At 38.2% G+C, this 65,790-nt stretch overlaps 2 protein-coding genes across 2 annotated transcripts; one reads left to right on the top strand and one right to left on the bottom strand.

The window, feature by feature from the left end:
- The first annotated feature begins 23,755 nt into the window (after window positions 1-23,755).
- On the top strand, window positions 23,756-24,340 carry LOC122665045 (nicotinamidase 2-like). Its single transcript, XM_043861101.1, has one exon. The coding sequence runs from the start codon at window positions 23,806-23,808 to the stop codon at window positions 24,181-24,183; it is 378 nt and encodes a 125-aa protein (XP_043717036.1). The 5' UTR covers window positions 23,756-23,805; the 3' UTR covers window positions 24,184-24,340.
- Window positions 24,341-25,555: 1,215 nt separating this feature from the next.
- LOC122664731 (protein CHROMATIN REMODELING 19) lies at window positions 25,556-64,898 on the bottom strand. Its single transcript, XM_043860692.1, has 12 exons — window positions 64,182-64,898; window positions 63,981-64,098; window positions 59,164-59,204; window positions 58,826-59,076; window positions 58,565-58,745; window positions 52,048-52,233; window positions 51,787-51,960; window positions 51,548-51,706; window positions 35,681-35,758; window positions 35,461-35,597; window positions 26,280-26,498; window positions 25,556-26,124 (listed from the first exon to the last, which is right to left on the bottom strand). Exons 1-12 carry the CDS (start codon window positions 64,668-64,670, stop codon window positions 25,962-25,964), a joined length of 2,196 nt encoding a protein of 731 aa, XP_043716627.1. The 5' UTR covers window positions 64,671-64,898; the 3' UTR covers window positions 25,556-25,961.
- Window positions 64,899-65,790: the final 892 nt, after the last annotated feature.

Raw genomic sequence — 65,790 nt, 5'->3', positions numbered from 1 at the left:
AAATATCGTTCTTGTTATAACTTTTTCTCAAGTCCACGGCATTGTTCGGAAAAGGGGCATGGAAACAACAACAAATGTAAAATGATAAGAAGCAGGAAAAAAAACCTTAAAAGCTCACCCTCCACTTTCCCCTATTTTTCCACTTTGTCCTTCAATTTCTAAAGAACTAAGACTAATACATCTTATCATCCACCATCGATAATTAATACCATTATTAATGGTCAACCATCAATAGTCAAGCTGTCAAAACATCTATTACTTAAATTAACAAACCCTATCTCATTATGAAAACCTTATTTCTATTTTAAATAGAGAAATTTTTTTTTCTTCTTTTTAATAAACTATTAAATAATATGTTAATTATGAGAAGAAGTCTAGACATAGTGAATCAAATAAAAAAACTCCTATTGTCTAATTTCGATGCGAAAGATATTGGAGAGACTGATATGATTCTTGGCATCAAGATCATCAATAAAGGAACTGAGATTATATTATCTCAAGTACATGCAGAATATTGAAAACATACTTAATATGTATGGTCATCTTGGCTACCCAATCATTAAAACACATTGGACATTGGAAGCCATTTATAAATAAACATATGGGTGAACCTGTTCCAAAAGATGTATTTTCAGATCATTGGTTCAATATCACACTTGATGAACTGCACTAGGCCGGATATAACAGTAATTGTTAAGAAGTTAAGTCAACATACACGTAATCCTAGCACAGAATATTGATAAGCCTTGATAAAGTTACTAAGATATTTGAAATGGCACTATAAATTATGATCGGTTAAGATTATTTGTTCCAGTCAAATTGGCATAGGAGTATCCTTGCATCATTTGTCCCAGTTTTCTATAGAGAGTCTAGCTTGGTGTCTTCCACGGGTATTGAAATGTTATGATTGACAAGGTCACAATAACTTTAATTTCTTTGAGGAATAATAGCATCCAAAAATTTTAAGAATTCTTTTAAAATATTTTTTGACTGAGACAATGGAATATTAATGAATAGACAAAGAAAAAGCTTTCCGACACGAACAATGTCCGACTGGTTTTAGAATGGCAGCTGTTAATACCACATAGAATGATTATTTAGTCAATCTATGGATGGATGAGACTTGTCCGGTTATATAAACAGTTGCTGAAGTAGTAGTCTATATCAACCATATGATCCATCATGTATGCAACTCTCCTCTTCTATATTCTTTAGTCCAAATTCTCCTAATGTATAATTGGAGATATTAGGAACATATGGAGGCTATGAAGTAAGCAAGAGTAATGAGAATGACTCCTCATTTTGCAAAGTTGAGAAACCTAGAATATACTTAAATATTTTAATGGATTTTAGGACTCATTATATAGTTTGATATTTTGAATCTTAATCCAAGTGGTCACGGATTCGAGTCTATGGAAACAGTCTCTCCATGAAATGGAGGTAAGGCTGTGTACATTATAACCCTTCTCAGATCCTGCAGTGGCGAGAGCCTTGTGCATTGGGTACCCCTTATTCTTTTTCTTCTGAATCTTAATAGAGGTAGTTTGCGCAATTTATATGATCAAATGTTAGCTAGAGAGAAATTGGGTTGATAAAACGAAAATATATTCAGTCTAAAGCCACATCTTCACCTACCACTTCTAATGGTTCCTTTCAAAATTGTCTGGTTAAAATTATGAGGAGGTAAGCTGAAGCATTGATTTCACACAAAAACAAAAAGAGTCACAACCACACCCCGAAGGACAACAAAAACGTACAAATTAAGTCTATGAGAAACCCCTATACACATTAATTAGAAGAAAATTAGTAGAATGGACATATAGAGAGCACTAGTGTAAGCTAGATCTATTGCTTCTCAAATTAATCCAGTATCCCAGGCCATTTCTTTGTCTTTTCTCAATTAATTGGAAAAGGAATGACACTAAATACTTCACCTGGCCTTGAAGAATCACATAAACACTTTTTTTTTTCTTCAATAAAATCCACATTAGGGTTTCTTTAGAGTTGAGGGTAAATATTAGATATTCTAAATGGCAGGAGATCATGGCCTCAGACATTCTAAATTACTAGAATGAACAGATTGTGTTATTGGTGAAGTTTGATCTCAGTCCAGAAAATATTGTGGTGATTTTTCAGCGAGTGCCAGAATGGCCAAAAAGTACATACTTCAGCGCCATAGGCGCTAACCCCTGTAGAGCTCATCGAGAGCTTCGACTTGATATGTATTTTGTCCTATGTTGGTTCAAATCCTAACCGGGTGGGTTTCTGGGGGACAGTTTTATACTTTATGGGTTAGGGTTTTCCTATATATTGATGTTATCTCTTTGAGAGATGGGGAGAGAGGGTTTGTATTTGCTTCACAAAAATAGTGGATTCATTCTATCGCTCGACCGTGGATGTAGCCTTCGTTCTTATGGGTGAATCACGTAAATCTTGTCCTGTGTCTGTGTGTGTGATTTCTCTTTCTTATTTCATTTTCTTCTAAAAAACGTAATTCTGCTGCGTTGTGTTTTTTTTCTTTCTAATAGATTGTTATTTAAAGAACAAAAAAGTTCTCATTCTATACTTCTATTTTGATATAATTTTTTTTATATATTTTTGATACAAGATTGGAACCAATTTATTATCATAATGAAATTTTGCTTTTTATCCATTTGTTTTCTACTCATGTGCTTGATCCATATTGCCTTTTGGTATCAAGTATACAATCCCACCATTCCACTTCTGAGGATTCTATTATGGAACTCTTGCAAGAAATGCAAAGCCATTACAAATTTATCATGGTACATGAAGTGACCCTGAAATTATAAGATCACACAAAGAGAATTTGTGTGAAACAGTCACTTATAAATACTTTAAGATCACACAAAGAGAATTTGTGTGAAAAATTTGCCCAAAAAGTTAAGAAAGAAAGTAAACATCCTAATTAGAAAGGTCCTAATTGAGTTTAATTATCTATAATTCATTATTACTTTCTTCCTAGCCTCTTAACAAACCTTGTCACATCCAAAAAACTAGGATTGATATTGTCCTCGTTCCTCCTCTTAATCATTACTCTATAATAACTCTGGCAGGTTCTTAAGGTAATTGACTTTCAGACAAAAAAAATAAATGATTGCTGTTCAAGTTAGGGTTTCTCTCTTTGTTTTTTGCTTATGGAAAGAGACTTAGCCTTAATTAAATCTCTTAAGTTAGAAACAAATTAAGGCAACTCTTTCACTGTCACTTCTGGACATCTTACCAATTATAAAAACTGGAAGAATCAAAGAAAATTCTTGACATTAATGAAGCCAACCACTTGTGAGAGACTTCTTGTGACACTGCATTGTATTATTATCTCAATAAAATCTAGGAACTTATTACTAGTATAAATTAACCTGTTTTGTCTTTTCCCCATCTTACCCTTTTGTGAGTTTGCTATCTGAAATGCAAGTATGGAGTGTAAGAAGGGTTTATCTTCATTTTGAAAAATGATAAAATACAGTTAATAAACAGAAACAAAAATAATTACTATGGTAAAGACACGAAGAAGTTGAATTGAATTCACTTGTTTAAATCACAAAATCACATTGATTTCAAATGAGTTAATATATCACCCATCTTTGCTACATGACTCTTCATGAAACTCATGAGGATCATATATAGTTTCATTTTGATTTTTATTGTAGAAAAAAAATCATTTAAATGATTTATATTTGTTTAGAGATTATGAAAGAACAAAATAGTAGAATGTTTCCCTCAAGGGAATCACATAAACAAACATAAACTGTTCAAGGAACAATATAGAAATGCATACCTTATAAATTATAAACAACCTCTACCCCAAAACAAAAAAATAAATAAATTTATAAACGAACAAAAGGAGAACTAGTTGTCTTCACTCAAGATCTGGTACAAGGAGAGAGAGAGAGAGACCAAGTGGCTGACGAGGGTTTTGTAGGAATTTTTGAGAGGACAAAATACCATCTGAAGTCTCAACGATACTTCAAAAGAAATGCTTTTTCTTTGAGTTCTGTTTTGCTAACTAATGTGAAAACTTGTTGGTTACCTTCATTATTTTAGTATCTTTGCTAAGGACAAAGTTTCTATTGACTATTGTCAACCGGTAATGAGTGACCCCGTACTGAATCAATTGTTGGTTTGTGAGTTGTGAGTTGTGACTGAACATCTGAAGACTTCTTCCTCTATCAACCTAATATATGATATAATCTTTTATTTCTTCCCTCATGTGTCACACTTAAGTGCCCGTCTGTTTATTGGAAAAGAGTGATATACGCAAAAAGGGGTGGGAAAAGTATATTATTTCTCCATAGAATACCAAGGATGTGTGCGTTTAAATACATGTGAAGGGATTATCGTTTAACGACCTTTGCTAGGCTGGAATGCTTGTCTCATTCGTCTCCAAAATCCTATCAATTTTGATAGAATTTGGTTGGGAAGAGAGGGAAAAACATTTCAAAATTGCCAGACGAAATCAATGGAACTATGGAGAGTATTAATCCAAGATCTCTTTTTTTTTTTCTTTCTTTTCTTTTTTCGTTACTCTTAAGATGGTTTTCTCTTCTACCAAAAAAAGAAAACGATGGATTTTCTCAAGCACTAATCTATGTAAGGGTGTCAATTGATCCGGACCAAATATTTGGTCCGGTTTAGGTTTGGAGTTCAGTTTCGGTTTTGATTCTTATTCAGTTTTAAATTTTGGCTTTTAAACGATTCGGTTTCAAATCCTGTACTCTGTTCATATACTCTAATAATATATATAGAAGAATTATAAAATATTCATATACTATATATATATAGTATAACTTAGTATATTAGAATATATTTGTATTATAAAATCTAATACTAATTAATATTATATTAGTATTATAATAAATTAATATACCATAATATATTGCTATTATAACATATTAATATATACAGGTCCTATTCGGTTTGGTTGCGGTTTGAACTGACGGTTTCTAGGCTGGATCCAAAATCAAACCGAACTGAATTATAATAGCATATTTAAGAATCGAAATTGGACCGAATATAATTTGGTTAGGCTTATTCAGTCTGGTTTCGGTTTCAGTTTTCCATTCCGGTTTTACAGCTTTACTGATATGTGGGATTGGCAATTGGCCATCAATTTTCCTTTTTCCTGATCATCCAATAGGATATAGTGGATCAAATATGGTTATCTCCTCCGTAAACACATCATTTTGAGGGTTCAGCAGGGAAGCCCATTTGATTTTTTAGCTTTCAAATAAAATTTTCACTTAAGTCCATTAAGTTAGAAGTGAAGTGAGTAAAAGTAAAGTAAAATCCATTACCCCCAAGAAAAAGTAAAGTAAAATCAATAAATAATTTTCATTTCACTTCCAACCAAACACCATATTGAAAATTTTCCTTTCTAACCCTTTCTTAATTTTCACTTCTGACGACGAAATGGGGTTGGAGGTTGGATTCGACCTTATCCCAACCTGATTTTGAATGGTTGGTGTGCTTCCAAACCCGAATTGTGGCCCCTACCAACCACTAGTACTAGGAATGAAAAGAGAAACCAAAGAGTTTGATACATTGATTGGCATGATCAATAATGTGGGCTCATATCCTACCACTAGTACAGACGTGGGCCACTGATGAACCGATCTTATTTTGTGCTCATTTCCATTTGAAAGTAAATGTATATAGAGAGAGAAATCTACCTTCATGTGAAGCCCATGGTGTTTGTCAAAGGTGACATGAATATATTCTGATTCTCACAGAAATACAGAATATATGCTTAAGCTTCCAAGACCAGTGTTGCATGATTAATTCCTTAAAAAGCACTTGTTTGGATGAAAGGAAACAAAAGGCAAGGGTGTCAATTTGAAACCGAAACTAATCGTTTAAAATCGGATCAAATCAAATCGGTTCAGTTTTGATTTCTAAAAAGAGATCTCGGTTCGATTCGGTTTTGATTTCAAGCCATTCGATTGAAACTGAACTGAACCGAATTTCCTATTTATGCATATATGCTAATGATGTATATATGTGGACATTATATATATATTAATGTGAAAACTAATTACCATTCTATTTAAGTGTGGTGGTGAATATGGTACATTGGCATAGTCGATCATGACATCAATCATTTATAAAAGTTTGTAGGCACACAAGAATTTAGTATAAAACAGTCGTTATCATGTTTATTTATGTAGTGATATAATGATAAATGTGCAATGTGCTATAAAAAACTAGAAAGACAGAGTTGGGGTTGGAGAGTCCAGGGTGTCAAGGTTGGAAATGTCTTGTAAATCGGATTAATTAAAACTGAAAAAGTAATTAGATTAAAACCAAATAAGGAACAATATAAAAAATAGAAACTGAACCGAACCAACCAGTTCGGTATTGTTTGTAAAATGCCTTCTCTATTCTTGGTTTGATTTTGATTGTACCAATATAGAATCGAAATCAAACCGAATAACCAAAACCAAACCGATTGACACCCTTGAGTCGAAAGGTACTAAGATGTTTTCCTCCCTTAGATAGCTTTGTCCTTCGATCTAAACACATGTCCACCAATTTTTACTCCAGGTAAACCGCAATTGACCAGATCAACTAATGTTTTTCCTAAAAGGTATTCATGGTATAGATATTTTATCAACCTACTACCAATGCATGCATATATTGCTTCAAAGAATCGTCGTGGGATCTGGGTTCTCCCCCCTCCCTTCCCCCAAATACTTCCAGGAATCAAAATGGGAAGAAGGCCTCTTGCCCTCCTCATACGTTAGGGTCAATAGGAGTAAGACCAAGTGACTGGTTGTTTTGGGTTATCTCTTTTTATGTTGAAGATGAAGCTATAGTAGTGGTTTGTGGTTAGTTGGAATGTGGTCTTTATGATCGATCCTGTACTTATCTCCCTCAGTTGGCTTAGTTCTCTCGGGTGGGCTTAGATGTTTGGTTGTTTCGAACTGACTCTGTCCTTTTGTATCTCTTCAGCTTTCTCTCCTTTTTAGGGACAATAATTAAGTTAGTTGAACAAGATCCAGGAGTGACTGGGATTTTAGGATATTTTTTTTTCCATGTTTGTTAGTTTTAGACTACATTCTTATGTTTGGGTTACTTATTTAAATTTTAATCAATTATTTAAGGGAAAATCCTGGTAACCCAGGACAAGCAGGTGCTGGTGGAGTGTTTCGTGATGAGGAAGGCAAAGTGGTTTCGCCTATAATGTTTTCCTAGGTGTTGGTACTAATTATGTTGCTGAAATGGAGAGTCTGGTCTAAGGTATTGGATTTACTAAACACTTAAGCATTCAATGTCTGTGGATTGAGAGTGATTCATCGTCCGTGATTACTGCTGCAAATCATGGGAATATTCCATGGTTTGCCAGTCAATCGTGGTTATATTCTAAGGAGTATTTAGGATGCATCCAATGAAAAATAACGCATTGCTTTAGGGAAGCTAACTCAGTGGCAGTCTTCCTAGGTCATGTAGCGAAAAAAGGGACATCTTCCATTTCTATATATTTGACAAGAAATTGAGCAGCATTACTTTAATTCCAAGATATAGGTTTTGTTAATTGCTGATAATCTTTTTTAGCCCTACTGATGGTATTACCGAAGGTGGGGCCGATAAGATTATTCATTTCTGTAATCGTACAAGGATGTCTAGACGTTAACATTGTAATTTTCTTTATATTTTAATTTAATACTTACTAACCTTTAGCAAAAAATTAAGGCAAAATCTTGTTGTAACTAGGTTGGTTACAACAAGATTGTAACCTTCTTTTTATTTTTATTTTTTATCCTCTTGTGTTATTCTTAAAAAATATTTTAATCGTAGGTAAAAAAATGTTTTCAAAATTAATTGAAAGTGACTTATCATTCTATATATCATTTTCAAATGTTATCATTATCCATGTGAAATGACAAGATTAACCCTATATTAAATAATTCTTAAAAATAAAACAAGAGGCAAAAAAAATAAGGTTACAACTTATTTCATTTATTTGGTGACAACAAGATGCATCCGTTATTTAAACCCACAAAAAAATTTCACTAGTTTTGTTCATGTGCCTTTTTTTTTTTTTTTTGGGTAAACGTTTTGTTCATGTACCTGATGCCTTCTTTTATAATATTTTTTGGCAAAAGGTTTTGTGCATGACCGTTTAGGGTGCACGACCATACCTACAATTATTGGATAGGGATGAGAGGTCGTGTATTGTACACAATCATGCCCATCAAACGATTAAAAGTACGACCATGCAAGCCATGTACAAAACCTCTTCCCATTTTTTTTAACTCAATACCATATTAATAAATTTTACATGGTTTAAAGAGGGGGAAAAATATCCTAAACATAGAATTTAGGACTATTGTTCGTTAAAAGAGTTAATGATAGATTGACTAAGACATCAGACTGAAGTGATCTTATATAATCTACAAGAGAGGGGGACGTGCTACTAACCAAGGTTACTTTAATTATGGACAAGACTGCAAGTTTACGTTTGCTAATTTTACTGAGAGTGAAACTCAATCTAAAAGAGGGTTATTTAAGCCTATCAGAGGATTATGCCACTAGGGCTCAAGGTGATTAGTATAGTTCATTTTTATTTCCTAATTGTTTGATCAGTTTTAAAATAATGATTTCTTGTTATGTTAAAAGGTTAAAGAGTCAATAGGCTTCAAACAATAAAAAGGGAAAATGAAACTTAACCCATACCTTAATTCTCCAAAATCATGATTAGTGAGTTAAGAGTCCTAATTTACAGGACCCACGATGAGACATCAGTTTCACTCACATAGTTATCAGAAAATGTCTCCCTAATATTCCAAGACACATTTAAGATAAAGGCCATTTTCAGTCAGGAATTCTCTAGGTTAAATAGACCATGATTGATAAAGACTTTGATCCAAGCTTTACTTAGTTTTTCCTCGCTAGTCAATTTATAAAACTAATAACATCCATTCCATGATTTGAGATTTTGAGCCTTTCACAAAAAAAAAAAAAAAAGATTTATTGTGACACATAAAGTAGTTGGCCCCACTGTGAAACGTGAATGTCTTTTTCTGTTTTTGCTTCTAATAAAACTCCACAAATTGTAATTTGGAAAAAGTGCATGTCTTTTGATATTTTTACCATTGGAGAGATAGGAAAACTTTCTAATAAAACTCCACAAATAACAATTAAAAAAAAAAAAGTGTCCTTCCAAACCTTTAAACTATAAATTTTGATATTTTTTTTTATCATTGGATAGATAGAAAAACCCGCGTGTTAAGTTGGATCTTTATCCTGTCAATTTACCTACCCATCAATTTCCTCAATTCCATCTAATAGAGGGGTAAAAATGACCACCCTACCCCTTGTCAGAACACATTGCCTGGGTGAGGTCCACCTCCCTCTATTAGAAGGAATTGAAGAAATTGATGGGCAGACAAATTGAGGTGATAATTTTCCATGTTAAGTGTACTTAGTCATTCCAACCATATGACGACCCACCAATTACATGATTTTTTTTCATTATTTTATAAATATTTTTACATTCAATGTCTTTATTCAGAGAAGTATTGATTTAGACTTTAACATGTGATTACGTGATGACATGGACAACATGGTTTCTATTTTTTTTTTTTTTTAATTTAAAATGCTTCCCTAACTTGTGAAAAATGTTTCATGTGATGGATGTGAAGGAACCTTATCCCTAAAAGCTTTTTTTTTTTCTTCCACCATTTTAGGTCAAAATAAACAGAGCCTTAGGTGTTCATTTATCTTCCTTTCTCAAAATTAACACAACAGTACTTGAACCTAATTGTTTTTGGTAGTTGTATCTGACCCCAATTTGTTCATCTATCTTCCATTAAAAAAAAAAATCTAATCTAAATAAATACGGAATTTATAACCGCCTCATCTCTTGTGACATGGGTTAATTGACTCTTCCAATCAAATTCTTAACTCCAAAAAAATAAATAAATAAATAAATAAATAAATAAATAAGTCATCGGAGTAATTAATTTTTGCATTCCATCTGAAATTGACTTGGTCAATCACATTACATGTAATAATCCTCATCCCTCAACCCAGCACACCTAAAGCCATGAGAGAGAATGAATTTTTTCTTTAAGCAGTATGGAACAATGAAAATAGGCCACATGTTAAATTTGCTGATCCAACTGTTGTGTCACATTTCAAAATTATTATTATAAGTATTTATTCTAACCATGAATGGCTTATTATGTGTATATTAATCGATTAAAATTATTTCAATTTTGGATTGATTTCATGAAATAATCAACAAATAGATTTTTTGTCAAGAAATTGAAATTGTTTTGGTTGTATCAATATGAAATATTTCAAGAAATAAAAAAAATTCATTTGATAGTTCAATTTCTGAGAATAGCTTCTCTACGTTGCTTTTGGAAGGGTGGCAATGACGGGGTCGGGGCTAGGAAGGTGGTGGTGTTGGTGAAAGGGTAGTGGCAGTGGTGGTGGCGGGGTAGTGAATAGTGATGGTGATGGCGGTAGATGGAGGCGGTGCAGAGGTGGTGGTGAAACTTTTAGGAGAAGACGAATGGTGTTGTTTTATTTTAACATAAATTACTATTTTGCCCATCATATTAACCATGTACAAATTAAAGACCAAGACTAAAATCAAATGAAATAGAAAATTTTAAAACAGCTCAAAGTTTTATTTTATTTTATTTTCTATTTGAATGAAATAAAGTGCAAAAAATCAAAACCAACTTTCTAAAGTAGAAATTCATCCCAATTTAAATTGAAATAGAAATCATACCAAATCTCGATAATTTCACAGGTTGCGATGTAAACAATTTGAATAAACGGATTCGATTTGATTTTGATACCCATAACACTATATACGGACAAGTGTCGTGCAGAGAAAGAAAGAACTAAACGAATTTCTTCTTTATTATCGGGGCCCTTTATGATTATGACGCAACGTAGGCCTTATTTAATGAAGCTGTTATTTATATAGCTTGCATATGAGAGAGAAAGAGAGAGAGAGAGAGGATTATATTGCAGAAGCTTGTAGCAGCATGGGGTGCCCACTTGGAGAGAGCATATGGTCCCGAAACAACCCCCATCTTTTTCTCCCACAATCCAGCTATAGCAGCAAGTACCACGACCCTCCTTTACTCATCCATCTATCTGTTTGTCGAGAGAGAGAGAGAGAGAGAGAGGTTGAAAGCATCTTTTTCTATCATATCTCAAACATAGTAGTGTGGAGATGCTTTTCACACATTAACTAGAGGTCCAAGTTTGGCCATATTGGCATCAATTTGCAGTGATCCGTTTTGAACCTAAACAATGTTCAGGACTAAGAATTTCTAATCTTGAGTCAGGGTCGGATCGGACCAGGATTGAGGCACTGGGCTGAGCCTGACTCTATCTTCTTCTTCCTCCTTCTCATGTTTTTTCTTTCTTCTTCTTCTTCTCCTTGGCCTGGCTCGGTACTTGCATCTCACTTCCTCCTCCCTATGGTCAAGGACAATCATGGTCAGCCTAGCCTGACCCTCAGAACGAGTTAGGATTGGAATTTTCAGCCCTGAGTTAAAGTCAAACTGGGTTTGGGCCCAGCTAAGGGAACTTAGACTTAAGTTGGGATTTTAAATAACCTGGCCCAACCCGACCCTATTGCAGCTCTATCACATTTTGACCATGTAGGTTCTTACTTAGATGAACATTCTCACATTCTATCCAATTAGGCCATCACTGGAGGAAACCGTTTTTTGTGTTATGATAATTGGTATAGGGTAGGAGAATATTCCTCCCCTCCCCCACCCGCCCCCGGCATCACCACCACCACCATTGACATGGGAAGTCCTCTCCTATATATGTATATGTGCGAGGGATCGCTAGTTGCTCGACACAACCATGGTGACTGGCTAGCTTTTGGGGGGCCAAATTGGTGCCAAGGTTTCCAGTTTGAGGATTGTAAGAAAGTAATGCAATAAGAGTATAAAAAGGCTGAGTTTATCTGATGATGACTACCACTGTCTGTTCAATACTTTTACAAGACGAAAATTGTAGAACCACTTCAGTATCCTGTCATGCTGGCCTTTGCAACCACACCACTTGAATAGGTTATGAGAAGTCGGTGGGGCTAAGTCATGTTACCCGATCACTCTCCCTAAGACCTTAGTTTCTCATTATAGTGTAAATCGGATTGTATGAAATGAGTACACGTAAATACTCATCCCACGTAAATCTTTATATTTGAGTTGTGTGATTGTTGTTTGTGATTTTCATTTTTTTTTTTGGCATTGTTTTAGATTCTTTTTTTTATTTTTTTTTAACACCATTATACACCAGCAGAGTGGTGATCTCCACCTACTCCCCTTTATTTTTATATATATTTTTCTAATAAAACATTAGGGGCAATGGATTTAATATTTTAATCCATATCAAAATAATGAGATGTCCAATCATAGCAAGGAGTCGGCTCGGCTACATAGCATTGCTTTTTGAAGAATTATGAAAGAATGATTAAACTTCTTTTGAGAATCATAATTGGGCCCACATTCTAAGTCCAAGAATCGACCCTAGTGGGCCTTCCATATCTATGTTGGGTCCTTTCCATGATTTCTTTACGTGTAGGCCCACACTGCACATGCATTTTGTTCTATGCAATCCAATATTTCATCACTTTGACATCCTTAACTTTTATATATACAAAACACTGAAACATGTTGACTTGATAATTGAGCATTTGAGCTTCCATGCAAAAGGGGGCAAAAAATTTTTTGTTTTAGAACTTAATTAGTGTTTCAGTGATAATAGGATAATATATCCATTACCCTAATTAATAAAATGTTAATTAATCCTCTGGCAAACACTAATCTGATCCATTCTCCACAGATCCCTGATTGTAATGAGATCTGTGACTTTCGGTTGTTAAACGTCAAATTAACTGAGCCAAAAAATTCTCTATAATATATATTCTAGTCCCCACAGAAAAAGGGAAAAGGCCCCTTCAACCTTCATGTTAGTCTATTCATTAATTACTAAAATATGAGTAAATTAAAAGATTGTTATTTTGCAAGTAAAATGAGATTTCAATCGCTTTTGTTTTCTTTCCGGTTATTATTATTATTATTATTATTATTATTATTATTATTATTATTATTATTATTATTATTATTATAAATGACCTCACACATCTTTATTATAAGGCTTGAGTAATTCCCTCCCTAAAAACATGGTGTGTGGCATGAATAATAAATATGAAACTTTTCTTATGAATGAATAATAAATATATTCAACGAAGCACAGAAAAAAAAAACCCTTATAAGCATAGTTTGTAATCTTTGGACCAGTGTATTGGTCTCCAGAATGGGAGATTTAAATGTATTTACCTCTACTTTTTAATAAAAGAAAATAGGTTTTTATTACCTTTTTACGCTGGCTGTATATGTATAAGTGGATTGGTATTGGATTGGGATCGGTCTCATTTGATACTGATCCGATCTGGCCAAAAGATCGGCCGATCCGATCAATCCGAGATTACAAGAGAAGTCAGGAAAACCAAAATAAATAAATAAATAAAAAGAAAAGAAAAAAGAAAAAGGATGTGTGAACCTGATGTAAGTAGGTTTAACAAGACAGGTTGGGTTGACAAGCTGTAGACCTGATGTAAAATGGCGTATGAAGAGAGAGAGAGAGAGAGTTGATTGGAATGAGCTAATGCTGTGATGGGATTTTGGTTGGCTGGAGATAGAGAATAAAAGCATAAATAATAGATAGGGACCCAACCGGCTGGGTGAGCACGAGAACTGAGAACTGGTCCAATTTTTTAGTTGGTTTAGTTTGGGATCAATCTGAATAAAACCGGGTGGATTGATGATGCCCAATCCAATTGTTTAGGCTGTGTGTTGTATGTATTTTTGGAATAGTTTTTTGGCCTAAAATGTATTCTAAAACCCGATTCTTATCTATTTTATTGTTTTAGAATTCGTTCTACATCAAATTTCTAATTGTATTACAACAATTCTTTGTTGAATTAGACTGGTTGACTCCAAATACTAAGCCTCACTGAACCATGCTCATGATATCAACTACTTAGTATCATAATTGGAAAATCAAGTTTTGACTGAAGTGAGTCATACGATTCGAGTAAATAAACAAAAAAACATGAAACCTGATCAAGAGTCATGAAGACTAGTCCAAATTTAAGTAATGGCCAGACCAAGGCCGGGTTTTCATTGATTCGGTGTGTTTGTCCGAGTTGACATGTGAAACTCTTCGAGTCTGGTTCTCTTTTATTGGGTCATATACTATTCATAGACCATAAGTTTGGTATACAACTAAATAAAACCCTATAATTTTTGTTTATTATTTTCAATAATAGTTCTTTGTTTTTTTCTCATTTGTGAAGCAACCATAGCTTCGATCTCACTCACTCGGAGAAGGAAGATATTATAAAAAATAAGAAAATAAAAAACATGACTTGTCCTAACTAGATTTGACTCGCCCGAATCATCAAGTTTTGAAAACGGTGAGTCAACTCGAAAACCTGATTTTCCAACCATGCTTAGTACTACTACACTTACATCGATCATTGAGGCACTAGCTAGTCCAGCAATCCAGCTAACCATCATCACAAGTTCCATGACTGACCTACTGATTAAGTAATTGAGAGGATGTGCAGTTTGTGGTCCCATGATATATTTTCTTGTTAACAAAGAACTCACACATATGAATTATTATGCTTAATATGCCTTTAAAAGAAAAGAACAGGAAATTAAGAGAAAAGGACAAGAGATCATTGTCTGGTCATGTAGCGTTTGCACCAGCACGAGGGTCAATGAGAGTGAACGCAGGGGCATCAACATATATGCGATTTTTTTATTTCATGGGAGCCGAGGTTGTACTTTCATCCACTTAAAGCAAGAACTTTGATTCATCATCTAGTTCTAGGTTAAGAGAAAAACTACTTTCCCTATTGAAAAACCACTACAAAACACTCGTTTTTGGCTCAGAGTGGCAAAAGCGAAATAAAAACCCTCAGTCGGTCAATCCAACCTCCAACGTTGCTAATAGTCAACTTGGCTCTTGTTTGTGGCTTTCCTTCCTTCTTATGAGGTAGTGTCATTAATCGCAATACAGTCTCGTTGTTAATTGACTATTGACTCACCCCACACCATAGGCTCGATAACCAATACGGGAATATTGGCTGGTATAACAACTCTTCCAGTCTCGAAATAGGTTGTGGCGTCAAGAAAGAGTGACAAATATCGATTATTTGTAAGGGTTCGTGCCTTCGTTCCAGCCAGAGTTTATGTCTGGCCATAGGAGCAACACGACCAGGTAGCTAATTTTTTTCCCTAAATAAAATATATATAGGGCTTATGTTTTCTTCACATCTTGAAACTTGTATGTGCAACTTTAATATTTGCTAGGAAGGATTAGTTGGTGTTCAAATTTTGAGATATCCATATCTGAGACAAATTTCATTTCAAAACCATTATATTATATTATCTGGCACAATCAAGAAGCCAAGTTTCTTTTTCTTTTTTTTTTTTTTCTTGTTTTCTCTTTTAAAATGATATGATCGTTGACATTTAGAGAAACGTTCAATAAATGGTGATTATATTATTAGGTTTTGTGACAAAGCATTTTATCCACCAAATCTATCCAATGGTAGGAAATATTGCTTGAACGCCAACTAATCTATCCTTCATTCCTTTGATAGTGTTAAAACTACATATAAAGAAAAAAAAAAAAAAAAAAAAAGATAAAACACACATACACACGAAAATTGAGAATTATATAGTTGAGATTGGCCACAAAATTTTATGTGTGGACAATCAAAGAGTGTTTTATCTGTCTAAGAATCAATTGAATAGATCCACATGTGGTTGTAGCGAACTATATAAAATAATGGTTTTTCTTATTCTTATTAATGGATTTGATGTAGAACTATCCTATAAGTAAGAGATTGTTTGAATGACATCTTTATAAATGTATTTAGAAGATTGATGTAACCTTCTTTTGATTGTCTTTTGTCGTATTAATAATAGTTTTTTAAAATAATTTAGAAGATATATTTATCGTTAAGTCATTGTTAAGAGTTGTCATTGTTGCATATACATTTTGAGTACGCATGTGAATTGACGAAATTTTATTCCCTTCAAAGAAAAAATACGTTATACAAATGTAGCAAAAAAATAAAATTACAAACTATTCAAAAGGTATCAATAAAAAAAAAAAAAAAAAAAAGGAAAAAGAATGCTATCTGGTCCTCTTGTGCCTAGGCACATGAGCATCAAAATTACTACCTTACCCTTATGAATTCAGAATTTGTTTCTGTGTTGATGTCTCTGTGTGCATTCTCATTGACCCTTGCACTAGTGTAGGCGCTACATGACCAGACAATGATCTCTTGTCCATAATAAAAAAAGTACTAATAAGTCATAAGTAGGTCTTTTCTTTAAGGGATAAAGGATGTTAATGCTACTTGGTCGAGTGCAGCAAGCGACCCCTACATCTAGAGATAGGACCATAAGAAATGACCATCAAGCCTCCATGGAAAGGCAGATTTTGGGGTGTGGTGGCCTTTTTGCATAGCCCTGTGTCTGACATAGTGTCCGCGCATCGCACTCGGCCATATAGCGTTCTCTTTCCCAATATGTAAATACAGGAAATTTAATAATTCTTTAACTTTTGATATCTGAAAATTATTATTGGAAGAAGACAAAAAAGTGAGATAATTGGAGCTCTGTTTTAAGTCTTTGGGGGTACTGTAGTCATTATCAGAAAGTTTTATGCGGTTTCTAAAGATTCCCTGTCTCTCACTGAGGTTCCGCCGTGGCAGTGGGCCCGTAGGATCATTCAAAGGAAACATGTGATGGTCCCACTGGGGACTAGAGAAGGAATCGTTGCCGGCAACTCAAATAACGACAGCACAAAAGACATCCTTTCGCTGGCATGTCCTCATGCAACCAATTCCTTAACCACTATTCTTTTTTTCTCGTCTCCTTTTTATTATACATATTATATATTTTCATTTAATTACCAAATTTTCATCTATATTAAAATTTTTATTCCCATCCAATAGGAATAAGATTTTTCATTTAGGAACATCATATCCCCTTCTTGGGAGTAGGCACCACGCAACTTGATAAATTTTTTTTTTTTCTATTTCATGATTTTCATTCGAGAAAAGATATTTTGGTCAGAGCACACAAATCAACGGTTAGAAAAATAGATTTTGAAGGATATTTCGGATACTTCGTCCAATAAAAAGGAATATTTAACCATCAATTGTTTTCGAGTAGTAATGGAGTAGTGGAACTTTCTCCTTATTATATATTTTTAATCAAATAATAATCAAAGCACTTGCCTTTACCTAACCCAACTTCCAATTATTTTTTTTCATATTAAAATTTATAACAGTATGATCCTTTCCAGACCCCGCAATGGTTGGTAAGAGTCGCGTGCACTGGATATTCCCGTTTTATTAAAATTATAACATTGTTTATATAGTCTTTCATCTTATTAGGTTATGTGTTCTTGGTCAAAGAAGACGAATTTTGAAAAAAAATTTATCACTTAAAAATGGTTCCATACTAGAAATACTCTCTTATTAGAGGATTTATAAAAAATAAAAAAAGGGGGGGGGGGAGGGGGACTAATATTAATACTAAACAGGGTTTCACTTTCATATGAAGTATTAGGGTTTCCATAACAGAATTGTATTTGAAAGGATTCATGCTAGCAGCTAATACATGTTTGGGTACAATCGAGTTTCCAGGGCATTAAACCTGAAATTTAAAAAAAAATAAAAATTTTGATGCAAGAAAAAGGAAGAAACCATTATTGAAAGGCCATATGTAAAACTATACAGACTACAAACATCAAGAAAAAAAAAAAAGGAAAAGAAGAAACATGTGAATGCACCTTTCTTGAACTACATTTATCTTGTATATGTAGTTGCAATAGCTGATTACCAAATTAAAGAATGCACTACAGATAGTCATAATCCTCGCAAGGGGGAATAATATGTGAATGGGAGGGCATGCCTGCCTGGACGTCATGCATCGCGTCAAATGAAAAAAAATTCACCCACAAAATTTAAAGATTCACCCCAAAAAAATATGTGAATGAGGTTCCTCAAATGGTATTGATGATTAGATTGATAATAGAGAGGATTTAATGCATGGTTACTTATTGTTGGGAAAGAATGCTCAACCACGAGGATGAAAATCAAGCAAGGGGGTGGCCTTCTTAAGATCATAAGCCCTATTATCGTATATAATTACCAATTTATGTAGAGTTAAACTCTCTCTTATTTTTGGTCACAGGACGTATTCACTGCATCAATTCCCCCAGTTTTAAGCCATGGGTTTCCACATAGTCGGTGTATGAATAATTTACTTGACCTATACCACTTGTTGGAGACGAAAGTGTAACCACGAGAAAGAACCCAAGCATTAGGAGATCACATTGTGAAGTGAAAAATGATGTAGAGAGTTTTTTCTGATTTAGTAAAAAAATCTCGTCTCTTATGTGAATGTTAACTTCCGTATCCAACCACATTAAACTCTTCATGTTTTTTATGTGTGATTGTTTACTTAATTTCTTCGTCATACAATTCCTCCCAACACTTTTGAGCAGTAAGTGATTTTCTAAAATACATTTGTTAAAAGATAACATCTTATTTATCACCAAGTTCGTAACAGCTTAAGCAAATTCTCTCTCCAGTGAGATATTCAGTTGGGTACAAGATATTGGCCATTTCTTTTAGTGATAATATTTGAATGGACTATATATGAGGACATTGTGACTTAATAAACCTTTTTAATTTTAAAAGTGATAATTTGGATTTTATCTTTTATTTTTATTTTATTTTTTTATCATATTAAGCCCCAACCAAATGAAAAGAGAAAAGGCCACCAAAAAAGTGAAAAACCTTTTTTGTAATATGAAGTAATTGAAGTACAGTGCTTTTGTGTTTTATGTTGTTGTCACCTATCCATAAATATTTTCACTATCAACTCTGATAAAGTTTTCATTTTTGTTCTCCTTTTTCAAATCCCAAGGCTTCGTGATCCTGGGCCATCTATCTAACAAAAATATGGAGGTACAACCTAAAGGGTAGAAAGGTAGGACATAACAACCTATTCTTTCCTATGATGATTGAGAGAGAGAGAGTTTGTGTGTGACAAATTTATTTGACTTTTCTCTAATTTGCTTCCACCTTAAAATTTATTTTCTCTATTTACTTTCACATTGAAATTTTAGTAGGACTAAGTTTCCTTCCACCACCCGATTAATCGAAATTTACCATATTAGGGTTTATAAACTTTTCTTGGGTTTTAATATGTTTTTCAAAATACCCTCTGATACTCTCTGTGTGCATTTGAACCTGCCTCCATGACTGAAGGACATGCACACATTCTTTTTTATCTAATCCAAGAAAGAAAAAAAAGTTTATATATCTTTTTCTACAACACTTCCCTTATGAGGCCTACCTTTGCATTTGTATGTTTCATAGCTAATTGCAATCTCTTCATAAATTCCAACTTGGACATCTTGTTCACGAATCCTATAACGTGTATAATACAATTCCCCCATAGGGGATGAGCTTTTAGATCAGTGGCCGGTCTCCACCTAGTGGGAGTGGTATAGGTCCAAGGAGTCGAGGGTTCCCTTCTTGATATATAGTAGTATTAGTATCTAGATATATTAGTGTGGTCTTGCACCCCCTTGTTGGCCCCTCGTGAGCCCCTCTCTGACTCAAGATGGGGTCCTAACACCAAAATAATAATAATAATACAATTTCCACTCTTATTTCATGTTTGTCTACTTGCATAATAGTAATTAAAGTACTTAACCAAAAGACTAGTAGTGTTCTAGAGAGCAACATATGTTGTTCTATATTAAACCTCCTAAGTATAAACCACAACAGCATATAGGCTTTTGTGCCACACTAAGAATGTACATTTTTTTTTTGGGTATCATAGAAATTTCCTTACTATGAATTTTTCCTTTTTAATTTTTTTTTCCTCACAATTTACCACTTGCCAAAAAGAAAATTACATGAAAAAAAGAAAAGAAAAGAAAATTACATGAAAATTCCATGTCTACTAACAATACATCAGGCATGTGATTTGCCTGATGGATGCATGTGAATGATTGTGATCAACATATCAATAGCACGTGGCATGGAGGCATTGGTGGACCCATCTTGAGTTGATTTTCTTTTCTTTTTAAATGGAGAACATAAAAGTGCAGACACAAGTGACCAGACTGACATATAAAACTGGCTTTTACTGAAAGAAGTAACAGTTGATGATAAAGGAGAGGAAGATTTGTTGAGAGCATACATTCAATCAATAACAAAAAAAACTTTCTTTTCTCAGTTGGGTACCTAAAATTTGGTAATTTTCTAGCTTGTTTCTGTTGGTTGTGTGATGGATTAAAAAGCAGATGTACGAGAAGGGCTCACGGGCCAACAATTCCTCAGAGAGACAGAGAGAGAGTATTACAAAACAAAAGAAAGATTCCCCCACAAGACACACAGAGAGAGAGAGAGAGAGAGAGAGAAAGAAAGAGAGAGAAGGGATTGGGGACTGATACTTCTAGGATCCTCTTTTATTTCTACAGCTGATGGCAGGAAATATCTGATTATGGAATCATTTACCAACATGACCAGCTAACCACCAGCTTTTCTCTTTCATTTTCCATTGTTTCTGTCAGACATGGAAAATACCCATCTGTACTTTCTGTTCGATCTCTCTGTCTCATGCATGTAAATACAGTTTTACTGAAGCTCACCTTTGCATCAAATGCATGCCCACATCAATGGATATGGGCATGTATGTGAAACCATAACACAATAATGCTGTGTTTGATATGTATTCTTGGAATGCATTCTAGGTCGATTTTTTATTCTTCAATGATAAAAAAAAATTGTTTTTATTGTCCTAGAATACGAAATCAACCTCGAATGTATTCCAAGAATGCATACCATCGCATCTGGGTTAAAACTTCCATATACTCTCTGGTTATTTCTAGTGAGCTGCAACTGCGATATATAGTTGGGCCCATGTAGTAGCTTGTCCCTTGAGCAAGTGGTTAACAAGTTGTGGGCTGTCTGTCTACTGTCATATAGCTGATATATGTTGTACACAGTGGCCACTTGGCCTTTCCCCTTATCCAAACTGGAAATATTTGCTATATTTGGGGAGAGAAAAGATTCTTGATTATTTATTAGATATATTCCTTACTGTAGTGATTCAGTTTTGGTCTTCTTTCTATACTGTAGTAAAATTGTTATTCTCTGTGCTTGTGATATTTATACTCTGAAAGCTCCCCCACACCCCTCTCCAAAAAATAAAAAAAAAATCTCTAAAAGTTAAAGTGGAACCCATCGTTTCATTATATTCATATCCTATGAGTACCCTCTTCCTTATTCATCTAAGCGCAACCTGTCCAAAAAGAAAAAAGAACATTTTACCTTGCATCCATGGATCCTTTCTAAACATGGGTTAGAGCTTAGCTCTCTCTCTCTCTCTATCTCCTAGATGTTAAGAAACTTAGGACACTAATCTCTCTCTCTCATTTGTTTCCTAGAAGTTAGGAAACTTGGGACAGTAATTTATATGGCTCCACATGTTTTAGGTGCTTCTAGTGAAACTAGGAATTTTTGTCGGGTGGGCTATCAATATCATAGTGGGCTTTGAGGAGATCCTGATAATATAAAAGCTGACTTAGACAGAATTTTAGGCTCTGTTACCCAGTAGGCTGGATTTGGGCCTATATGCCAGTCCCAAAAATTTAACATGTATTGCATGAGAGTACAAGTGTCAACAACAAAATCTTGAACACTGATTATGGAAAATATTCTCTCTCTCTCTCTCTCTTGTTTTTTTGGATAACCAGGGATTATTAAAAGCTCGGATTGCCAAATATCCATGCTTGCTTAATGATCAGCAGGTCTGGTGGACTGACTTGGGTCTGGACTCAAGTATGTAGTGATGTGCCTGATGACACCATAAAACGAAATCTGATCTATTTGTAACCCTGGAGAATGTCTTTAAAGAAGGTTGGAAGTCAGTTCAAGATGAATGCCAATGTCTTCAAAGAAAGTTGGAAAATTTTAACTGAAAGTTTGTTTGGAATAAAAAAATAGGGAGAGAGTTCTCCATGCTGTTAGTGTGGGGAGGAATCTGTATGCCACACCAATGGGTATCTTGAAAAAGGAATCATCCATATAAGGCCCACACTTTCAAAATAGGGGAGAGAAAAAAAAAATTGGGAAAAAGATTTGTGCCAGGCTGCGTGGTTCCTGCGCCCAGACACATGATCATTGGCCCTCATACTGGTGCAGGGGGTAGAGGCCACGCAGCCTTGCACAAAACCCCGCTCTACAAATATATGAGAGGTAAACTATACACTAGTGGCATGACAACGTTTTTCCCCGAAATTTCAAACGATTTTTTTTTCCCACAAACTAAAATTTCAATATTTCAGTCTAGGACTCTTAAGTGCAGGTCAAGCCCATGCTGGACTGAGGTAACCTACAAAGGGCGTACCCAAATGCATAGGGCTCCCGCCACTGCGGTCTAAGTAGGGTCATAATGTACACAGCCTTACCCCCGCTTCACGGAGAGATTGTTTCCAGAGACTCAAACCCGTGACCTAAGTTCATCAAAAATACCTATAGGGTCAAAGCTTACTTAGTATACACTAAAATCGCCAAAAAGAAAAAGACCACAATAGATATGCATGTTTATATGGTGAACTGGATTTGGACTAACTTGGGAGGCAGATAGCCAATTCAAGTTATGCCTGAAGCTTACTTAGTTGTTTCATGTCCTCTTTGACAACAGAGATTGAGTAGAAGTTCAAAATTTTGTTACACATATTATAGAGACAACTACTTCCTCTTTCAAGGCCTTGGTTTTCAACTATACATACCAGGTCAAAAGAATGCATAGGGCACAGAGAAAGCCTCCTGAGAGAGGAATGAGAGTGCCTTACTAATCAAAATAAAAGACACCTTGTGACAAAGGTAAAACTCGGAAGAAGTACAGGTGATATCCATAGTCCCAACCTTGACCATCCCTTTTAAGAGTAAAAAGTTGAAAATCCTCTGCTGTTTATTGTAGTTTCTGTTCAGTGGAACCTATCGATTTCAGTTAATTAGCAGAAACTCTACTCTCTCTATAGAGAAATGAGATCAGCCGGCTGGTTACCCAGTACTATAGGGGGTTCGCTCCCTCATCTGATCCTGGTTAGGATCGTATGATATGAGCCTGGAAATTTCATTTTATTGGGCCAACCACAAATTATTCTAATGGAAATATTGATCCCCCAAAAATGGATCTACTTGATAATTCTACTTCATGCTCCAAATTTTGAGTTCAATCAATCTTTATTGTTTTATGGGAAATTTTCGGCGACACCCCCTCCGATGGACGGTGGAATTAATGCCACCCCATTAAGGGTCAATATATCAATTTTGGCCCAAAATCTAACGGGGTTAACTGAATTAAATGCAAATGACTAAACTACCCTTTACCTACTAACATCTTTTAGGCCGTTGGATGAAATGGAAGGCATCACAACCATTCAATCAATTTGCAAGTGTATCTCCCTCCCTTCGCCGCCACTCCTAGTCTCTCTCTCTCTCAACCTACCCACCCTTGTGCCCACCTGCTGCAAGCCTGCGGAGAACAGGCTTTGGCAACCGCCACCATCCTCCACTTCTTCCCCTAGCTTGTTAGAACGGAGCCTGTAATTGATCTCTGCCAAAACCTTTTGATCCCAATAATATTCACATGCCACAACCACAAGTCCCCCTCCGATGACGGAATGCTTGGAGAATGGTGGAACAACGATTTGATCATGGACGGAACACCCAAGACAGAGCTGATGCCAGAGGTCAATCGTAAAAGTGACGATAAAGTTCTTGAAAAGAACACTTACAGTGCCTTCATAGGAACTGGATTGGAGGAGTACTTGGTGGAGAGAGGGATAAAGGAGGTTATAATTACAGGGGTTATGACGAATTTGTGCTGTGAAACGACGGTGAGGGAGGCGTTTGTGAGAGGGTTTAGGGTTTTCTTTTCGATGGATGCGATGGCGACTTCGGCAAGGGAGTTGCATGTGGCTATGCTTAAGAATATGGCTTATGGGTTTGCTTATTTGGTTGATTGTAAGAGGCTTAAGGAGGGTTTCTCTAAAAAGTGATGAGTGATTGAGGTAAAAAAGGTCTTGGCGTGGCTCTTTGGGGCGTTTTGAGGGCTTGGGCCAAGAGAGTTGCAGAGAGAGAGAGAGAGAGAGAGAGAGAGAGATTTGAGCATATCTGTGAACTGTAATCTGTGCTGAATTTAAGGTGAAAGAGGTGTTTATACTTCTTAGTTACAAATTTCTATGTTTTACACCCTCTCTTTCTCTCTCGATGTATCTTCCCTTTTTTCTGTTAGTTTATTTCATGACTATCTTTACTGCAAATCTGCTTCTTTTTCTTTCTATTTTTTGTGTGTTAATTTTGTGGTCGTATTTTTTCTTGGGTTTTTACTTGGTTATGAATGTAGAGGAAGATGCGGGACGAAGAATTAAACTGAACTGCCAAGTGTCAGTTTCACCGGTGGTTGTAGATCAATCCCACATCTGAAATTCCAGTGGCTCTGCTTTCTTCCGCGATCCACCGCCATTGTAACCGCGACCTACCACCAAGAGCTCTGAGAGGGTTAGGGTTTTTCTGAGTTAACATCCTTGAGAGCATGGTGGCGTGGGAGAGACTGGAGAGGGTGGTGGTGGGGTTGCAGGGGAGCAAGGGAAGGAGGGCTGGAGGGGGGTACCGGCGGCGGCAAGGCAATGTATTGCGTCGGAATATACAGCAGAAGGAGAAGAAGAAAGCAAGAAAATGAATAAAAAAATAACAAGGGTAAAATTGTCTTTAAAAAAAATTTAACATGCTGACATCACTAATTAACCGTTAAAAGACTTTTTCCGTTAGTTTTTAGGTCAAAATTGATATATTGGCCTTTAGTGGGATGGCATTAATTCCACGGTCCATCAGAGGGGGTGTCGCCGAAAATTTCCCTTGTTTTATTGGGCAAAACAAATGATATCTCAATCAAGAGAGAACGGGGTAATCCATATGACCCAATATGTCTGACAAGTTGCACTATACATGACAAGTTGCACCATACATAAAACCAAACTGCATCTTCCTCTCTGGTACTACGAAAAGAGACTTTTGGAACACCAATAGGCATTAAATGAAAGAAAAAGGGATCAGGTGGTATACTTCACTTTGATGTGGAAACGTAAGAATGTATTGTCTTCATAATATTGCTGTTTAGGAAATAGGCCACTGATCAGCATCCAAGACTGGGATTGATGCAAATTTTATGCCTTACGACAGTTTATCAACCCACATTCAGATCCACTCCTTCATCCATCAGAAACAAGATAGACAATGGGTAGACTACGAGCACCGACACTGTCAGTCACTACAACCATGCAATACAGCACTGATATTTCAAGTCTGGATCTCCATAACATCACAAACTAAAACAACAAACCAACCAGGCTTGATTGAAATTCAAGTTGCTATAAGAACCATACGGGGCCTGTAATATTTCACAGTTAAAATCAATTGTACATGGATGTAAATTGTGTCAAGCATATGTAATTATGTGTACAACAGCTAGGAGTAGACACCTAAGTGATAAATGGAGTGAAAATTAAGTCGAGCCTGTCTAATATGACAATGAAAGTTACAACAAGTGAGAGTTGCCAGGAATCTTTCCACAACTCTTACTTTCCTGATCTCAACCTTTAATTTTGTGAAGAGCGCAATCACTTCAAAGCCCTTTAATCTTGGAGCATCAACTAATTCTTTTAAAAAAGATGAAAAGCTATATTGCTCTTGTTGTCTTCCCAAATAGGCTTAACATCCTTGAGATGACTGCATTGCCATCATAAGTTGATCCTTTGCAGTTCAGTGACTGAGTCTACTACACCAGCAGAAGTGCAGATAAAATCTCTCCCATGGTCCTCTCAGAAATATCACTCTCACTATCCAGCTCCATGCCAGATTCGAGCACTGCGGCATCCAAAACTAGCTTCCGTTTTGCAATCTCATAAACATTTTCATCTACCGTGCCCTTTGTTACAAGCCTGTAAAGAACTCAATATCTTAGAAAACTTTTCCAAGGTACCTTTTCCAGCAGCAGCTCAAGGTCGAGGGATACAATAAATAAACTATTTTGTGTGTTCTTTTCCCCCTTTTTTTTTTTTTTTTTTTGGGGGGGGGGGGGTGTGTGGAGGAGTACCTGTATATGGTCACAAGTTTCTCTTGGCCAATCCGATGGCAGCGATCTTCAGCTTGCCGGTCGATTTGTGGGTTAAAATCCATGTCATGTATTATAACAGTATCAGCTCCAGTCAAGTTCAATCCCTGTCCTCCAGCTCGTGTTGATAGCAAGCATGCAAAGATAGAAGTATCATTGTTGAATGTGTCTACTATTGTCTGTCTTTCCGTCACCCGAGTACTGGAATACAAAAAGGAAAAGTCACATAAACAAACAAGAAATAAAATTTGTATTAAAAAATGATGACACTATTTTGGCCTTCATCTAATAAATTGACATTCATAAAACTTTCTAAAAAAGAAAAAATCGATGATACTGTTCATGGTATGGTCCAAGATACACATCTTAGAATGGTAGATGAAATCTACAAATGAAAGTATGACACAAGGCAGAGGAAGGGGAAAAATAGTGAAAAGTAAAGTTGAGATAATCAGCCGAGAACAGTGGAAAGCATAGTTGAGATAATCATGTTAAGAATTGCTATAAATGCCCAGCCACTTTGGACACTTTCCAGCAATGACCATGTAACTATATTTTTAGCAAATTGTTGTTGTCATGAGATTGGCCCCTGCTTCAACCACCCCCCCCCCCCCAAAAAAAAAAAAAAAAAACAAATCTCCTCAAGTCATGATGTATCAGGTAGGAGCTGGGCAAACAACCCAGGTCAAGCAGGGGTTGATCCCTTTCAGGAATCACCTAGGTGACATTGTACTGGCTTTCATGGGTCCAAAGGCATTGCAGATCCAACAGTAGCAGAACTAAAGGCTTTATGTAGTTACAAGCCTCATATTTGGAAGGGCCCCAACTAGAAAAAGGGGACCCTGCATTGATGATCAGGTCGATTACCAAAAGAGAACACCCTATGGAGATAATCACGTCTGATTGGGCTTGCTACGTTAATATTCCTAGATTAAGGTACATAAAATTTTGGGTGGAAGAGTATATGCAATAGCAGATGAGCTCGCAAAAGAGGGCTTGTCTAAGGATCAACTAGATAAAGGGCCTTATCCTAGTATGTAGTCCTTTGCTGAAACTTTGTCTCCATTGTTGGTTGTTGTACCAATAGCTGTTGCACCAGCATTTTCTTCATGAATAGCATAGTTGTCACGGCGTCTAGGCGAACCAGGGCATTGGAGGGAGCCTAGGCGCAAGGCAACACCAACAAGGCGACACTATTTGTCAAGGGCCTGGATGCCAAGGCAGTCACCTAAGCGACACCTAGACGACGCCTTGACAACAATGATGAATAGTGCACATTTTTTTTAATTCAATATATTGGCAGAAATTATATTTCTTCATCAATAAAATTGCTGATCATTTAACAACGCCAATTGGCATTAAATTGAAGACCTAAATGATCCCCCTCCCCCTTCCCCTTAGGTCTCATCTAAAAAGGTGAGGATCTCCCACAAACAAAACTTACCACAAGATAGTTGCAAAATCTAATCAACACTCTTCCTTTGGGAAGTCCAGGGGAAAGTGAAGTTACATATGTGGCAAGTGGCTACTGGTACTTGGAGGTCCCAAGAAGGAACAAATAAGCATAATAATTACAGTGAACTTTACATCCCCTAGTGTAAATATTACAGACCTAGGAAAAATCATGTTGCTATATAATTTAACTTCTCTTTTTCTTTATACATAATTACCCTTTCAACAAAGTTCAAAATTTTATGAAAAAGAACTGTCCCTCCCACCAGTTTTTCTCAAGACTAGTGGGGAACACATGCATCGCAACTGCAACTTGCAAATCTGACTTTGTGCTCCTAGATCCTTTATCATTCAATGAAGCAAGTAAAGCGTCTCATCAAACTAATATCCACCCCCCTGTTGAACCATAGTTCTTAATCTTGCCAAGATCTCGGAAAACCGAGAAACTTGAGTTGGTCAAAATGAGTTCTCTTACGAGATCTCAGAGTGACAAATGTTTCAAAAATCTCAAACTCGATCCATACTTCGAAATTTCGAAGTAAACTCGACAAAATCGTGGGTTTGGACCTAGAGAAGGGGGGAAACCTTGGTTCTTATTTTTTTGCCACATCATCACTCAACGCTAATGGGATACACTATTGTGGGTTGCCACATCACTACAAAGAGATCGATTGCTGCTTATAGTGGAAGATTTGGCTACATTCAACTATTTCAGGTAAAGTTACTATTCCCAAAAACTATTTTTTGAAAAAAAAAAAAATATGACAAATGCTTGTTGTATGGGGGTAGAGTTTTTATACGTCAAACACCAGAGCTCGATCTACAACCTCACGGTGTCAAAATGCAGACAAAAGACAATGCACGTCGTCTCCATCAGACCATTAGTGGACTCGATCCAGCACGTCATAGTTCATATCAGTAGGTAGTCACATACTCATAGTGTTGTATTGTTAGGAGTTGGGACGTGGAAGACTAGGGTGTCTGACTTATGTATTGTTCATTGTACTTAGGTTGGGTGTCTATATAGACGTGGAACATCTTTCGTATCATTGTTCACACTTCACTGTACTTAGTAGTATGTGGTAGAAACTTTAAATCTTTAACTATTTCTTAAATAATTATTCAATATTATGTGTCTTCATCCATTATTGCATAATTTAATTGTTTTACTTGCCAATTACGTCTCATAGCACTCAAACAATGTGTAGAATAGGCAATATTACATTAAGGGTTCAACGTTTACTGCCAACCAAGGATGCAAATCAAAAATACCAAATTGGATGCTTTTTTTTTTACAATTTGAAGATTTAAATATGTTTATTAAGCCTAAAACAAGCTTCTCTTAAAGCTAGCTTTAAGGGCTACAACTTTCATGTTTTCATCTTCAACTTAGGTTGAGTGCACAGGTTCCAAATTGAGCTTGAATCTGATGTATGTGCAGAAACAGCTTCCTGAAGCACACGTGCCATATTTGATGATCAAACCATAACTTCCAACCCCGATATCGGATTGATCTTATTCTTGAATGGTTGGAAATCTTACTCAAATATCTACATTTCTCATGTTTTGAGTTTCCTCAAATTCCAAATGAAGGACAGCTCAAAACACCCCTGCAGTTACTGCCCCGACACAAAACTTGCAGTCTTCAGCTCTTCTCTTTTCCCCTACAACTTGTGTCCATCTTTACACTGGCCTTTCTTCCATTTTCCCATCAATACTGATGAGCATGTTGGCCAACTGACTGTGTTGACAACAATGACAACACTGACGGCCCTTCAATTAGCAATTACCCCCTTTGGAATTGTTGGCAATACATATACAACCCAAACTGCACTCGCCTGCCCCAACACAGATCATAAGCAATTTACAGTGTGCATATGCTCATTCTCCCCTTTGACAAGTCCAAAGGTCGCATACAAGACTCCTCTTGAGTCCAAACCATGCTCTCTTCTCAAAGCATTCTCCCTCTTTTTGAGATATCTCTCTCGACTTAGGTCTCTCTCCACCTTTGACATAAATACCAAAGGATCAAACACATGGCTCCTCCTGAGTCCAACTGGGAGCAAAGCTACAACAATGACAACTGCTCCCCCAATCAGTATGTGTCTCAGTGCACCTTAGTGCTTAGGAGATATACCCATACCTAAATTCTTCCGAAGGCAGTTACTAGCTTCCTTAAGTAATGGTTAGGTAAGATAAATGTTGCATGCTATTCTGTGGTCTTCTCTTTCTGTACTCTCTTACTAACTGCTTCAGACTTCTATTTCTGCTTTTGTTGTGCCTGCCTCTCATAAGTTCTCTTGCTCTGTCTAGCCTCATGATACTACTTTCTACTACCTTTTCGTTATTAGTATGGAGGCACTCTTCAATCTCTGGCCATGTTCCTGTTAAAGTTTGTGTAATTTCATGTCATAAGGGTACTTTGGGTACAAGGCTATCATGTGGTAATGTGTTTTTCCTTTTTTTACCTTTTACCTCCCTTGGCTATCTTATATTAGCATGAGGAGTAAGGATGTAACTTCCCTTGGTAGTTAAGTGAATCAATATAGGAGAGATGAACATACTCTCCCACAACTTTTACCGCCAACTCTTTCTCCTTGTCTTCTTCCCTTCATCTTCTTCCTTCTCTTGTTCTCTTGTAACCTTTAGTTTCCAACTTGGTATTAGAGCACACAGTTTTGGGTTTGAGAGTTGTATCATAAGTTCCTCATCTCCATTTCCTCTCTTTGGAACCCTAGGGTACAAAGGGGTTCCAAGAAAGAGACTACCATGTGAATAGATTGAAAGAACATAAGATAAGTCTTGGATGGAGGCTACAAGAGCATCAAAAGAAGATCTCATGTGAAAGTGTGAGCTTTTTGAAGCTCAAATCAACAAAGGCAGGTTTTCCAAGATGACCACCAGCCCTATTTTCAATTCTCTCACTTCTGGCACTGGTTAGGGCTAGGTATGGCTCATGTGAATCACTTAGGGGTCCTCTTCACTTGCTCCATGGTCTCGGTCATTGAAGAAAGGATTTGTTAGAGCACAATTCATTTCCTTGTGGACTGTTAGGTACTGCCAGCATCGGTTTCTTGCTTCTTGCATTTGAAATGTAATGTTTGATGTTTCCAATTGCGTAGTAGTGATGAACTGCTTTGTATGGATTTTTTTGAGTTGTCATGAGGTGATGCTACTCTTTGAAGGGTGTGTTTGAGTTGAGTTTCCTCAAGTGTCGTAGTTTTTGCTCTTGCTGGATTTTTTTTCCGAGTACTAGGAAGGTGTGTTTGGGTTGAGTATGTACTCCCCATTTAGTTTGGATATTAAACCAACTCTTGCATCATGTCATCAAAAGTTAACAGACTGTGGAAGCTATAGCTAGTGGTTTGAGTGGTTCCCAGCCTACTCAGATGGCCATTAAGAATCCCAACACCTAGATTTCCATCGTGAAATTGGACAACAACAACTACTTAGACTGGGCTCATTCTATGAAACTATCCCTGAGAAGTAAGGGAAAGCTAGGGTACATTACAGGTACCATTCAGGTATCTAATCTAAGTGCTTCAACGTATCAGAAATGGAAGACCGTGAACTCCATTGTTATGACTTAGTTGATTTTCTCAATGAAACTTGAGATTGGTAGAAGGTTTATGAGAAAAGAGTCTGCCAAGGATATTTGGGATATTGTCTCTAAGACCTTTGACCGAGTGGGTTACTCAGCTAAGGTTTACCAACTTCTCCAGAAGATCATCACATGAAACAGGGAGACAAGACCATTTCTGAGTATTATAATATTTTTGTTGGTCTCTGGGAGGAGATGACCATTATAGGGACCTCCAACTATCCAATCCCGAGGATGAAGCTAATGTATACCGAACACTTGAGAGGGGCGTATCCTAATTCTCCTTGGTTGGTTGAAACCCGAAATATGAACTGGTTCAGGTACAAATTTTGAATCGGTCTCCTCTTTCCACCTTAGATGAAGTTTGTAGCCACTTGCAAAGCGAGGAGACCCAAAGAGTGGCCATGAAACCTAGGATTTTTCTGGGATACATTCGAAAGTGTATATTGAATGTTGTTGTACACTAGCCCTATCATGAATGAAGTAGGTTGACTGAAGGATAAAAGACTTAAAGCTAATTAAGGTACATGAAGGACAGAGGACAAAGTCATGAATGAAGTGGATAAAACCATACCATGACCAGTTACATGGGTAGAAGACCTATTAGCAAGAATTACAGAAGAATTGTGAACTTTGGGCAAAGAAGAAAACAATTCTGACTTACCAGTCATAAGTAAGGGTAGAAGCACCAGAATCAATTATCCAAGGAGTGGAAGATGTGGTAGTAAGAAATATTGGTACTTGTGTGGGCCAAAGTGTATGGACGAGGAAGTAGCAGTGGATGACTAAAGATTTTGGAGACATTTAAGTAGTTGATTGTAGTCATCTCGAGGCACAAAACCTAATGCAGAAACTCCAAAATGAAGAGGCAAACGTGATGTAGCCAAAAGACACCTTCTCAATATTACCATTTGACACAACGGTATTAGCTAATTGTCGAGCCCATTCTGGTTTTACCATGTTTAGCCCAACATGTCTCAACTGTATGATTGGGCTTGCCACAAAAGAACATTGTCAGGAGGATCGATCAGTCAGCTGCCCACATGTACCACAACCTCCACATAAGCCACGATGTCTCTCAAAAAAGGTAGAACCATGTTCATGAACAACAAATGCAGAACCTTCCTTAGAATAAGGTGAGATATCAACTCTGGAAGGAGTAATAACTAATAATACGCTAAAGACCGCCGGAGAAGGTCTTTGGTAGGGAAGGCACCTTCTTCCTACCAAGCAACTGGCTCTTAACAAAATGATAATCAGAATTTAATCCAGCCATAACCTTTGCAACTTGAAATTCAGCCCTTGAATCTTCAACTGTTCCAAATCAGTAGTAAGAGATTGATGAATGTTGAGCTCCTCATACATTCCTTTAAAAGCACTGAAGTACTCATTCAAAGATTTGTCCTCTTGTTTGAAGTAAAAGATTTTATCATGCAAATCATAAATACGGGACATGTTCTTTTCCTAGAGAAGTTTTCTTTCAAGTCATTCCAAACCCCTTTAGCAGTGGTGTAGAACATGAAATTTGTTGCAATAGCAGAGTCCATACTGTTCCATAACCATATGAGAAGGGTGCCAGCCTCACGTATCCACTCCTTTCAGTCTTTGGAATCAGAAGATAGTTCAGATCTGAGATACTTCATCTTCCCTTTAGCATTAACATAAACCTTAACTTCCTGGGCCCATAACAGGTAATTAGAAACTCCATGGAGTTAGATAGTAGAAATCTGAACATTAAGATTGTCAGCAAAAGCTTTCGGATCAATCATCATGCACAGCAGCAATATCACAATGTGGAATCAATAGAATCAGGAAGACACAGCTCTGTCCAGCAAGTAATATGTCACCGAAAATCAAAGTAGGCAATATTATATCGATCTCCAAACCTAGGGATATATAGTAAAGCAATTAGGGAAGAAAACCCCACAACGTAACACTGATCTAATAAGATTCCAGCAAACCAGTAATCAATATATTCAAATCAACACTCAGATTTTGGGTGATTTAAAATTAAATCCAAACCACAATGTAGATTGCCTCCAGATCAGGATCAAAGGACCTTCCAAGCATAGTTGTCAAGGCATTGCCAAGGCGTCGCCTAGGCGCCCAGGCGGATTTCTAGGTGCCTAGGCGGCTGACGCTTTATTGTAGGGTGCCTTGCATTGGTTTAATTGGTATCGAACTAGGCTCTGGCATTTATTTATGCCAAATATCATTTAAGTTTGGTATTTCATTTACTTACGATATTATTCAAAAATAAGAAAATACCCCCTATTTGAATCCAATAAAAATAGTTAAAAAATCAAATTCCAAAACGATAAAAAGTCAACCCCCCAATTCAAGAACAAAAACTGGATTTTTGGTAGGTGAAAATTTCAACTTTCTAATGCAGGGGTTTTTCTCAAATCTAAAAATCCCATTAATCTTAGTATGGTAAAACATTGCTAAAAACCAAAAATGTGGTAAAATATTCATTTGTTTTGATATCTAAAAAAATATTTTCATTTAGAGCGATTTTGACAACATTCGCGCACACCAAATAATGTTTGACCAAAACATAACTCCTTCAATACAAATCAGATTTAAGCAATCTTGGATTTTTTGGAAAGCTGGTTTTGTGCTCTACCTAATACAAAAAGTCTCATGTAAAAAAAAATCATTTGATCAATCAAATTTCTTAGAGAACAAGAACATTTCTCTAAATCGAGAGCAGGTTAATTACTTATTGATAACATCATATTTTCTAAGAACAGTATAAACCAAATGTGAGACTAGGTATACTTGAAAACGACCAATTTCAAGAACATATAAACCAAATGTGTGTTTTGATTGTTTCACACATATAACTGATATATTAAGAAAATATATATTAGAACGCGATTTAGGCCACCTAGGCACCGCTTAGGCGCCTAAGTGTCCCAGCGCTTAGGGAGGACCTCAAATGCCTTGGATCGCCTAGCGCCTTGACAACCATGCTTCCAAGTGAGGGCAATGAGGCCCTAGAAAATCAACTGAATCTGATGGTCAGATTCAGACTAATTTTAGAATTAAAGCTGGCAAAAAACTACCCAAAAACAGGCTACTGCCAGCATTAGGTGATGTGCTTCAATAGATGGAAGGTCTCTGATCAATCTCAAAAGGGGAATCAAGTGTGCATGCCTGACGGGCCAATAAAGCCCTAAAACTTCAAATAAGGTCGATGGCCAGATTGAAGTTACCAGAAGGAATTGATTCAGTTAACAAAAACCCATAAAATCAGGTACCGCCAGGATAAAAATTTAGTTAACCTGATGTAGACAAGTCCATGAACAATCTTTAGCGAGTATTCTTCATGTGGACAGCATTACCGAAGAGAACACTAGTTTTCTATAGACATACACTAGGTCTTCATTGTAGAAAGTTGCAGCAAAGGGTGGCTGCACACCACAGGAAAGAAATCTAAATAGAATCTGTCAAAACAGTATTGTTGGTGATTGCAAGCACTGATTAATCCTGCTCTGAGACCATGAAACAAAATCAGATGCGGGAAACCAGAACTAGCAACGAAGAAGAAGTAAGAACGAAACAAGAGAGGAGACTGTCGCAGGTTAGAATGACAGTCAATACTCTCAGCAGTCCTTATATATATGTAAAGACTAGAAAACCCTTCAGTCCTTGTAGTAGTAGAAGTCTAATGAGATTACATGATAAAGACCACAACAAAAGACAAACAAATAAATCACTGATTACCGCAGGGTCTGACAATAATAACAGTGGTATCATAAACATAGCTTAACAGGGCTGAAACCTTATAAACCGGTAGATGATGATCTTGACATGTCCACGAAATTTGAATGCCAATGGAGCTGCCTCCTAGCACAGGGTCGTTTAGTATCTCCAACCCCACTCAAAGGTTAAACTCTGGTTGAAATTTCCACAATATTTTGGAAAAACTGGGAACCATTATGAGCAAGATATGATTGTCTAAAGGCCCAACCAGGTCAATTTTGGTGGGACACACAGCAGGAAAAATGATTATTCCTACCCCCTGCATTATATTATTATGCATATGGGCTATGGTTATCCAATGCATTTTAGACTAATGATAATGAACAAAGAAAATAACAGCACCTGCCATCAAGGCGTCTGTATGTAACTCCAATAACATCCAAAGTCCACTCCAGAATATCAAGCATTGAAGTCCACTGGCTAAAAATCAGAACTCGATGTCCATCTCTCTTCATTTTAGGGAGAAGTTCAGCTAATGCCTGCAACATAGCAGTGGCAACAAAATAGCAAAATAAGGTAAGGCCACACCTCAAATATAAAATGTACCTAACAATATGCATACCCGGCATTTTGCTGAAGTCAAAACATGTTTATCTTGAAGAGTTCCGCTTGTGTTTGTGCCACAATACAAAACTAAAAGCTGCAACAAGTTAAATATAACAAATTATTATACAGACAAAACATTGAAGAGGTCTCTGTATCAATAAGCCAGATACAAATTGACAGCTCTGACAGCTAAAGAAACATAAAACTCCCATGTGGTTGTGACCCTAGTTAGTTAAAACGTGTTTTAAATGCGTTCTAAACGGAGGACCGTTTCTTTCACCTTTAAAACGTGTTCTGCCGAACTGGATCCAAACGAACAGCAAAAAACGGGTTTGTTTGGATCAGCAGTTTTAAACGCGATTTAAACACGTATGTGTTTTTTTTGTGTGTAATGGATATTTGAATGACTTTTTTACTTTATTTTCAACTTGAAAAGGTTGCAAGTAGCCCCACCACTTTTAGAAAAGCGGACAGGAGCACACACGCATTCCTACTTTGAACCTCACACCTCATTTCAATTTGAAGCCCAGTTTCGCTCCCACTCTCTTGAATGTCTTCAATGTGGGACTATTATGTTTTCATAGAAAGCCTACACTTGCTCCCTGCCACTACTCCTCTCTTGAACCTGATGCAACCCCCCACTCACGTATTGGGTAGGGGGACTACTCGACGAACACTAACTGCTAACCCCAGCCTTAAAGGGTGTTCATCCTAACTTCCTGACCCGTATCCATAAAATCCAACATCTCAAACCTGTTTGTGTTGGCAGCATTGACAGAACTGGCTGTAGGGTGCAGGTTGGGTCCTGAGAGAAGGCCAAGGAGCTCCAACAATGGTCCATGGCGAAAGAAAAGCTGTACAAAGGAGTATGCAAGTATATAAACACAAAAATATGGTACATAGCAGTTAAACTTGGCCTGATTTCATACCATTGGGTATGGCCCATTGTCCCTATCATCCATTATTAATTATGTTGTAACTTCCTATAGGAACTATAGATGAACATATCCAATGGTGAATTCAGTGAACAAATAATAAATGAAGTTTTTTAATAATTGTATGTTATGGTTGTTTTGAACTCTGAATGCAGGCATTGATTAGGTAATTGTTAACAGGAGAGAATTGGGGCTCAATGCTTGGATGTATTAATGAACATGCAAGCCCCTTTATTTATAATAAAAGAAGGATGAGACAGATTACATAAATAACCCCACACCACCAACTCTATTAATTAGAGTCGGTTAGATAGGGAAAAAGACAAAAATAACCCTGTGGTCCAATATTCTAACACTCCCCCTTCAAGTTGGAGCATAAATATCAAATATGCCCAATAGGACTAAAATAGGATGAAAGACTTCCCACTTAACCCCATAGTGAATACATCAGCTACTTGATCTGAAGACTTCACAAAGGGAACACAGATCAGTCCTTCTAGCTTTTCCTTAACAAAATGCCTATCAACCTCCACATGCTTGGGATGATCATGTTGAACAGGATTGTGAGCAATGCTAATAGCCGCCTTGTTGCCACAATACAACATCATTGGGAGACGGACAGGAGCACCAAGATCTTGCAATAAACCTCTAAGCCATAGCAACTCACATATGCCTTGTGCCATAGCACGAAATTCTGCTTCAGCACTAGACCTTGCCAGTACATTCTGCTTTTTATTGCGCCAAGTGACAAGATTTCCACCTACAAATGAGCAATAACCAGATATGAACTTTCTATTAGAAGAACCAGCCCAATCAGCATCAGTATAAGCTTCCACTCGGAGATGACCATGAGGAGACAAAAGAATTCCTTTTCCCAGGGCTAACTTCAAGTACCGAAGAATCGAAGAACATCATCCATATGAGAGGAATAAGGATCATGCATGAACGGACTTACCAAACTCACGGCAATAGCTATGTCCGGCCATGTATGAGAAAGGTAGATAAGTTTTCCCACCAAGGCACCAACCGCTAATAGCGACCTTTGTCAACCGGTTCACCCTCCTTTTCCTTGAACTTCGTATTAGCCTCCATAGGTGTATCAGAAGGATGACAACCTAACAACCCGGTCTCAGATAATAGATCTAAGATATACTTCCTTTGAGAGAGAAAGATGCCCTTTGAAGATCGAGCAACCTCTATTCCTAGAAAGTACTTCAACTTTCCCAGATCCTTTATTTCAAATTCACGGCCAAGAAAAGTCTTTAACTTGTTAATCTCATCACCATCATTCCCGGTCACCACAATATCATCAGCATAGACTATGAGAATGGGACTTTATCACCAATCCTTTTATAAACAGAGTATGGTCAGTATTGCTCTGCTTATATCCCACAAAAACCATAGCCTTGTGAAACCTTCCAAACCAAGCACGAAGTGACTGCTTCAACCCATACAGAGCACGCTTCAATTTGCAAACCATGCCGCTGGTTTTGTCACATGAGAAACCAGGTGGAATATCCATATATACCTCCTCTTCAAGCTCTCCATGGAGGAAGGCATTCTTCACATCCAACTATTGTAAATCCCACCCCAGATTTACTGCACAAAATAATAGTACTCTGACAGTGTTTAGTTTTGCAACAGGTGCAAAGGTCTCCTGATAGTCGATCCCATATGTCTGAGTAAACCCCTTCGCTACAAGTCGTGTCTTATATCGATCCGCATTGCCATCTACCTTCTGTTTGACCACAAACACTCATTTACATCCAACTGGTCTTTTTCCTGGAGGAAGAACCACAACATCCCATGTATCATTTTTTTGTAAGTCTTTCATTTCTTCCATCATTGATGCCTTGCACTTTCCAGTTGTAAGAGCTTCCTGCCAATTCTGAGGAATACGAACAAAAGAAAGAGAAGAAACAAATGCACGAAAGGATGGAGAAAGGGAATTATAAGAGACAACATGAGATATAGGATGTTGAGTACAAGTCCTAGTACCTTTGCGAAGAGCAATAGATAACTCAGGAGAAGGGGTCTTATCTGGAGTGGAATGATGATCCGGATCCAGAGTTGGCAACTGGATGGGTTCTAGTAGTCTAGTACTACAGTGGATGGAAACTGCTTGTTGTTGGAACATCCTCTCTGATAGGTGAGATTGGAGTCATTAATTCTCCTCTGAAACTCACCAATGGTTTTCTGGACTAGAGTGAGATCCCCCTGAACAGGAACTTCATCATTACCAGTATCCAAGGTCTCCCCCTGTGTAGGATCTTCTCTGATAGAAGGATTGTGAGAAACAAAAGTGGGTTCAGGTTGGTTATACAAAGGAGCCTCAAGAGGAACCTCAAACGTCAACACATCTTTACTGGAACTCTCCCCATGAAAAGGTGTAGTAGGAAAATAGGAAAGGGCTTCATGAAAAATGACATCCATCTGGGGGGAAGAATAACCCAAGAAAATGCTACTAAGGCCACGGGGCTCAAGTTTACCAGGGGACCTAGTATCCCGAGCATAACAAACACAGCCAAAAACTTTAGGGGGAACCACAAAGGAGAAGAAGCCATGTAAAAGGTCAGCTGGGGTATAGGAGTCAAGAACCCGAGTAAGGTAGCCTATTAATGAGGTAGGTTGTAGTAAGAACAGCATCCCCCCAATATGGGGGGGGGAACGTTACAGGCAAATATAAGAGCCCGAGCCACCTCCAATAGGTGGCAGTTTTTTCTTTCAACCACTCCATTCTGGGCAGGTGTATCAACACAACTGATTTGGTGGAGTATCCCATGGGCAGCAAGGTATTTTTGGAATCGACCTTCCATATACTCTTTGCCATTGTCACTCCTCAATATTTTGAGAGTAGCATTGAATTGGGTCTGAACCAACTTATGAAAATGCTGAAAACACGAGAAAGTATCACTTTTGTTGTGCATTAAATATACTCATGTATTCCTAGAGTGATAATCAATAAAGGAAACAAACCAACGATGTCCAAAAAGGGAAGGTTTATGACTAGGACCTCACACATCAGTATGAACCCTATTAAAAAGGGAAATACTTCTTTTATTAGAAATAGAATAAGTTGAACGTGTCTGTTTGGCCAAAACACAAGCCTCACAAAAAAAGTCATCCCTATGACATTTCTTAACTAATGCGGGAACTAAACGGGATAAAGTTCCTAAAGGGGGGTGACCTAATCGATTATACCATTGTTGAAGTTCAAAGGAGACCAATGAATTCTGATGAATGTGAGATGGTAGCTTAGGTGAAGGAGGATAACCATCATCAAGCAGATACAATCCACCATATACTTTACCACATCCAATCGTCGCCCCCGTTGCTAGATCCAAAAAAACACAGTGGGAAGGAAAAAAAGTCACTTTACAATTCAAGTCGCGAGTAAGACTACTAATGGAAAGAAGATTAGTAGTGAAATTAGGTATATGCAAAACAGAGGATAAAGTGATAGAACGAGAGCAACTGATAGAGCCTTTCCCAGAGACATAGGAGAGGGAACCATCATCAGCCCAAACTCTGTCTTCCCCAAAAGTGGGAGAATATCGATGATAGAGGCTGGAGGATCCAGGCATATGATCAATGGCACCGGAGTCTATGATCCAAGGAGTGAAGACTACAGATGCACAATGATCAGCAAACGAAATACCTGAAAGGGCAAAATTGGAACCTGAAGTGATGGAAGGATTGGCAGGAGTCGATGTAGTAGATGCAGCAGAAGCCTGTAACATACAACGGAATGCCTGAAGTTCCTCCTAGGAGAGACTAGTGTCAGTAGGAGGAGTCGTGGTAACAGTCTCAATATGATTGGCTTTGTTTTTGGACTTCCCACGAGCAGCACGCGTAGGCTCAAAATCAATTGTTTTACCATGAAGCTTCCAACAAGTGGCTTTGGCGTGATAGAGCTTGTGGCAGTGTTCACACTTCACAGTCCTTTTAGAAGAATCATTAGGAGCAGCAGTGGCAGCAGTCTGTAGAGCAGATCGGTTAGTAATGGGAGTATGTAACATTGCAGCCCTACGATTTTTTCCAGAATGGACCAAGGCGTAGGACTGCTCCAGTGTAGGAAAAGGAACCCTGCTCAGAACCTGAACTCGAATCTAGTCATATTCAACATTCAATCCAGCCAAAAAGGCATAAACTCTGATTTTATCCACACGCTTCCGATAGGCAGCAATGTCAGTTGCAGTGGTGGGCTGATAATTAGAGTAATGATCTAACTGTTGCCATGAACTGCGGAGGGTAGCATAGTACTTAGAGATGGAGAGGTCCTTCTGAGTTGTGTCATGAACCTCTTTGCGAAGTTCATACACTTGGGCATCATTCACTATCTGTCCATGAGTTTCTTTTGCCGCAGACCATATTTGAGAAGCAGTGTCCAAGACTAAATAACCACTGGCAAGATCAGCTTGCATAGAACCAAGTAAATAGGACATAACCAAGGAATCATTAAAGATCCATCGATCTTGGGCAGAATCAATTTCAATCGGCTCCTCAAAAAGTGCCAGTAATGTATCCCGTAAGTCCCCTACCAGCAATAGCAAGATATGTGGACCTAGACCACATCAAATAATTGGATCCATCCAATTTTATAGTAATAGCAGCAAAAGGAATAAACTCACTACGACCTTGTCCATCAAAACCAGAATTTGCAGTAGAGATGTCAGAACCAGCCATGGTGACTGAAGAAATCGATGCAGATTGAGGTGAAAGCAAATCTCACAAACCAGCCGGCAGAAATACACCAAACCAGAGTCGAGTTGTCCTCTTGTGGAGACCAGAATGTTTTCAAAAAACCAGCTTAAAAATTGAGCCAACAGAGAGATCGACAATAGTCAGGATTTTGGAAAACCCAAATCGTAGAGAGCTGCCAATGATGAAAAATAAACAAAACTGATGCAGATAGGGCCAAGAATAGGATTGAGTTCTCCTTTGAGAGTGGGAAGACACTCCTCCAAAAATCAGTAGCAACAGCCAGCCAGAAACCCTAGATCAAAATTGTCAGGGTTTTGAAAAAACCTTGTGTATTGAAATCGATGGAGGGATGGATGCTGCAATTTTGTTGATGAAGATAGAAGCTTGTCCAATGAGTTCCTGCTTGTCTTGATCTTCTAAGAAGGCAGAATTGATCCACAGTGATAGAAAAGGAATCAGTCCTCAAATTGAAGTCTTCAAAAATCACCAGTAGAAGGGGCACAGCTTCTATCGATCTTGTGAAAATTAGGTCATTAATGAATGAGGTATTGAGGGACAGCAACTAGATCCATGGCTCATTAGTGCTGCCCTATAACAATGGAGAGAAACAGAAAGAGAAAAGAGAATAAGAGAGAGATGGAAGAAGAAAAAAGAGAGAGGGATTTGAACTCACCCAAACTCAAACTTGCTCTGATACCATGTTAACAGGAGAGAATTAGAGCTCAATGCTTGGATGTATTAATGAATATCCAAACCCCTTTATTTATAATAAAAGAAGGATGAGACAAATTACATAAATAACCCCACACCACTGACATTATTAATTAGAGTTAGTTGGATAGGGAAAAAGACAAAAATAACCCCACGGTCTAATATCCTAACAGTAATAAATCTTCAATTTATGTGTATATTGCCATTTTTTTGGTCCTGTACCTGAAAAATCTAAACGTAAATCTGTACTGTCCGTTTATGTTTTTTTGCCGTTCTCGAAATGTTTGACCATTTTTTGACCGTCTCGTTTAATTTTTAAGTTGTTTTAAACATGCCGTCCCGAACAAAGTTATTATGCCATTCCCCTTTTAACTATCTATCGTTGTGACCTTTCAAATTATGATTTTTAAAAATAAAAAAAAGGAATATCAACTGGTGCATATTTTATTGTAATCTTTCAACTGGTCATGTGTTTCAAGGATCATAGTTAATAAATCAAGGGCCATTCGCTTCCAGAATTATAAATGATAATTTAGCTATGAAAGAATATAGTTCATAATTTATAGAACAAAAGGAATTCAGAACCATTTGTCCAGCTAGCCCACACGAATAGATGCTTTCATTAAAAGTACTACTTATGTATGGTTGTATGTTTATATGGTGCACCTTGTTGCAGCTTATCATATCTCTAAGGGACGTTAAAATTGGAAAACAAATATAAGTCTTCAAATCATGGTCATTGATCATCTATTGCTTGTTTTGATGAAAGTTGAATGATAAATGATTGATTGGTGAATGCTTCATGTCTCCTCTTTAGTTATACTTTGTACAAGCATTAAACCCGTGCAATGCACAAAATGTTAGAGACTAAGAATCTTGAACTCATAAAAAACAAATAAAATGAAGGAAAATTAGTTGCACTAGTAGAGTTGCATTAATACTGATTATAGAATTAATAAACACATGTAAAATAGAATTGAAAAGTATTTTAGGGGAGGTGAAAGATAAACAATCCAGAAAGAAAATATAAAAAGTGGAGAACCCTGAAAGAAAATATAAAGAAAGGGGGAGAGGAAACAAAGAACAAGGCCATGCCTTTACAAGGGGAGAACCCCGAAACCACAAGAGGCCAAAAAGCCCCGAACTAAATACAACTCAACAAACTCAACTTAACAGAGCCCATTATGTCATAGCAAAATATCTAGGCAAAAAACTTGGTTACGGATATCCATAAAGGCGAAATCTTCTCAATGTTGGTTGTGGCATGGTCCCAGATGGGCAACTTCTTGCGGAAGGGAGGGGCGCTTAAATCATGTCGATGGTAGACACGAATGAGGCGATGAGGAGCAACAAAGGCCTAGAGGGAACGGAGGGAGGGGGAGGCAAAGGGTTGCCATTGGGAGCGAGAGACTCCGAGAGGTGGTCGGGCAAAGGAGAAGATCCATCAACCAGGTTAGAGATGGGCAAAACCTGCCCAATGAATGGGAGAAGGCTGGAGTGGTTTAGGGATGGGCGGGTAATTGGCGTGAAAGGCCCACGAGGGAGGGAGCCTAAGAGACTATGGGCCAAGGGATTCGGCACAGGCCCACGTGTAGCTGGGGTTACATGGGTACGCACATTGAGCAAAGGCCCTCAAGGAGCTGGGGTTCCACGCGCAATGATAGGAATGGTGGGGCCCACGGGTAAGAAGGTATCTCAGATGGGGGAAGAAAGGGCCTGGGCCCCACAGAAGTCGAAGGGGCTTGAAGGTTAAATATGTGTGGGTGGGTGGGTGGGTGGGTGTGTGAGAGAGAGAGAGAGAAGGAAAGGATTTGGTGTGGTTCATAAAGTAAAAGATTGCTTCCCTTTTGTTTATATATTCATGTAGAAATATGGATTAGATAAGGAAACTAACTAACTGTAGAGATTTAAGTAGATATGGTACATGGTGAAATTTATTAAGGAGACGAAAAAGATTCTTTGTAGAAACATGAGAGACGAAGCAAGTCCAAAAATTTTGTTTTATAAAGATTATAAGCCCAAAAAACTGTAGTGCGATGTGCAAGCTGTTGTGCATGGGTTGTCATTGTTGACAATTATACTGGCAGACACATTATGATGTCAGTGATGAGGTGGTCAGAATGCTGGTGATGTGGCACAGGCACAGTGTCAGTAATGTGTTCATATGGTAGAGCAATAGCAGTGGTGGTATGGTCAAACAGTGGCTAGTCGGTTCTACATTTGGTGGTATAGCAGTCCATGAGGTGTACAGGGTCCAGGGTAGCTCACAAAGTCTAAGGCAGCTCAGTGATCAAGTTATTTTGGTTGGATTGGATCACAGGGTAGTTTGGTCATTTCCAGGTGTACAATTGGTCTTCCATTTGTCACAGGCATTTCAGTTTTTTTTGTGAAGCAGCTGACATGGCAGAGCAGGATGATGTGGCAGGGCCACCTGGGCTCCATCAAGGCTAGCTGGGCCAGCCAGGCAGTGCAGGCCAAATGGGCTAGCAGCGCCAGTAGCAGCATCAGCAGGGGCACAGCCCTACGGCCAAGGCCACAAGGCCATGCAACCACAGCAGAAGCAGTAGGGGGCCATGCCACACACACAGCCGAGTGGAGCGCGCAGGATAGGGGACACAGACCATGGAAGGGCACACAGGATTGGTTTGCTCCACACGACCAAGGCATAGAAGCCCCAACACCTATTCGACCAATTGCCCCTGAGAAGAGCAAAACCAATGTGCTCTCGATGAGTGTTTCATGTTCTCAGGGGTCGATCTACAATTAAAGAAAGTCGGCATGGGCTTATTATGAAGTCCATTCAGCAGAGGGGACCCTAATGCAAATATCAGAAATGTTCGTGGGTGCCAATCGACGACCCAAAAGTAGCCATGTATTTCTTATTCGAATCGAAAAGGCGCCAAGTTTGCTAACGTCGTTGATTCCAGCGCAAGCCCTATAGTTGGTCAACAGCGTGTCGCACGATATTGCAAGCAATTCTAGATCAAGCCCAACGCCTAATAGCATGTGCGCTTAAAGGGTGTTTGATGAAATCCTGGTCATCCATTGATTCGTCTGATCAGACGATCCTGATTAAGAGATTCTCTGAGATTGAATCAAAGATCGATATGTATGAAACTACTTTATTTCGTGACATTTTGTCTATCACATGAGAAGTCAATCTAATGGTCCACGATTAAATCAATCTCCATGATTCAAGCTGACGTCTGACCTGCTCCAATTATCTGTGTTCAAGACCTGGGATTCTGATCCCACGGCCCCCGTGCAACCCTCGGTACAGTGATTTGCAAGCACACTCAAAGTCCTCCAAAGATTCCATTTCAGGGCCAGTGATTGGCCGGTCTTCAATCTGTGATATCTCTCTCATACCAGCTCCATTTGGGATAATTCAAAATGAATTTTTCTCTTTGTCACATCTAACACATACTTGCAACAAGAGACAAGTGTGAAGTAAGAAAAGCTAGAAAAATAAAAGAGAAGGGTGCCCTTGCATTGAATGCCCTTCATCCACCTTGAGTAAGATTTGAAGGCACCATTTATGGAGGTTAGCTTAACGGTTGTGTGTTAATGGCCATACATTGAATGCAAGCAAAGGAGGCAGAAGAAAAGGGAAAAAAAGTAAGCAAAAGTGGTCCCCAGTTCCAAGATTCACTTCAACAGTCAAGTTCTCCAAACTGAGGGGGAGTTGAAGTTTCCAGTGAGCAGTGGAGGATCTCAGGGACATCCTAGGGTACCTGGAAACTGAAATAGACGCAGGGGTTGTAAGGTTTCTCACCATTTACTATTTCATTGTATTTTTCTTGTATCTATTGTATGCTATCTAGAATGTCTATGTTGAACATCTAGAATAGCATGACCATCATTGTAGGGCATTGTTCATAAGCTCAAGTTTATTTTGTTGAAAGAGGTGTTCAGTGGTTGCTGGACACTAGTAATTGTAGGTACCTCAAACTATTGGTATTGTAGTGCCCTCTCAGTTTTATGATGAGAAAACTTGGGTATAGTGACTCCCAGCTGTAGTAGCAGCTAAAAGTAGTGTCTTGAGTAGATACAAAGCCCTTAGAGGCACTACTCCGGGGATGTAGGCATACTGTCGAACCTCGTAAAAATCTGTGTTATGGATGTCTTTACTGTTTGCATCTATTGAGATATGAAGTGTGTTTGTTGCAGGATGGGTACGCACACTGAGAATACCTTGCCAGAGGGTTGAGTGTGCCCATGGTTGAGAGCTTTGGTGTGTCACACGAATGTGTGTTTGTGTCAGTGCAAGTGCAGTTCAATCAGTGGCAGTATAGTGGCAATTGAGGAGGCACAAATTAATTTAAGGGTAATTGATTCACAGATTCACCCCCACCCTCTCAGTAACAGCCATAGATCAACAATTGGTATTAGAGCTCGGGCTCAATAACAGCTTGAACAGTAGCTGAGAGATCCTATCAGTGACATTGCTTCAGGGGAAGGTTCTTCAGGTTCATCAAGCAAGGCTCCGAAGTTTGATGGAACAGAATTTGTTTTCTAGAAGAGAAGAATGCAGATATACTTGGGCTCCTTAGGTTATGTCATATGGGCCATTGTTGGGAATGGCTAGTTGGCTACAAGATACCTAAGACAGCTCCCACTAATATTGCAGGGAAGAAAGAGTATGAGAAAAATTTGAAGGTTCTCTATGCAATCATGTTAGTACTTGATAAAATTGAACCGGCCAAGGTCATGGATTGTGAGACAGCAAAAGAAGTCTGGGACAGGTTGAGAAGCATCTATGAGGGTGATGCAAAGATCAAGAAAGCAAAGCTACAAATTTTCAGAACACAATTTGAGAGTCTTAAAATGACAAATGAGGAAAGCATTGACATTTACGTGATTAGAGTCAATGAAATGGTCAACTCCATCAGGGGACTTGGAGAAAGTCTAGAGAATTCAGTTGTCTGTCAGAAGATCCTCAGATCTTCATTGCCTAAATCTGATGCAAAGGTCTCAACCATTGAAGAGGCCAAGGACCTGGACACCATCACTCTAGATGAGGCGCATGGCACCCTCACAGCATATGAGATGAGAGCTGGAAAGCGAAAGTCCATTGATAAAGAATCCACATTCAAGGCAATGAAAAAAATTGAAAATAAAGGAGTAGTCTGAAGAAGAGGAAGACAGTGATGATGAGGCCATATAGCTCATTTCACAAGAAAACTGAGGAAAGACATGGGAAAATACAAAGATAAATTACCATTCAAGTGCTTCAACTATGGCAACTGGCAAGATTGGTCACCTTGCAGCAAAATGCCCCCACAAAGGAAAAATAGAACATGGTGATGACAAAGAAAAGAAAGGAAGCTTCAAAGGCAAAAAGAAATTTCATTTCAAGAATAACAAGCCCAAGAGTAGGAGTTTTATCTCCAAGTGGAGCAGTGACACATCTAAGGAGGAAGCTGAGGATATTTTAGATGACGAGGCCTTGTTTATGGTCTTCGAAGACAAGAATGATGAATCCACTACAAACGAATCATCTTCTGAAGATGAAGAAGCGGCAGAGGCAAACTTGGAAGCTGAGCTTATTTCTGCAATTAAGGAGTTGAGAGAAGAAAGGAAGAAAAACAAGGCAGTTTCCCAAGAACTCAAAGAACAACAGCTAGTCCTTGAGTTAAGAGAGTTAACTGAAGAGTCCAAGAATGAACTGGAAGATGTTGAGAATCAACTTTCACAGAAGATTATAGAATGCACTAAGTTGGAATTAGAGAACTCAGCTCTGGGAGCACAGATGGAGGATCAATTTTCAAATTCTGACTGTTTATGAAGACTATGAAAAGGAGTTGACAGTGTTGAAAGCTAAGGTGGCAAAGCTTGAGGAAGAAGAACTGGAGAGACAAAAAGATAGCACATCCACTCAGGTTCATCCTAGTAGCAGAAAACTTGATGAAATCCTTAGTGCGCAAAGACCAACTAGTATTAAGTTTGGTCTAGGATTTGAAAATGCTGAGTCATCCTGATGCAGAACCAAGGGTGTATTCAAGGAAGAAGAAGAAGAAGAAGAAGGCTGCTGCCTACCTTGGCAGCCAACTGTTGGTGTAACACTGTTCACGTGGTACTGTTCACGTGAACAGTGCTGTTCTATTGGGTTGCTATGTTTTAATTCTTGAGTCCTGTAATAAACCAGTGAACCGGTTGGTTCAGCTGGTCTAATTTAAGTTATGGTCCCATAGGGTAGTTAAGTCCTTTTACTTGTTTAAGTTGTTAGTAGAAAGTCAGTCTCACATCAGCCATGAGTTATTTGGGCTGATAGTGTCTTGCATCTCAAGAAAGGTCCAAAATTGGAAGTTTCTAATATTGAGACTTTCCAATTTTGAACCCTTCACCTCTTTTCCTCAGTTAATAAAAGCAACCCAGGGGCTGCAAGAAGCCCACGATTTGATATTCAACTACTGCTACCATGCAAGTTTACTTCTACTGAAGTTTTCCCTTGGCGTTTGATCCTTGGACAAGGAGCTGGTGTCTGATCTAGCTGACTCCTTGCGGTGGGAAGCCCAGGAGGTCTCTTCCAGTTGCTATTCTTCATCCCCTTCAAGCTTTCAAGACTTTAGAAGACCATTCTACGACAGCCGAGGCTCACTGTTGTTGCCTGCACTGCAAATCCTTGGTTAGTTTCTATTTTTGGACTAACCTTCTAATTCCATTACTCCCCTCCCCTGCTCAATCCAACCATCAACTTCCTCCCATCTTTTCAGCAAACCTTCCCCCCACTAAGACCTCCACTCGATCCTTGTTTCATCCCATTCTACCCAGCAGATTATCTGCTACAGAATTTCTCCCAAAACCCATTTAAACCCTGTTTTCTACCCTGTTACTCAAATCGGCAGAGAAGAACAACCTGCTCCAGATTTGTTTAACTAATCCCTAGACTTCCCTGTTATTCCAGACCTATTCCCTCACCTTCTCCTTATCCTAAGCCTACCCATTAATCCTCCAATCCAACCCAATCTTACCCCATCAAGCTGTACCCTTTTCCCTGATTTCAGATTCTGTTTTGGGACTGCTTGAACCTTCAATCCTGTCCTACATTACATCCAACAGTGCCAAAACTAAAGGAAAGGAGATAGCTCAAAACCCCATCAAAGTAAATGAAAAGAAGTCTCACAAGGGTAAGGCTCAAGTTGGGACTCAAATACAAGTGAAAAATGTTGAGAAAATGCAAGACAAGCAAATGGGTCCAGTTAGAAGAGCAAACCAAACTCTACCCCATAAGACTAACCACGCTAATCAACAACAAAAGGCATGGCCAGGCAGGAGAGTAGAGACTTTTGGTTACACACAGAAACCCCAGCAGAGACCTAGGAGATTTACTGACTATAGTATTCACTATTCAGTACAGATGACAAAGAGAGCCCATGAGACAGAGTCACTATTTTTAGGGTCACTGCTACAGATGCAACAAATATGGGCACAGATTTTTAGACTGTAGACTGAACAGAGCTCCAGTGAATTTTGTTGACAGAAACCCCTTTTCTCCTTTAATGGAGGATGTGGTTGAGTGTCACAGGTGCAGCAACTATGGACACACAGCCAGGAAAAGCAGAACTACATTTCCTTTACAGGGACAGTAGAACACAAGAGGTCAGGGTGTAAAACCTAACACAATGCAGAGAATAATGGAAATCGTAAACACAATCACACAATACGCACAAAGATTTACGTGGTTCGGCAAGGTTGCCTACGTCCACGGTGAGATGAGATCTGTTTCACTATCAATGGAGAATAGGGTTACAGTCGCTCGTTCCTCACAGCTCTCTCAGATTTTTCAATACTGGGAAAGAACTCTCGCTATAGATTTATAGCGAAAACCCTATACAGGAAATTTACCAAAATACCCATATAGTCCTTAAAAAAATTTCCTCGGGGGCTGCCGCCCCCAAACCCCCTCAGCACCCAACGATAGTCCGAAGCGGGCCCACAGAGGCTCCACATAGCAGTCCATCATCAAAAGTCAAGACACCAAAACCTCAACACAGAGTACTATCAGTAATGAAAGAAAAGAATAAAGCAGAAAACAGAATAGTAGAGCAGTCAAGAGGAAGACCCACAAGTAGAGGCAATTACAGAAATCTAAGTCAGTAGAGAGGATGTGGATACAGAAGGAGAGAAACAGAGGAAGAAGACAGAAGCTCCTTAGTTGTTCAGACAGCTTTTAGAGCACAGGGTACATCTACTCCTTCGATACTTGACAGTGGCTGTTCTAGCTACATGACAGGGGATAGGAAAAGATTGGAAAAGCTTCAGCAATACGGAGGGTCAGTAAAATTTGGCAATAATGATGGTGCCAAGATAGTGGGAAAAGGTACTGTTAGCCTCAACAATGGGAAGGTAAAGTCCCATGATGTTTGAGAACATCATGTGACAAGGGTCATGAAGTGGTTTTCAATAACCAAGGGTGAGATTAGAAAAGCAAGTACTGGGAAGTTAATGGCTACAGATCAGAGGACTTCAGGAAATCAGCACACATTGACTGAAACAACCAATGATTCATGTCTAGTAAGCTTGGAGGAAGAATTATGGCCGTGGCACAGGAGACTTGGGCTTATGATGAAGAGGCCCTCCAACCCTATATGTGCATCATGTCAGAAAGGGAAGCAGGTAAGAACATCTTTCAAGTCCAAGAATATCAGACTAGCCAACCCTTGGAGCTTGTGCACACAGACTAATGTTGTTGGCCAGTGCCTAAGACCCCCATATGTAAATCACAATAATTATCGAAAGCAAAGAATGATTTGACATGCTTTTATTTTGTTATTAAAACAAGTACTAAGTTTATCAGAACCATTAGATCAATCCCACACCCAACTCCTTTGTCACTTTCAGTTCTAGACATGAAGGGAAAATGAAGCAAACAACAAACCTAAAGTCTTGACAAGCCCAAGAAGATGGTACCCTGGCAACATTAAATCAACAAAAGGCGTATAAAGATGTTGCCATGGAACCATCTTCAACTAAATAACCTGTCTCACCAGTGATGTGGTGTAAACCGAAGGTGCAGAAAAACCAAAATTCTTTAACTCTTCAAATACTTGTCTAAAGGCTTTTAGAAACCCTCTTTACTTCTTTGACTTAATACAAGCACGAATTATTGATTTTGGAGTTTTTTCTTCTTCACAACTCAATGAGAAAGCTGTTATATATGTTACATGTATGAGTTTCCAAATCTTCATTACATGATTTTCAGTTGGTTGTGATTGTATTAAATTAGGGAATATTTGTTCTTTCTCTATTTGTGATTTTTTCTTTTTTCTTTTTTCTTTTTGTATTTTTCCTATTGTTTTAGGGAATTGATATGAATCCCACGATTCATTATTCGAATCCTGAGTCCATTCAAAAAGACTCCGATAGGGTTCTACGATTCGATTCAGCATTAACAACTATGATCATATATCATATCAATCATCAAGTAATGGTCCAGTATGGATGATATAGCATTTTGAGCTCAGATCTATAACTGAGCCAACGACTGAACCAAAAAAATGCAGAAGAATGTAGAATAAAAGCAAACTTACCCGGTGGATAGCAAAATCATTGTAACTCTTAAGCTCTTCAATCACTCTGTCCAAATTGCATTCATAGCCAAATGCGCCTTTTGGATGCAATATTCTAGCAAAACGAAGAATATCCTCATCACTGTAAATACGCCTCACCAGTAACGGATGATTTGCAATCTGACAGAAGCATCAGATGTAAGGAATCAGATACAAAGGGTCTGAAGGAGCAACCAGAATAGTACAGGAAAAGATCTCACCTTGCGAAATTGAACAAAATAGTTAGAAATCTGGCGCCGTGGAAAAACTCCAACAACGCTACTTAAATTATTATCTAAAGATTTAGCAACTCGAGCTCGAGAAGCTGCACGATACTCCTCTATGGATTCTTTATACGCATCTTCCTGTTGCTTGCCCATGAATACATACTCAACCTAAAGCAAGAACTTTTTAGCTCTTCAAGAAAAGTAGATTCAAGACCTCAAATGAAATTTAAATAGGAAATTAACAGCCTGACACACCTTCTGTATCTTTGGGGCAAGTTGCTGCATCACATCGGATTTTAACCGCCTCAATATAAATGGACCTAAAATGGATTTTATACGGGCAATTAAATCTACATTTTCTGGATTTAATAGTTTCTTGAGGTCCACATCCCCAGTTGCAAAAATATCAGGCATCATAAACTCCAACAATGACCACAGCTCCTGCAAAGAAATGTGATTAGGTCCACTGAGTTGATATCTAGCAATTTAATAATACGTATGCATAAATATACTAACTGTGGAGATATTGTGAAATACAGCTTGTGTCTAATTGATCACAGCCCCACTTTATTTATAATGTGTGAGAGAACATTCTAGAATAAGACAAGAACATAAATACCCCTAGGACATAAATACCCTTGAATCCATTTTACAACACTCCTCCTCAAGTTGGTGCATAAATATCAAACATGTCCAACTTGCTAAAAATAGAAATACAACTGTTGCTATTAAGACTCTTAGTAAGAATATCAGCTAGTTGATCTCCGGACTGAACAAAAGGAATACAAATCAATCCTTGCTTCAGCTTCTCCTTGAGAAAATGTTGATCGATCTCAACATGTTTGGTACGATCGTGTTGAACTGGGTTATGAGCGATACTTATTGCTGATTTGCTATCACAGTAGAGGCACATGAGCAGTGTAACAGAAACACACAAATCAACCAAAAGGCCTTTCAAACAAAAAAGCTCACAAATGCCATGGGCCATCACCCGAAACTCTGCTTCAGCACTGGATCGAGCAACCACCAATTGTTTCTTACTCCTCCAAATCACCAGATTCCCTCCAACGAAAATACAATACCCAGAGGTGGACCTCCTGCCATCTGGACATCCTACCCAATCTACATCGGTGTAGGCCTCAATCCGTAAATGACCCTAGGAAGAACAAAGTACACCTTTCCCAGGTGCAGACTTCAAATATCTCAAGATCATGTATGCTGCCTCGAGGTGAGTGGAGTGAGGGTCGTGCATATACTTAATGTAGTCCTAGATAGGTAGGAGACCAACTAGGAGCCAGACAACAGGATCAATAGCAAAAGGGGTTGCTGGTTCGAATGGCCAGCACTAGGATTTAGGTTAATTCTAGGATTAGGATGGGAATTTGGGAATGGGTCTTATATGGCTTTAATAAGCAGGTCTAGGGGCTTATTATGGGATAAAAATAATTGGATTTGGGAAGGTTTTAAAATTCTGCAATTCTGGACAGAATTGAGTTGCAGGTTTTGGGTTTTAATGGAGTGGAGGAATGGAGGGGATATAGTGGGGGTTATGCACTGGGTTTAAGGTCGAGTGTAGGGAGAGATGTGGGGGTTGTGTACTAGAAGTATGGTTCGAAATTGATGGTCAGATCTGTAGTTATGAGGGAGTCCTAGTTAAAGTAAGAGTTGCAGGTTTAATGGAAATTAGGGTTTGATGGATGGAGGGGGGTGTGGATTAGGTCTAATGGAAGGGGAATGGCTGGGCAGAAGAAGGTTTTAAAACAAAGTGCAGATTCAAACTTACTGGATTTGAAGAGATCTTCAATGGCAGCAACTTTGAAGATGAACAATGGGGTCTCCCGATCTACAAGATGCAAGGAGATAAGTAACAACCCTCCCGATCTTCACGATGCAAGGAGTCGATTGGAGATCCACCAATCCCTTCACCTTGATATTACTCACAAGGCATCTCACAATGGAACAAAGGCAGCAACAAAGGCAGCAAGCATAAAGCTGAGTTTTTATTAATCAAATTCGTATATAATGCTGGCCTCCCTTACAAACTTATATAGAAGACTCAAAAATAGACTTAGACACTAAAAAAGAATGGCCTAACCCTATCCCTAACCTATTAGCTAACTTAAACTGACTAGGAAACTGAAAATAGACTCAAAATAGAGTCCTAATCCAGCCCAACTAAACAACTAAAAGAAAAACTAATAAAATCACTTAAATTGAACCATTGGTTGAACCGGTTCAATTTAAAACACCAAATAAAAAGCTAAGTATGGGAGCTAATCCCGTATGCAACCTATTTACCCATATTTTAGGCCTATAAAAGTGGCCTATTACATTAGAAACCCATGGGATCAAAGGCCCAACATGTATGCAACCCAACCCTAGACTTATTCCTAATAAAAGAAGCCCAGTTTGGTGATAAATCTGCATCAATACTGACTTACAACACTTACAGCAAAGGCAATATCAGGTCGTGTGTGAGAAAGGTAGATAAATCTGCCAACTAATCGTTGATAGCTGCCTCTATCCACTGGATCTCCATCTTTACTCTTTAGGTGGGTATTTAGTTCCAAGGGGGTAATTGCAGGCTTACACCCCAACATACCTGTTTCAGATAACAAATCAAGAGTATACTTCTGTTGAGACAGGAAGATACCTTGAGAAGAATAGGCAACCTCAATCCCAAGAAAATATCTGAGTTGTCCTAGATCCTTGCTCTCAAATTTTGTCCTCAAATAAGTCTTCAACTTCTTTATCTCATCAACATTGTTTCCAATAATAACAATGTCGTCAACATACACAATCAGCACAATGATGAACTTATCTCTCTTCTTGATAAACAAAGTATGATCAGCATCATTTTGTTTGTAGCCTATGGACACCATTGCTCTATGGAATCCCCCAAACAAAGCTCTTGGGGACTGTTTCAAACCATAGAGAGCCTTTTTAAGATGACACACTTTTCCTTGGGTTTGATTAACAGTAAAACCCAGGGGGAATATCCATATATACCTCCTCTTCAAGCTCTCCATAAAGAAAGGCATTCCTCACATCTAGTTGTTTAAGATTCCATTCTTGATTGGCTACACACAAAATGATGACTCTAATAGTATTCATCTTTGCCATTGGGGCAAAGGTCTCTTGATAGTCAATCCCATGAGTCTAAGTGAACCCTCTAGCAACCAATCTCACCTTATATCACTCCACAGTCCCATCATCCTTGTGTTTGACAATGAAGACCCATTCACAGCCGACTGATTTCTTTCCTGGAGGAAGGTTCACCACATCCCACGTTTCATTCTTTTCCAAATTTCTCATTTTCTCATTCATTGCATCTTTCCATCTTGGAATGGCCATTACTTCCTACAAGGTATTAGGAATAGAAACAAAAGACAGAGTAGAAACAAAGGCATGGAAGGAAAGAGAAAGAGAGTCATAAGAGACAACATTAGATATAGGATGTGGAGTACAAGTTCTCCGGGGTTTACGAACAGCAATAGGTAAATCTAAACTAGGATCCAAAGGAGACTTACTAGGAGCAATGGGCAAAGAACCTAGATCCAGGAGCAACAATTGGTTAGGCATGGTGGTGATGATATTGTCAACGTGCTTTTGTTTGTGCCACGTTCCTTTGGTAAAAACCTTCAAAGGATCAAATTTCCCAATCTCCGTCTCCCGCTGCACTTGAGCTTGCGCCTGCTCCTGTTCCTGCTCGTTATTCCATCTTCAAGTTCAACACCAGAAGTGTCTTCTACCATGGGAAAGACCACCACAAGAAATATTTTGTGAACTGGTGACAAGGGCAGATCGTTCCCGAGAAACGGAATGAACCATAGCATTACGTCGATTATCCTCGGATTGCACCATAGCATAAGCCTGCTCAAGAGTAGGGACTGGTTCCCAATTCAACCCATGGACCCGGATCTGATCAAACTCCATATTAAGTCCAGCGAGAAAATAAAAAACTCGACTCCCATCTTCCCATTTCATGAAAGCAGAAGCATCAATCTCATAGGTAGCAGAAAAGACCAATTAAAATCTAATTGTTGCCACATGCTACGCAAAGTAGAGTAATACTAAGAAAGAGATAACTCCCCTTGTTTTGGCATGATTCTTCTGGTGAAGTTCGTAACACTGGACAGCATTACCGACCTGTGAGTATGTATCCTTAGTTGTCTTCCAAATTTTGGCAGCAGTGCCAAGAAGTAAATAACCCCCGGCTATTGTAGGATCCATAGAGTTGATGAGGTAGGGCATCACAAGAAAATTTGAAGTCATCCATTTGTCTTGAGCCAGACCAACAGTAGTAGGCATAGCAACAACACCGGTAAGAAATCCGAAAAGCCCACGAGCACCAACAGCTAGGTAGCAAGATCGCATCCACATCAAATAATTGTTTCCATTTCATTTAATGGGCAGGGAATGGACGCAGGTCCCGTTGATTGACCCCTTCCTGTCCAGTAGATGCAGAGGAGATCTTAGAGTCACCCATGGTTGCTAGTCAGAGACAAATCACAAAGGCATCAACACTTCGCGGATCCAAATAAGAACATCACCTTCCGAAAAATGGAAGGGGAATTAAATCATGAAAGAAGAAGAGAAGCCCTTGGTGGGAGAAAAAAACTGTCAAATAATGTACACCAGAATACCGTGGGGATATTCAGGTCTTTATACAGTTGTAATTTTATGTTTATGTACCTCCTAGTTAAGTTGGCTAAGCTAGGGGTATTTTTGGCATTAAGTTGTAATCTCTTTTATTATAAATATAATGCTTGTTTGATCACATAGATCATACAAGCAACATTCTCTATTTCAGATCTGCTAACAAAAACTCACCACCAAGGGTGAAACCGAGAGAGGCGAGAGGGGTGGAGCCGCTAGAAGGCGGTGTCGGTGAAGGTTGGAGGTAGCGGAGGCGGTAAGTGGTGGTGGCGTGGTGGAAAAAGAAGAGGGTGGCAGAGGCAGTGGCTACGATCGAGAAGAAGAAAGGGACGCCGAGAGAGAGAGATGGTGGCGGAGGTGGTGAAGTGGTGCTTGCTACACAAAAACAGAGAAGAGAGAGAGAGAGATTACCTAGGGTTTTGTGAAAAGAACCATTAGGGTTCTAATCCCGAAGGGATCCCCACTCTGATACCGAGTGGAAAAATTGTGAAATATGGCTTGTGTCTAATTGATCACAGCCCCTCTATATTTATAATGTGTGAGGGAACATTCTAGAATAAGACAAGGACATAAATACCCTTGAACCCATTTTACAACACTTGACATATAGATGCTCATAACCAATTCCCCAACATAACAATAGCGATAAAATGTAACCATAAATGCTTTAAAATCATTTTACTAGGAAGATAGATAAGAGCTTCTGAAGAGCATGTGAGTACATCTTCAATCTACGAACAATCAGTTCTACTTTCCTTTCTCCTTCACTGACGAATACGAGGCATGCTATATTGCACAAATTACAGAAGGCATAGGCATAACACACAAAAGTCCCCAAACAACAAATTATTTTCTTTGATAAGTTTCAATTGAGAGAAAGAGAGAAAAGAGATAATATTACAAATACGATATAATTGCACAATCACACAATTAACACATTAAACATGTGCATAATGAATCTAGACACTCCAAGGTACCTAGTTACATCACACACTTTACCAAGGGAACCAAACCAGAAGAGAACCGAACCAAACCAATCTTCAACACTTCAATACTCATCCTCAAGTTGGTGCATAGATATCACGCATGTCCAACTTGGAAACAATAGGATGGATGGTTTTAACTGTTAAGCCTTTAGTGAACACATCGGCCAATTGGTTCTCAATAGTAACAAATGGAGTGCAAATCAAACCATCTTTAATCTTCTCCTTGATGAAGTGGCTGTCAATTTCAACAAGTTTTGTTCTATCATGCTAAACAGGGTTATGAGCTATATTGATTGCAGCCTTGTTTTCACAATAGAGTCTCATAGGCCCTTCAAGAGCTATTTTTAGATCTTGGAGGAGTTTCTTCAACCACATGAGTTCACAAACCCCCTGTGCCATCGCCCTGTTTTCTACTTCTGCACTGGACCTGAAAACTACAGATTGTTTTTTGCTCCTCCATGTCACTAAATTCCCTCAAAGGAATGTACAATATCCTGAAGTAGATCGTCGGTCATCATCAGAGCCAGCCCAGTCAGCATCAATAAAGGAATCCAACTTTAGACTTCCATTGTTTGAGAACAGGATTCCTTTCCCTGGGGCTGACTTTAAGTACCGAAGAATCATATATACTGCTTCAACCCTATCTTTCTATCCATCTTCTTCTACCCTTTTCTTCTTTTATTTTCCAATCAATTAAGTGTTTGGTGTTCTGCTGCAACCTATCATTGATCCTACTGTAGAGTGGTTCTTACTTGAACCGACTTCTGCATTAAGAAGGCAACGAAACAGGAAATGAAGATGGCTCAGGTTGCAATTTCTTTATACCTGACAGTTACTGAAAGGTACTCTAAGATTGGCTTCATACAAAAAGCTACTAAAGGACGACTAATACACTATATACATGTGGATGGTGGCCCCAAGCATATGATGGCTCATATTCATATTGTTCCTCAGTACTATATGAAACATTTTTACCCATCTGTCTTAGTTCTGTCTTACAGTATTCATTTTCACATAAGATAATGATGTTGGAGACAGCAAGATGGAGCAACCTTTGCCTCATCAAATTTACAAGACTATATCAAGCAGTAGGAATTTAAGAAAAAGGATATAACTCAAAAGTGTACATGTAAATCATTTTGGAGTGGTGTCCCTGTCAGCATCAGACGCTGTTTTGCATTCTGTGCAACAGACATTAGGTTTTTCCACCGATAGCTGTTTTTATCCTTCAAAGCATGAGCCTCATCCATCAACACACAGCTCCATCGCCAACGCTTCAGGATCTTGCGGTCATCTTTCTGCTGCATACTGCAAGAAGGGTGTTAGCCTAAAAACATTGATTTTAGACATGTAACCAAATGCAAATGTTAGAGATGAAACATGCAAACCTGTGTCTTTCAAAAAGCGAATAACACACTAGAAGCACATTACATGGAGGTGGAAGACCAGCCTTGGATAAAGAGCTTAGCTCCTTATTATAGGCTGCCCGTCCAGCCCCATGATATAAGAGTACAGAAAATGAAGGGCACCATCTTCTGAACTCTCTTTCCCAGTTCTCCAAAAGAGAAGCAGGGCAAACAATCAAGTGCGGACCTGGATCATTGTCCAAGTGCTTCAGCAGCGTTAAATACGTGATAGCCTGTGAAAATAAAAAGGTTACAATCACCTACGAATCCAAGGATGCAACTAACACTCAGCATACGCAAACATCACGAGGCCCACATACCTGTATCGTCTTACCAAGACCCATCTCATCTGCCAAGATGGCTACAAGAAACAAGAAAAATTAATGCAGGGGAAAAGATTAAATATTATCTCTAGATCAAAACATTAATTAAAGAACAAGAAAAACTGATATTTTTTAAAAACCATATATACCATCCACTTGAATCTCAAGGCATGTTTTTCAGGAATACTGCTACTGGACATAACCAGCAAGTTGGAAGAACCAGTTTTAGTATAAAACATTGAAAGTTTATCTTGGTTGTGGTTGTTGGTCATTGGTGTGTTTATGAGGCACACTCGTACTACAAAATTTTGGAATGCATGAACTTCCTAATATGGATTTTCCAATCAAACACAAACACGACACAATGTTTAAGGATTTGGGTAGAGGGAATCAAGTTTGTGTGTGTATAACCTGCCTCACCCAATTTGAACTGAAAAGTTTGATTGTTTGATTTATGTATCTCTATGCATTAGGTTTGGAGTTCAAGTTTCTTGCTGTTATCTAATAAAGAGATTTGGATTCTATTTTTTTTACTTCATATGAATCATGACACTAATAAAAAAATTTAAAAGAAAAAAGTTATATAACATCAATCTAACAAAACTGGCATCACCCTTTGACACAAAATTAATATGACACTAGCATGATAAGCCATAGTAGGTAGACACAAACACAACCCACTAATAAACAGGTAGTGTTAGGATTGTGATACTTTTACACAAGCAATAAATGGTCATCTTTGAGTTGAGGCAATTTCAGCACAAATTGAAATCCAAACAACCCCAACCATAGTTATCAAGGCGTCTTAGACGTCTCATGGCCCATATTAGTATCGTACAGATCTTCTCAAGTGGCATATACTTGACCTCATAGTCAATAAACTTTTTACTCAGATAGTAAATTGCTTGCTCAGTCTTTTCATCATCTTGGTGTTGTTCCAACATTGCCCCCATGGCATTGTCTGGTATTGAAAGGTATAACAGCAGGGTTTTCCTGGTATTGACAGTGTCAACACCGGTGGATTCATCAAATAGTCTTTGATTTTGTCAAATGCTTGCTGATATTGCTCATTACATTCCTTTGGTTCATTTTTCTTGAGCAATTTAAATATCAGCTCGCACACCGCGGTTAACCGAGCGATCAACCAACTAATATATTGGATCCTACCAAGAATCCTCTGACTTCTTTTCGGTTATTGGTGGTGGCATCTCCATGATTGCCTTTACTTTTGTGGGGTCCACTTCTATGCCTCTATGATTGACCATGAACCCTAAGAGTTTTCCTGTGGTGATTCTGAACACACACTTTTGGGAATTTAACCTAAACTTGTACCCTTTTATCCTCTCAAAGAATTTTCTCAGGGCTTTTATGTGTCCTTCTCACTCTCTAGATTTAACATGTCGTCCACATAGACCTCCACTTTTTTATGTATTAGGTCATGGAGGATAGTGGTGGCAGTCCTCTGCTAGGTTGCCCCAGCATTTTTAGTCCAAATAGCATCACCTGATAACCGCATGTTCCCCAATGGGTGATAAATGGCGTCTTTTGCATATCCTCGGGTGCCATCTTAATCTAGTCATACCCTAAGAAACAGTCCATAAAGGATAGGAGGGTGTGTTTGGTCGTATTGTGTACGAGTAGTATATCAATGTGGGGGTAAAGGGAAATCGTCCTTGGGACTAGTTTTGTTTAGGTCTCTAAAGTCTACACACATCCGTACTCGGTCGTCTTTCTTTGGTACAGGCATTATGTTGGTTAACCACTCTGGCTACAAGGTTCAAGGTCTCGGTATCTCAGCTGGTTTCGGTCAGCCAAAAAACTGAGTTGTCTCCGTAACTCGGCAAGATCTCGGAAGAGTTGGTGCATTTTTTATGTCAAATTTCGGCCCTTGGTTTCAATAGCCATATGACCTAATTAGGTCATGAAACTTGCAGGACAGCCTATTTTAGACCCTACAAAAATGGGGGAACCCTTAGTTTTTTTAAAACTCACACCCAAAATGGTTGTTTGACTTAGGACCATAGGTTGGTAGTATACGCTATAAATATACTCCATACAATCCTTAATTCTTTAGTATTAAAACACATACAATTAAAGTAAAACAGCTTAAATAAGCAATAGGAATAAAATTTCTATAATTCAAGTAAAACCCTTAGTTTTTTAAAAATCCACTCGTTCCAAACTTGGTTGTGTAAGATTTGGTAAAAAAAATCAACATTTGGGGAGTTTTTGTGCATTCACAATCGAAACCCACCGAGACAGACAAGACTGGTCGAAACTTCGACCAGATCTTGTTAAAACAGTGTATTTATATTAAGTGATTTGGTACCTTTTTTGCCAAAACCATGTAATGCTTTGGTATCGCATGTGGTCTCGACTCGACCCTGGTCAAAACCCAGAAAATCACCGAGATCTCGAACCATGTCAAGCTATTGCGTTACTTCTAAGAATCCGGCATTCAACTGTTTTGAAAATTCCCCTTTTATTTTTAAGATCCATTCCGACCTCATCCATCGAAATTTTTGCTTCACCATTTTGCTGTTGAGGTTTTGGTGTCTTGATTTCTGATGATGGACTGATGTGTGGAGCCTCCGGGGTTTAAAGTATCGATCGATACGATACGATACGGACCGATATATATCAATATCGGTCGATACCTATACGATACATACCGATACGTCTCCTTATTTTTTTAAATGAACTGTCGCGAATTGTATCGAAATGTATCGACCGATACGATACAACACGACTGTTACGTATTGATACCATCGATCCGCCCAGTAAAGGGTTCTGTGGGTGGTTTAATACGTATCGACCGATACGGCTCGATACATACCGATACATTACCGATACGTACCGATACCATTGATATATTCCAGAAAAAAAATCATTTTCACTCACAGACTCGATACAACTCCTAATCTTAAAAAAAATGAAATAAAACTCTCAACCAAGAGTCTAAAATCTTGCATTTAATCTTGGTTTTTCACACTTATAAACTAAAAAACGAATCAAAGAGTGCTACAGCATCATCCAATACTCTTCATGGCTATAGACGATTACAACATGTAAGAAGTTTGATCTTTTATAACAATTTCAATTTAATGCACTTGTTTGGTTACACATTATTCACCATTTTAGGTTTTATGCATGACACTTATTATAGATTGCTTATTTATATTGTTTTGTGTTCCAAAAGTGTATTTCCATGTGTATCTTGACCATTTCTATGTGTATCTGTATTGTTCGATACATATCTCCGAAACGATACAATACGATACGTCTCTTAAAATCACCCGACCGATACGATACCCGATACCGATACTTTAAACCTTGACAGTACCTAGACACATGGGAGTAGAGCGCATCTATAATGTCAGGCTACAGTGCCTGGGAATGTATGTAGACGACTACCACCCTCACTTGTTTGTGCACTATGGTAGTTCACTAAGTGGCCAAGACCTGACCTAATTAAATAAAGAGTACAGTTTAATGGGGTGCCATTTATATCTCCATTCCATTTATTGTTCTTTTGAATGCTTGTGTGCATAAGATCATGTATACCTCCCTGGGCATAAGCTCACCCTATATATGTTGATGTTTTTCGGATGAAGAGTCAAGTGTGGAGGCTTATACAGCTCCGGAGTTTTTGAACTGTGGGTAATGTTAGAAGTTCAAAGTCTAAAGTATATTTTAAGAACAATGTTATTTCAAAATGTTTAATGTTGATGAATGGATGAACAAGATTTTTTATGTACAACTTTGTAGATAATTGCCACTAGTGTATACATTTGACTTGAACTGTTATTCAATATCTAATGCTTCCGCTACGGCAAAAGCGAGATTGGGATTTATTTATTACTATTAATGCAAGATTGTAACCTTCTGGGATGACACTTGTGAGAGCAGTGCCTAAGACCCTACCTAAGTTTGAGACGTTACAAATTTCCATGATATACTTCCACTTGCGATGAAACCAAAGTTGATATTAGAGCATAAGCTTAGAACCGTAAATAAATGTTGTAAAATTGGATGGTTGAACAGATTTTCTCATACTGATTTTGGCACTAAAATTTTCTTAAATTGGGAATTATCAAATGCATCCAAATGCTCAACATGACTATCACATGTCCGCTAGTAGGCAAAGGAAACATCATCGATGATGTGGGATGCACAGAGAGCTATAAGAAATTCTAAAAGTTTCTAAAAATTAGCTTTAAGGCTAGATTACACCATTTTAAAAATAAAAGTTTCTTAAGTAGAGCTCATATGGAGCCATTAATGGGTACAACGCCGTTCAATAGACCAGCAATGCAAAAGGGAGGCAAAAGTGGAGAGCAATCAAATCTTCAGTGTAATCAGTAGTCACATTTTGCTATGGTTCATTTTCCCTTGTTTTCACCAACAAAGGGAAATTTAGTACTTAGTAGCAATATCTATATAGTCCTTTTAGTTTGTATTTAGTCAACTTCAATTTAGTTTTGTACTCAGGTCAATGTCTAAATTTCTTTAAGGACTTTAAGAAGGTGGTATCCGTTTTAAATTCTAGCATTTGGTCACAAGGTGTATAGCCTTCAACATTTCTAACTTAAAGTAATAGTTTACCAACATATTTTAAGGTTCCACAGCCCATGACACCCTAAACATGGTAGTAAGCTTATTCACCAAAGCAGTAATAGGTTAAAAGGCTTAATTGCTTATCGCAGTCATACCTCATTAGTAGTATCGGCAGTGCAGCAATTGTAATTCATTACAATTAAAAGACTGGAAGCCAAACAATTAACCCAGAGAGTGAAGAGAAGAAAAGACAATACCTCCACCAATATTCTTCCGATACAACAGCAGAAGAAAGTTCACACCAACAAGCTGGTATGGTTTAAGAACCGGCTGAAATTCCGACTCTTCGGTGGCACAGGCGGCATCAATATCATCCTGCAGGAGCAGAATGGAACAAAACCAATAAGCAATACAGAACAATTACACCCAAAAAAAAATTAGTGTAGGAAGAAAAGTACCTGAGTCACAATCCTCACAGTAGAAGTTTCAACTTCGGCATATCTATCACAAGATGACATCGAAGAACCGTAAAGCTCTCTCCGTAGCTCCGTTGATATCTTTGCACATTTCTGCAGAGCCTTACCAACAACATCCTCCTCATCATCATCCTCGTCTTCTTCCAAAATCACGGGCTGGTTCTCCTCCTCAGTCGACCGAACATCAAACACATCTGCAAAATCCTCGTCGCTGTCCTCATCAACAACAAACCTACGAGAACGACCACCCTGAGGCCTCACCTCAGTGACATCTGCATCATCATCCTCTAAACTCTCTTTAATTTCCACACAATCATCACTACTATCATCAGAGATTACATGCTTCTTCGACTGATAACTGAAAGATTCAATCGGTGGAGGAGAAACTACTCCCTTCTTAAGCACTCGCGATGTATTAAACGAGTGATTATCCCACTCCTCATCGGAGATTTCCTCGTAAGCACGCTTCATTTCATCTTACTCTGCAAAACACTAACAAGTCATCTATCGTTAAGCGATGAAGCGGAAAATGAGAAACCCTATAAATTTGCAGAGAGAGAAAAGATATAAGGTGGATAGATTAGGGTTTTCGATATAGAAGAGATGAACGAAGAGCAATTCTTCGCAGAGCTGTTGTGGACTTTCAAGATTCAACCTCTTAGTAATTGAAGCAGTAGAAAATGTAAAAAGCGCGCTAAACAGGGTCGAGCGCGGGGGATCTTTGGCGCCGGGTATCTGCTTACGTACGCCTGGTGCGTATAACACATCAATCTGAAAATATGAGGGATTCATGGATAAAATCCTTTGTACTGTTTCTAGTGCTTAGCCTTCATTATCAAAAAAAAAAAAAAAAATCTTGCAGTGTCTTTGCTGTTCGGGCTATTCAAGCTCACACCGTTGGATGAAGCATCTTCTATGTGTCGAGCTTGCAGGCCCAAACTGCAACGACACCGCAAGATTAAGCACTACAGAGGATTTTTATTCGGGATTCATAGAGCAGTCCCGTCAACGCAATTAGGGCTTGGGCCAGATTTCTCAGGTAACCTTATCCAAGTATGGATTTTTCTATTTTGGAAGTATGAGAAGAAAATAGAAGAATTAGAGCAGTGATGTGGCGCCAAGAAGAGGTAGGATCCCACTTCAAGGTAAGGTGGACCAATTGACCAGAGTAGTGTCTGAGAAATTTTTATCCGCTGCTGTGCACTGCAATGCCGCACGATGCGCACAGCAGCGCCTCCAGTACTGGAGTGAATGAAGGTCCATGTCTGAGGCACTTTGTCCAAACTATTCTTTTGGATGAATGGAAAATTAAATTAAAGATAAAGAGCAAAATACAGAGCCAAAGCTAAAGAGATTAATCATAGGAGAATCCCCTATCAACTAAAACAAAACGAACCAAAGGATGAAATAAGAAAACTAGGGGATGGTGTTGGGTAATTGTATTACAATTCCTCACAAACAATTGAAAGAACATAAACTGTAATACAATAGGTTAAGCAGTAGAAACTGGGCTATAGTTATTTTGACTTTTGGTTGAAATGAGAAGGCCAAAACACGAACTTGATGTTGAGTCACACCCGCAACAACTTGA

Source organism: Telopea speciosissima, chromosome 6, assembly GCF_018873765.1.
Source record: "Telopea speciosissima isolate NSW1024214 ecotype Mountain lineage chromosome 6, Tspe_v1, whole genome shotgun sequence".
Lineage (NCBI taxonomy): Eukaryota > Viridiplantae > Streptophyta > Magnoliopsida > Proteales > Proteaceae > Telopea > Telopea speciosissima.
The sequence above is the reverse complement of the archived record's forward strand: the minus strand, read 5'-3'. Positions and strand labels throughout refer to the sequence as shown.

Bases quoted from the DNA above. Each gene is read 5' to 3' on its own strand.
- LOC122665045 (XM_043861101.1), top strand. From the start codon at position 23,806: ATGCTTGGAGAATGGTGGAACAACGATTTGATCATGGACGGAACACCC.
- LOC122664731 (XM_043860692.1), bottom strand. From the start codon at position 64,670: ATGAAGCGTGCTTACGAGGAAATCTCCGATGAGGAGTGGGATAATCAC. The intron at 35,759-51,547 runs GTAAGTTTGCTT...AACTTGTTGCAG, and splicing joins ATGATTTTGCTATCCACCGG to CTTTTAGTTTTGTATTGTGG. The intron at 26,125-26,279 runs GTACTCCTCCAC...AGTTCTTTACAG, and splicing joins AAACTTGTGACCATATACAG to GCTTGTAACAAAGGGCACGG.